The sequence below is a fragment of the Mytilus galloprovincialis genome, chromosome 14, assembly GCF_965363235.1.
Source record: "Mytilus galloprovincialis chromosome 14, xbMytGall1.hap1.1, whole genome shotgun sequence".
In the NCBI taxonomy this organism is placed as follows: Eukaryota; Metazoa; Mollusca; class Bivalvia; order Mytilida; family Mytilidae; genus Mytilus; species Mytilus galloprovincialis.
The window spans coordinates 20130770-20202858 of NC_134851.1; the positions used below are offsets into that span (position 1 = coordinate 20130770).

Genomic DNA, 72089 nt, shown 5'->3' on the forward strand with positions numbered 1-72089 from the left:
TTTTTTCATCGGTCTATGAATTGTTTGTGATAAATGAATATTTTTATTTGATCTACATATACACTGATATATATGTATATTATGTCAACTTATGTTTCGTATTGTGTTTTCTACCTCGCACCTAAATGCAATTGTGTGTTATAAATGACAGGAAATGTTACTGTTATGTTTGTTAAAGCATTCCAAATGGAATAAGTATAAAATTTAAAGTGAACCTTTCTAGTATTGTTAATAAACCCAAGTGGAATTCAATTATACATTATGGTCAAAATGAAAAATGGATATCACGAAAAAACGACTTCTTTCGGCAGCCTTTTTTCGGCAGCCTTTTTTTTCGGCAGCCTTTTTTAAATTTAGTTAGGATTTCGTTTGACTGAACTTTTTTTTTCTTGAAAAATATATATTTCTAATATTTTTTGTATTATATACAAATACAAATACGTTCAATATTTAAGATTTTGTTATAAAGGCATTTTTTTTAAAAGCTTTGCTGAAATCTATTTAAAGACCATATATATACATTTGTAATTATGTGAATGCACATTTAAATTTTTAATGCATGTGTGCAGTGTGCAAGCCAGCGCAATCATTATTTATTATCGTTCATAATCATTGGTTTTGACAATCATCTTTGTGCTATTCTAGTTATTTATGTTATAGATTATTTATTAATCAAACAAATATTTTATTAATAAAACACTTTTCAGTTTGTATTGTGTTTATGATTATTGCCCAAATAGGGGTATTATCTTTTCCGGTTTATAGTCCGTTCGTTCGTCCGTCTGTCCAGCTTCAGGTTTAATGTTTTGGTCAAGGTGGTTTTTGATGAATTTAAAGTCCAATCATTTTGAAACTAAGTCCACATATTCTCTATGATATATTAAGGTCTTTCTAATTTTAATGTAATCTTTTTACCCCAATTCCACGGTCCACTAAACATAAAGAATTATAGTACTATGGACACATTCTTTTTTCAAATAATTTAGACTGGCTTAATTTGTGTCAACCAGTTTTAATTCCAGCTTGTTCATGAGTCGTGTATGTAGACGAATTTCGCATCTAGTGGTACTAAAAACATGAGACTATTTTCGTAACAAAAAAAGACTTACGAAAAATCATGTGAGTTCAGTGTATTAACGAAAATATTTTTGGTAAAAGACAGACGAAAGATGCCAAATGGATAGTCGGATTCATAAGTCGAAAACGAGCAGTGCCATTGCAATAAACAAAAACGACCAAACGACAAATAAAACTCCATGTTACACAGAAAGAAAACCACTAAAGACCTCCTCCCCCTAAAAAAAAGAAAAAATAAAGAGAAAGAAAACAACCCCAAAAGACCATGAAAATGAAAGAAAACAACCTCAAAAGACCCATTACACCCCAACAAACCATGAATGATATCACATGTTTTTGCTCCACAACTTTCACCCGTTGCGTTGCTTATATAAGTACAAACCTGGTTTAAGACTTTAACATCGTCACGTGATGATGTGTTTGTCATAGATCCGGAACCTCACCAGCGGATGTTTTCAGATAATTGTATCATTTGTGTATTCTCCACCTTATTGATACCTGAATGTTTTATTTGTACTTATTATGTCCCACCTTGGGGCATTATGTTTTTAGGGATGTGCGTTCGATCTCCCGTCCCTATGTCCGTTCGTTCTTCCGTCTGTACCTCGCAAGGTTGATTTTTTGGGTCTTAATGTTAAAGTTTTTGGTCAAGATAATTTTTTGTGAAGTTGAATTCGAATCAACTTGAAACTTCCAATGTAGTACACATGTTTACTATGATAAGATCTTGGACACATTCTTGTTTTTTAATATAACAGTCGGTACAATTTAGAGCTGAGCATATTCGCTTTTCGTTTTTTTAATGTTTGGTATTACACCGTACTATATTGACCTCTTATAGTCCTCATTTTTACAAATTTATTAAACAGTGCGATTGACGGCTTGACATATTCTATATACATCTTTGCATTGTTGGAGACCGTATATTGACCCCTAATTATATGTGTCATTGCTCTGTTGTTGTATAGACATGTACCCTATATCTAAATCCTTTTACATGAAACTGATACGATACACCCACCGACTTGTGCGCCTTACATTTCTTAAATACTTCGTACAGTTATATGAAACTTCAAATCTTAAAAAAAAGTTAAACATGTTTTTTATACTAAAAATGGTTAAGTTTTACTGTAAAACAAAAGTACGCGAACCTCCTTGTGACCGACGTTCGTTTTGTTTAATATTAAAAATGCCATCATCTGGATGCGCAAATATGTCGCAATGTTAGGAGCTATGTGGCAAAAGGACACATAAAAAGAATAGCCATATCTCATGATGTTCAGCCATTGTTCGACACTCTCTTCTAAATATTTTGATATTTTATCACACCATGCCAGAACTTTGTCTGGTATATTTGTTGGTCCTATAAAAAAAGTGACAGAACTAATTCCGCTTCAAATATAAATCTAAACGCATCAAGAGGTCATTAAAAAGCATTTGTGGACGTCAATTGTTTTCGATTTTGGCTGTTAAACATGCATGCGTTAATAAATTGTGAAGACAATCTGTGCGAAGCATGGACTAAGCATTTACATTGCTGATTTCTTGTTAATCCTCGCCTCAAAATGCATAGAGTCAAACACTTATTTTATAGCGGTACTGATCCTTTGGGAAACAAAATGACTCCTCTAAATGCACATGATGGTCATTTTTCAATAATTAGAAAAATACAGTTAATAATGAGGGGGGACAAGGGGGGTCCCAACAACAGCAAAACAGCAAATTGATTTGGCTCATAACAGATAACAAGGAATTAAAATGGACAAAAACAGATAACAGTAAATGAAATATTAAAATAATTCGGTCTTTGACAAATCATTATTTCTTATTACGGATATAATCCTTTGTATTAATGCATTCCATTTTCTATGACTTTGTTTTTAGTATTGATTTATGTATCTAACTACTCAATATATTATAATATTTTTTATACGCTCGTTTACGGAACGTATTATGGTATACTGTTGTCCGTCTGTTGTCAACATGTCGGACATTAACTCAAAAACTCTTTAACCAATTTGCATTAAACTTTGGGAAATTGTTTATATCTGTTGACGTGAGCTCCCTTTTTGGTTTTTTTTTAAATAAATTTTAGATTTTAAGTTTCTGGGTAATGGGTTTTTATTCAATAAAATCGGTGTTTTTTTTCAGTTTTCTGATAACATCTCAAAAATGCTTTCACAAAGCAAGGAATTTTGATGAATTGTTTATATCTATTAACATGAGGTCACTTTCAATTTTTATAAATTTTAGATTTTACGTTTCCTAGTTAACGGGTTTTATTAATTAAAAAGGGGGGATTTTCCAGTTTTCAGACATTAACCCCAAAAATGTTTTCAGCAGTTCTCATGAAACTTTGCTGAAATGTTTATATCTATTGTTGTAAACTCCCTTTCGATTTTTATTAATTTTAGATTTTATGTTATTGAGTTAAGGGATTTTATTCATTAGAAAAAGGTGGTATTTTCTAGTTTTAAAAAATAACTCAAAAATGCTTTCAGCAGTTCTCATGAAACGTTGGTGTATTGTTTATATATATTGACTGAAGCTCCCTTTGTTGCTAATAAAAAAAATGACCTAAAAGAGTTTGAATATTCTGAATGACCATTTAATGAGGTGTGTGAATTTTTCTTAATAAGACTATGAGGCAAAGTGGTATATAGGGTAGAAAAATCAAAAGCACCAATTATAAGCATGCAATTTATCAAGTACTTCGAACGAATTTCGACACTCTAAAAGCAATTTATTCCACTATTTTCAAAGGCCTTCTTTAAACAATTTTTTATCAGCTGAGGTTTTTGATTGTACCAAGTGTACTAGTAAGTAGAATACAAAGTTTAGTAGTTTTGTTTGTAATGAGTTATGTGCAGCTTCGGACCCAAGTACATGGTTGGAACTTTCATTGTACAATGTATTTGGTTCTGCTTTGAAAAGAATCACAGAGCCGAGTCTATGTACCATGTTATATAAAAGGTTAAGTGGTTGTTATGACCTAGTCCTTAATTGAGATCCTTGTCAGATATTCCTGGCCATATGTTTTCCTATTTGTCATATTAAGAATTGTTTTAATTTAATATGTCCGTACGGGAAACGAGGAACATTATTCTCAAACAAATAATTAAGATAATTCTAAATACACATTCATAAAAAAAAATTGAATTTATTACAAAGGATAATCATAAGATATACTTGAATTGTCCTGGACCTCACTTCTGTGATGAGTATATGTTAATGGAATCCTTCTCTGAATACGGGACAAACATATTAGTAGTGGTAGACCCCAATGTCCAATAATCTTCAATTTATACCGAATATTGACTGTCAAAAAAAAAAAATGCTTACATTCCAATTTTCAATAACAGTTAACAACAAATACATTATCACAATAACAGATAACAAAAAAACTAAAGGCCCAATAACAGCTAACAAAGAATAAGACAATAACAGCTAACAGCAAATATAGAATGAAATTCAAAACAGTGTGGCTGTGGCCATTGATTGACACATTAAATTCATCCATTGACTGGGACAATTTTGGTGAACGTTTGTATGTAACGACCACTGCTCACTATGTACTTTTTAAAGACACTTAAACTATGGGGTTACCAAAGGTTCTCAACACCTTAATAAAGTAATTCGAAAAATTAATCAGAAATAACATGATGTTTTGATTTATATCAATTATATAAATCAAAACATACAGGTTATTCCTGATTAATTTTTCGAATTATTTTATAATTAAAGTCGTTAAGAAACCTTTGGTGACCCCACAGTTTAAATGTCTATCGTAGGTACGTCGTGAACAGTGGTCGTTACAGACAAATGTTCGGGAAATTGTCCCAGTCAATGGATGAATTTAATGTGTCAATCAATGGCCACAGCCACACTGTTTTGAATTTCATTCTATTTTCAAAATAACAGATAACAAAGAATTAAATTGCCCCATAACAGCATAACAGTTAAACCCCTTGCCCCCTCAAAAATGCAATCAGTACAATGAAGGGTAGACAATCCCCTATGATTTATATTCATTTAAAGTCAATGCAGTATGCAATTTTGTCAGCTAAAACATATATATTTGTATATGCTTGTACATATATGCTTAATTTTCATTTTAAGTCGATTCAGAATGAATTTCTGAAAGCTCACACATTTATATATATAACAAATCATAAAAGATGTAAGATGATAAAATGATAAATGTTGAATTCTATAATTAGGCAAGAGTGATATACAATCAAGTTCGTCAGTATGTATTATATGATAGATAAACATTAGGCTGTGCTATGGGGTAGTTTGCAATTGATAATGCATTCAGTACAATAAAAGGTAGGCAATCCCTACGATATTTTTGTATTCCTTTTAAGTCAATTCGGAAATTGTTATTGTTAAAGTTAAAACTTGAATGGATGGGTGCGTAATGCAAGTATTGTGGTATGTGGCTGCTTCTTAAAGTGCTAAACCACCAGAACATCTACAGAACCGTTTTTTTTTGGTGATAGTTGCAAAATTGAAGATGAAAACACTTTCTTTTTAATTGTTGTTTTAACTCTGATATCAGACATGAATTATATGCCAAAGCCTGTCTTTTAAATGTTGATTTTGAGTATTTATGCGATATTGAAAACTTTGTTATCTTATGTGTAATGAGAATATGGTTCCTCTTTTAGCTAGTTCCCTTTATCATATGTTTTATCGACGAAAACATGTCATCTAGAAATTATATGTTTTTTTTTTTTTTTTATTTACGAAATACTTTTTAAATGTAACAAAGTTGTCCTTTTAGGTATGTATTAGATGTGTGTTTTAATGATAGTGTCTCATAAGTCGTTTTCGGCTGGCATCATTTTACTTATATGTAGGGTTCTTATGACTTTATGTCAGTGTACGTATATATAGATATTGTAATGGATGGTGACACTTTAATAAACTAAATCTTATCTTATCTTGTCTTATCTTTATTGTACCAGTTCTTGCAATTTTGACACAAGAAATACATGTAGGCTGTCAACAATATTTGTAACACAAACTCTGTCATTATATGTTAATATAATACAACTAGATTATTTTGAATAGAATTTGATTATGTTTTTAATTGGTAATAATTGAATTTTCCTCAAATAAAAGGTGCCATTGATATAACTGTTCTGTAGATGTTCTGGTGGTTTAGCATATCGACCTGTATCAACTTTAAGTTGTAACGAACCAGCTCTGAATAGTGACAAAATACGTCGGTGGCATCTATTATTAACTACCTTCACATAAGGCTCCGTACCAATACAAGTTTTAAACAATCTATTAAATCTTCATTTATTACCATTGACATTATTTTTATCATTCCATACTTCATGGTGCCAAGATTCTTTTTCAAAAGTTTGTGAAGAATCCCATACATTATTCATATCAATTTCATCTTCTACATTTATAATTAAACTATATTTACGAGCTAACTGTAAAACTCTATCCCATGACGATTTTCTTCTAATCGCCCAGGTATAAACCTTTTTACATATATTACTGGTATTGACACATTTAAGACGTTTCCATAGTTTAAAAACTTCAACTTTTAGTAGTGTATCACCTGATAAAAAGCCCATATCACCTCTAACAGCTAAGTTTCTGCTTCTTTTGCTTAAGCCTAAGAAAAATTTACAAGCATTGTTTTGCAAATTATTTATACAATTGTGTATATTAATGCCCCATACACAGGAAGCATATGTAAATATGGGTTTGACTAAAGTGCCATATAATTTAGTAAATGCATCAAAATTCATACCACCAAGTTTTCAAAATTTTGCTTGAATAACACCAAGAGCTCTATTAGCTGATTTATACAATTCTTTGGCAATTATAGAATAATCTGAAAATTCATTCATAAGTACACAAAGATATTTATAACAAGCTGCATATTCAAGACAAAGTTCACCACATTTGAACTGAAAATTACTTCTTTGTATAGATTTATTTCTAAAATGAACAATTTTGGTTTTGTTTTTATTTAGATTTAATCTCCACTTTTCACACCACTTGTTTAAAATGTCCAACTGCTTTTGCAGTTTCTCTGCATCAGGTGCAATCAATGCAATGTTATCAGTATATAATAACATATAGGTTCCGAAGAACTGAATGTGCATTGCCTCCTACCCACTCTCATGTTTGAGAACAAATACCAATGTATAATATGTTGAAAGATCCTTAATATTTACAACCAAATAATACAGTTCAACCAATTCAAAGTTCACAACTTTATCTGTAATAGTGAGCTTATAAAAAAGAAGATGTGGTATGATTTCCTATGAGACAACTATCCACAAAAGACCAAAATGACACAGACATTACTCATTTGGACAAAAAAAAAAAAAACAAACTATGACAACCAATGAGAACAGCAATATATAATTTCAGCAGTGCACTATTTGTTCTGCTGTCAAACTAAAATTCAAGGTAAGGGAATGATTGTTGTTTCACAAACATATATCTACAAGCGACATTCTGAAGTTGTCGTTATTTGCTGTCTGTCGTTCCGAGGTTGTCGTTATTTGCTATCTGTCGTATTTGTGTTTTCGTCAATTGGTTTGTGCATAGATCGGGTAACAAGTTTTATCGTTTGATTTTTTTAAAAAGTTTGTCATGATTTGTATATCTTACTTTAAGGTATTACTTTTGCCTATTATTGAAGGCGAAAGGCGAGAAACAGTTCATTATGTTAACGTTTTTATTTTCATCTCTGGTGTAAAGATCTGCATCTGAAGTTATACCAAATCTTTTTTTTGAAATCAGCTATTTATTTTGATAATATTATATCGTTGTATGGACTTTTTACTGGCTCTATAAACGTTTAATCCCGCTCCATTTGTTTTCACGTGTCAGGAATCTGATTTTCAGTAGTTGTCGTTTGTTGATGTGATTCATAAGTGCTTTTCGTTTCTCGTTTCTCGTTTTTTTTTATATATATCAAACCGTTATTTTTCCCGTTTGAAAGGTTTATTTCTAGTCAATTCTGGGCCTCTTATAGCTTACTGTTCGGTGTGAGCCAAAGCTTCGTGTTGAAGAGCGCACCTTAATGGTTTTCTTTTACATCTTGTGACTTGGATTGAGGGTTGTCTCATTTGCACGCACACCACATCTTCTTATATCTATCTATATCTTACAATACTACCGCAATATTATATCTCTGTAAGGGAAAATAACTGTTAATACCATTTTTATCAAGCACAGGTCAAAAATCTTGAATTAAAAAGGTAGAATCACAATAATACTGAACTGCGAGGAAATTTAAAACAGAAAGTCCTTAATCAAATTGCAAAATCAAAAGCTCAAACAAATCAAACGAATAGATAACAAATGTCATATCCCTGACTTGGTACTGTAATTTTTTATGTAGAAAATGGTTGATTGACCTGATTTAATAGCTAGCTAACCCTGTCACTTGTAATACCCCCTAAATAATTTAGTCATGAATTCAATAGAATGATAACTACTTTAAACAGAAATAGCACCTACTTCAAGATTAAAGACACTTAACATTTTTTTATTATTTTTTTTATGGCTTGTTTCAGAGTAATAGTTTATTCTGTGACGAAATTCATTTTGCCACTAACTTTGGCATTGCTTTGTTAAACTGACAATAGGTTTTTTTTTTTGTATTTACAAACACTGTATGACACTAGAATAGAGCTGGCATATGTGAAGATTGTTGTAAAATATTTCTGCGTAACTAAATTGGTATATGTTCCTCTTAATTTGCTCGGTGTAGCTTATATTGAAGAACTGTCAGTCAGATATAATACTACTACAGCATGCCCTGGAATTAGCACATTTGAAAAACTATCAGACTGCAACAGTGTGATTTTAGTCTACTATATATCGTATAATTAACAGTAATGAAGATTTTTATTTTACCAACACTTTGAGTTCACATTAGAGGAGTTTTACTGGGAGTACTTCAATCCATTCAGATGTTCGCTCATAAACAGTTTATACATTTTCAAATGTCCTATCTTTGGCTCATAAGCCCTAACCATGTACCATTTGATGATGGATATTCAAGAACACCAATCTGCTAACAGCAACAATTATTGATAGTCCATTACACTTTTAACTGAAACAAAAACAAAAGAAAGATTGAATTGTTAATTTGAAGCATAATCAATGTTTTATAATTTAAGTGAATGTATATTGAACTTAATCTTGTTAATAGCGTCTATTTTTGATTTATGTATTGATATATATTGAATCCACATTTTAAACTCTTTCTTACTCTCTATACAGTGATAATTGTTTACGTCTGATCATGCATTCGTGTTGAAAGTAGCACATATTCAGCTTTCTGTAAGACCACCCATCTTTTGTCAGATATTGAATTTATTGTAATAAGCAAGCAGTGACAATGATTTAATACTTCAATGGACCTATATTTGAAGAAGTTTTAACAGTTGTCATTTATTTTACCTGATATAGCCTGTGTATTGATCATCAAGTAGATACGTTCTTCAGTGCACAGATAGAAAATTTTAACATCTAACAAGAAGTTCGGTCAATAAGGTGCGTGGGATCATCTTTCAAGTATGAGCAGAAGAAGTTGTTCCAATGTACTGTGATACTTTCGCTGATTTCGAGATTACGCATCATTCAGTTTCGCAAAGAAAAAATAAAAAAAATAATGTATATAATTTTGTGAGATATGTATATTATAAAATCAAAATGAAAACAACTTGTATGTAAATTGAATGATTGTAAGTTCAATTAATTGTAGATTTCTTTATGTCGAGCAAAATTTTGGTATTTAAGAGGTTCAATAAAACGGATTTACGTTCTCATTTCCAATTGTATAGCCTTATGAACAGTGAGAACTTTTAATTGTAATGTAACATTAACATAAACTCATCATAGATGATATTGCATGGAACTGCGTTTTGTAAGTTTCAAACATTACTAAGATCGTACAAAACATTTCAAATGTTAGATGAGAATATCTAGATTGATAACATAATACAGAAAAGTCCTCTCTCTCTCTCTTAAAAAACATTTAAAAAAGCAAAGTAAATACATGATGTATTGTATGATATATGAAACACTTGTAAATGATATAATATTCCTTTATCGTAAATCATACGTACAAGTTACCTATACGAGTGTATAAGTATATATATGCAATTAGTTATATGTTCAATGAATATATGGTCAATACATTGGATATACAAATGTACTATACAAATTATAATATACGTGAATACATTGTACTGACAATATTTTCTTAAACGGTTTACACTTTCTTTAAGCATCAAGTACAATTCTAAAATAAAACGTTAAACAGTTTGTTTACATGTCTTGATCAATTAGTTCAAATATGATGTAACATACCGGAAGTGGTTCACAATCTAACAGATGACCACAAATGAATAATACAAATTCGAAAAAATATAATACTTCAGATATATAGAACATATTGTGAATGCTTAACTTAAACTGAAGTGACGGTAAGGAATGACCCTTCATTAAAGCCGTCTATTTCAAAACGTCTTGATAACACCAATGATTACGTTTAAGTCAGGCTCAACTGTAAAAATTGTCCATTTTGCAGTACAAGAATACACAAGTAAGTCTTTCGTTCTCAATACAAGTTTTCAACATGTTTAAATGATAAAGTAAAAAAAAAAGAAAAAATATTGCTTTCAATAAGGTTGAGTTTCGCAAAACGATAATCTATAGATTTTATAGTTCGAAGATTTATGATAAAGATGTGTTATAAATGCCATTGACACAGAAATTAATAGGTCATCGTATGGCCTTCAATACGTGTGCTGTATTTAATAACATGCAAGGGGAAACCACAAATTGTACAGTTCAATGAATTCCAAATTAGTTGAATGTTGATATGCAGACTTTTGGAAAAATACAAATTCAATATCCATGAAAGTTTTCTTCAAATAACAAAAATTAGTACCAACGAAAATAAAAAAAAAATGTATAAACATTTTTTTACAATGGCTTCTAGCGTTTTTTTATAAAACACAATCATACCTTCATAATCTGTTGAACAATTATGAAAACAATCAATGCCGGCATCGTACCAGTGACTACAATGTGACGTATCGGTTGAGTATGTGCAATTGATTAATTTATGTTCTGAACCAGAGCAATGTATGGCATCTAACCAAATGGTTCCTTTTCCATCTTCCACATTTTGGTAAGGAATCATCTGTCCGGAACTATAGATCAATGAAAGATATAAGGTGTTAGATATTCAATACTGTTGCGTTAAAAAAAAAAAATTTTGCTCAATACTTTCAATATTTAGTTGAAGATATTCTTGTGAACCATTTTAAAAACGTTTCATTTAAATTAAAGAATAACTGCTAGTACGTTTTTGCCAGTAAATCAATACAAAAGAACTTCAGTGTTTTGATTTGTCCAAGTGATATCTTTGAAAACTTAAGGATTGCTTGAAAATTTGTGAACTTAAGGTAGATGGGGTATCTAAATTATAATCCATAGAATTTCTTAATAATTTGCCCAAATGTAGTTTACATCCTGCTTGTTTAAGAACATTAATACAAAGAATGTGTCATCGGACTTATTTTCACACTACAGGTTGCGCAAAATTGTCAAATGTTGTATAGATTACGCATGGGAAACCCAAAAAACCAAAAAAAGGAGTCCGGATATGATTCCGTCATCAGACTAACTTTAAGATTTAGATTAGATTTCCGGTTTGAAAGATGCACAAATACAACCAATCGTATGATAGATAACTGCATATGAAAGATAAATAAGCCAATCAGAGCGTTCTCCATAGCATGGGACTTAGATCGTATGAATCACAACTACTATGCCTCCTTATAGAGGACAAAAGTTATTTCTAGCGTTTATTTTTATGTAAACTACGATTATGATACTTTAATATATAGAGACTCTCTGTATTCTGTCTACTGTTTTCTATGAAATGTTTATATATATTAAAATAAGTAAAATATCTCACACAAGTACAACCAATCGTATGACGGATAACAAAAATGGAGAAAAGAAATAAGCCATTCAGAGCGTTCTTTATATCATGGTGTTAAGATAGTAATAATCACAAATATTATACCTCCTTATAGAGAACATTTTTTTTTCGCGTTTATTAACATGTTAACTACAATTATACTACTTTAATATATAGATACTATCTGTATTCTGTCAGGGACTTTCTATGTTAGTATAGAATGTCGGCCCTGATTCTGTCTACTGTTTTTTTTTTATATGTTTACTACTTAAGGTGTCATACCACTTGCATATATATATTACAATAAGTAAAACATGCTTAACTTCATCTAAAACTACCTCGACCAAAAACTTTAACCAGAAGAGGCACATACATGGGCAGACGGACGAACGAGCGAACGGACGGACGGACAGACTAGCCTGAAAACATAATGCCCATAAATGGGACATAAAAAATTATTGTTGAAAGGGAAATTAGTGATTTAGCAAAAATGAAAGTAAGGTAGAGATAAAAAGTAGGCGAGCATTTTTCGGGGCGTCAGGATCGTGTGTTTTTAAGCTCGGAATTTGGGGATTGATCCTTACTGGATCCGAGAATATATTTTTCGATTTCGTGAGTTCGGGATATGCATTTCTTTTAATTCTGCATCTCTCGATTTCATGGTTTTAAGCGCGGGATTTCGGGATCAGGACCCCTCCGACCACCCCTCAAATTAGCCTTAGTCAGTTAAACATGCTGCATATCCTACTATTGACATCTTAATAAAAGAGGGACGAAATATACCAAAGGGACAGTCAAACTGGTAAATCTAAAACAAACTGACAGGCTCTCAAAAGAAAAAAAAAAACACACTGACGGATTGTCCTAGAAGGATATTTTATTAGACTTATAATTGTCTATATACAAGCAGTAAAATTTATTTCATGTTTGAAACGGTGCAAATTGTTAATTTTAATTGACTTTTACCAAAAGCAGCATTGTAGCAAAGGAGAAGAATAATTGTGGTCTGAGGCCAGACACAAGAAAATATTTGAATTTAATGGATAGAAAACAAATATCGAACTTTTTTGAACAAGGAAGAAGGCTGTTGATACCTTTTATGAAATTTCCCATACATACTATCTCTTACAAAAAAAAAATCATCCTACAATAGTCCACAAGCTGTATATACCCGCGATTTCGCGGGAGTGTTCTAGTTTTTTTTCAAATTTTAAACTATAACTAGCCCGTAAAACACACTTTTGTAACAATAAATACGAAGAAATGAAGAAGGATCTGATTTATTCTTATTAATACATTTGTGATACAGCTTTGCACGCTAACTCACCAATATCCGAGTTGTCTACATGCTACTGCTGCATCCACATTATCAAAGTGATTATGACAAATTGTTCCCCATTCACCTTTATAATTAATTTCCAGCCGTCCCTTGTTTGCAGTCAAACTCGAAATTAAACGCAAACGACCTGCAAAGAAAATTAAGTTATAAAAATAGATGTTCAATTTGTGACTATTGTTCAAACTTTACTTTTTGGAAGGCCTTTAGTAAATTTCTTTGTGCAGAATTTGTTTTCCTAAGAACTTATAGTTTGACCATTTAAATTATCATGTTATCTGTTCGCTACAAAATTTTACCAAATATTAAAACTACATTTTTTCCTTTCAATGGCCATTGCTGTTCGATTGATTTAAACGTCTAAGATGTTTAATTAAAACCTACCTTCATCTTCTTCTAATGGACAGCTGAGATAACAATAGAGGCCGACATCAAACCAGTGACTACAGTGCAATATATCGATCGAGTATGTGCAATTGGTCAATTTATTTTCTGACCCAGAACAATTAACATTATCAAACCAAATGATTCCTTGTCCATCTTCCACATAGTGATGGCGAATCATCTGCCCGGAACTACAAATATGATAAATACATGAGGTAATATGTTCTATATATGGCGTTCCAATATTTTAAATATGTTCAATTCGTTAGATATATATAAAAAAAAAAGAGGATTTGGTATGATTGCCAATGAGACAACTCTCCACAAGAGACCAAATGACCATAAATAAACAACTTTAGGTCGCCGTATGGCCTACAACAATGCGTAAAGCCATATCGTATAGTCAGCTATAAAAAACCCCAAAAAAATGACAAATATAAATCAATTCAAACGAGAAAACTTGGTCTTATTTATGTACCCCCAAAAAACCATGTTACACATCAACAAACAACAACCACCGAATAACAGACTCCTGACTTGTGACAGGCTCATATATACTGGTATGAGAGTACTTACAGTTACCGACAGCTAGTTCAAAGTCACAAATCATGAATCTTAGGCTAAATTATTAATCAGTACATATACAACGTCAAATGGATTTAGTGTAAATAAGCCATAAACACATGACATACACTGTCAGATGAACTTGTGCAATGACAAGATACATATATCTACAAATTTGCAATGATCAGTTAAATACTTTGTGACCATTTAAAGATTGATGCGTTCAAATTAATCATAATGCGTAACTGCTTATATGAAATTTCGATTTATTGAAATCAATAGATCCTCATTATATTACCTGGTCACTTAATGACCATGAGATTCCGGGAAAAAACAAGTACTTCCTGTAAATTTTTTCACCATTTTGGCAAAAGGTTATGTGATTTAACCGCCTTAACTTAAAACTCGTAGTAATATAACCTTTCAATCATTTGATATTATAAAACGAATTTCATATTTTAATCAAACACATTGCCTGATGTATTTGGTAAACAATAGGCTGAAAGGTCTAGTTTAGAAATATTTACACATTTGTGATAATGCTTTGAATTTTATACTCACCAATATCCGAGCTGTCTACAGGCTACTGCTGCATCAACATCATCAAATTGATTAGAGCAAATTGTTCCCCATTCACCTTTATAATTAATTTCCAGTCGTCCTGTATTTGCAGTCAAACCCGAAATTAAACGCAAACGACCTGCAAAGAAAATTAAGTTATGAAAATATATGTTCAATTTGTGATAATTGTTCAAATTTTACTTTTTGGAAGGCCTTTGGTAAATTTCTTTGAGCATAATTTGTTTTCCTAAGAACTTATAGTTTGACTATTTAAATTATCATGTTATCTGTACGCTACAAAATTTTAGCAAATATTAAAACTACAATTGTTCCTTTCAATAGCCATGTTCACTGCTGTACGATTGATTTGAACGTCTAAGATGTTTAATTAAAACCTACCTTCATCTTCTTCTAATGGACAGCTGAGATAACAATAGAGGCCGACATCAAACCAGTGACTACAGTGCAATGTATCGATCGAGTGTGTGCAATAGATCAATTTATTTTCTGACCCAGAACAGTTAACATTATCAAACCAAATGATTCCTTGTCCATCTTCCACATAGTGATGGCTAATCATCTGCCCGGAACTATAAATATGATAAATACATAAGGTAATATGTTCTATATATGGCGTTCCGATATTTTAAATATGTTCAATTCGTTAGATATATATAAAAAAGAGGATGTGGTATGATTGCCAATGAGACAACTCTCCACAAGAGACCAAATGACCATAAATAAACAACTTTAGGTCGCCGTATGGCCTACAACAATGCGTAAAGCCATGTCGTATAGTCAACTATAAAAAAAAAACAAAAAAATGACAAATATAAATCAATTCAAACGAGAAAACTTGGTCTTATTTATGTACCAAAAAAAAAACAATGTTACACATCAACAAACAACAACCACCGAATAACAGACTCCTGATTTGTGACAGGCTCATAGATACTGGTATGAGAGTATTTACAGTTACCGACAGCTAGTTCAAAGTCACAAATCATGAATCTTAGGCTTAATTATTAATCAGTACATATACAACGTCAAATGGATTTAGTGTAAATAAGCCATAAACACATGACATACACTGTCAGATGAACTTGTGCGATGACAAGATACATTTGTCTACAAATTTGCAATGATCAGTTGAATACTTTGTGACCATTTAAAGATCGATGCGTTCAAATTAATCATAATGCGTAACTATTATATGTAATTTCAATTTATTGAAATCCATAAATCCTCATTATATTACCTTATCACTTTATGACCATGAGATTCCGGGAAAAAACCAAGAACTTCCTGTAAATTTTTTCACCATTTTGGCAAAAGGTTATGTGATTTTAAGCGCCTTAACTTATAACTCGTAGTAATATAACCTTTCAATCATTTGATATTATAAAACGAATTTCATATTTTAAATAAAATCATTGCCTCATGTATTTGGTAAACAATAGGCTGAAAGGTCTAGTTTAGACATATTTACACATTTGTGATAATGCTTTGAATTTTATACTCACCAATATCCGAGCTGTCTACAGGCTACTGCTGCATCAACATCATCAAATTGAGAAGAGCAAATTGTTCCCCATTCACCTTTATAATTAATTTCCAGTCGTCCTGTATTTGCAGTCAAACTCGAAATTAAACGCAAACGACCTGCAAAGAAAATTAAGTTATGAAAATATATGTTCAATTTGTGACAATTGTTCAAACTTTACTTTTTGGAAGGCCTTTGGTAAATTTCTTTGAGCATAATTTGTTTTCCTAAGAACTTATAGTTTGACTATTTAAATTATCATGTTATCTGTACGCTACAAAATTTTAGCAAATATTAAAACTACAACTGTTCCTTTCAATAGCCATGTTCACTGCTGTACGATTGATTTGAACGTCTAAGATGTTTAATTAAAACCTACCTTCATCTTCTTCTAATGGACAGCTGAGATAACAATAGAGGCCGACATCAAACCAGTGACTACAGTGCAATGTATCGATCGAGTGTGTGCAAAAGATCAATTTATTTTCTGACCCAGAACAGTTAACATTATCAAACCAAATGATTCCTTGTCCATCTTCCACATAGTGATGGCTAATCATCTGCCCGGAACTATAAATATGATAAATACATGAGGTAATATGTTCTATATATGGCGTTCCGATATTTAAATATGTTCAATTCGTTAGATATATATAAAAAAGAGGATGTGGTATGATTGCCAATGAGACAACTCTCCACAAGAGACCAAATGACTATAAATAAACAACTTTAGGTCGCCGTATGGCCTACAACAATGCGTAAAGCTATGTCGTATAGTCAACTATAAAAAAACCCAAAAAATGACAAATATAAATCAATTCAAACGAAAAAACTTGGTCTTATTTATGTACCAAAAAAATCCCATGTTACACATCAACAAACAGCAACCACCGAATAACAGACTCCTGACTTGTGACAGACTCATAGATACTAGTATGAGAGCACTTACAGTTACCGACAGCTAGTTCAAAGTCACAAATCATGAATCTTAGGCTAAAATATTAATCAGTACATAAACAACGTCAAATGGATTTATTGTAAATAAGCCATAAACACATGACATACGCTGTCAGATGAACTTGTGCGGTGACAGGATACATTTGTCTACAAATTTGCAATGATCAGTTGAATACTTTAAGACCATTTTAAGATCGATGCGTTCAAATTAATCATAATGCGTAACTACTTATATGTAATTTCGATTTATTGAAATCAATAGATCCTCATTATATTACCTTATCACTTTATGACCATGAGATTCCGGGAAGAAACCAAGAACTTCCTGTAAAATTTTTCACCATTTTGGCAAAAGGTTATGTGATTTTAACCGCCTTAACTTAAAACTCGAAATAATATAACCTTTCAATCATTTGATATTATAAAACGAATTTCATTATTTTATTCAAAAACATTGCCTCATGTATTTGGTAAACAATAGGCTGAAAGGTCTAGTTTAGACATATTTACACATTTGTGATAATGCTTTGAATTTTATACTCACCAATATCCGAGCTGTCTACAGGCTACTGCTGCATCAACATCATCAAATTGAGTAGAGCATATTGTTCCCCATTCACCTTTATAATTAATTTCAAGTCGTCCTGTATTTGCAGAAGAACTCGAAATTAAACGCAAAAGGCCTGCGAAAAAAATCAGTTATCAAAAGATGTTAAATCAAATAGACTTTACTTTTCGGGGTTCTTTAGTAGATTTCTTTGTGTATAGTATGTTTTCCTAATATCAGTTTGACAATAACAATAATTGTGTTATCTGTGCACTACACACATGCTTCATGTTTTCTTCATGATAAATTCAAATTTTCAAAACTGGTTATTTGTTATTTATTATGCTTTCTTATTTGATTTGTTTCCGATTTAGATTGTTTTATTTGTGTTACTTGGCTCAACAGTATTTAATTTTCCCAAATTCCAAGAAAAATTTATTAGTAATATTACTAAAAAAACAGACCAGGAAACAACATCTATCCATTGCAAATCAGATAACAGTGCATCTTTATCATATATCAAATACGATATACAACAAATTGTTATAAATTGACGTATAGCAATTTGTTTATGTACTTCACCGAAGTAGACTGGTTTAACTGTACCCTGTTAACAATTTTAAATTTCAATAGAAAAGTGCACTTCTATACGATAACTTCAATTGTTTGATTTTAACCAAACCCACCTTCATCTTCTTCTAATGGACAGCGGAGATAACAATAGAGGCCGACATCAAACCCGTGATTACAGTGCAATGTATCGATCGAGTGTGTGCAATCGATCAATTTATTTTCTGAACCAGAGCAGTCCATGTTAGTAAACCAAATGGTTCCTTGTCCATCGTCCACATATTGATGAGTAATCCTCTGTCCGGAACTATAAATAAATGATAGAAACATGGGTTTACATGTTCACAATATGGCGTTCTCAGATTTTAAGTATGTTCAATACTTTTAATGCTCCTTTGAATATTTCAATATAAAATGGAGATGCGATATGATTCCCAATGAAACAACACTCCTCATGAGGGTAAATGTCAGATGATTGAATATGCAGAAATATTTGTCACAATCGAAAACCCCTAACAAATTTGCTCACTAAAAGTATGAGGGCATACACTACAACCATGGTACTTGAAGACAATTGTATCACCGGTTTGTTCAAAATTATTTTGAAGAATAATTGTATATATATATATGTTATTTCTAGTAAATCAAGTTTAATAGAACTTTTTTTATATTGCTTGGCCATCATATAACCCTGAAAAAAATAGAGTACGTCTTGTAAAATGTGTGAATTTACATCATAAAGTAAAAACTGATTTATTCTCATCATTAGTATCGATATCTTTACATTTGGTATTGATTCAAATTCTTATGAGAATGGAACCCATATAATTAAAATCACTGAAAAGCAAACCGGATTCTGTTTTCCGGTACTATATGTTTTGCAATTGCAAAAAGGCTTTCAGTCACATATAAATATTCTTCAAAACAGACATTTAATATATTTTTAATAACTTAAAAATGATACCTTTACAATTACCAATCAAATTCATGTAATGATGGTGAAATATACATTAGAAAAATCTTTTTCAAATGCTCATTATAAATCATTATAGCAGGTAAACACATTATCACCTTTCGAAATCAACATGTGTCAATAGAAATATGAAAAATGAGGTTTGATTGCTAGTGTACGCGACAACTCTCCATCTAAGTCGCAATGTGTCAAAAGTACACAATCATAAGTCATAGAAAAGCCTTCAACACACCACCATGGATCAGATTAAACAGCAAGCTACACATGTATCAGATGCTCTAGAGTTTTATCCGTACATAAAGCTAATTAGTGTGTAGCTTTTCAAAAGATGATCATCTCTAAACAAAAGCTGTCGTTTGTTTTACAAAAAAAACATATCAAGCTGTAAAACGGAACTTTTTAACATTATATACTTAGAAAGATCAAATTTAATATTCGAATCTCAGGTAAGGGATCATTCTTAAATATTAATCGGCTAATAAACTTTCAAAAGTAGATTTCAAAAATGTGTCTGCTCTATGGTCGGGTTGTTGTCGCTTTGAAACATTCCCCATTTCCTTTCTCAATTATATTATGTATAATATATAGAAAGGAATCTTAATCTCAAATATGAATGTCGAACAAAACCTTCAAGCTTTGACTATTATATTATGAACTTCAAATGTTAACCACAAATAGTCCCTTGTAAATTTTGATATAAATTAGATGAAGGATCTGATTTATTCATATTATAACATTTGTACGGAAGCCGATAAGGGTCATTCAAAAAAAATATTTTATGTCGTTATTACGACATAGCATGTCGTAATTTCGACATAACATGTCGTTATTACGACATCGCTATGTCGTAATTTCGACATAACATGTCGTTATAACGACATTGCTATGTCGTAATTTCGACATATCATGTCGTTATAACGACATCACTATGTCGTTTTAACGACATAGCTATGTCGTAATAACGACATCGCTTTATTTAAAAGAATATGTATTATGATTGCCAAGAGACTAAATGGCAAAGAAATTAACAATTATACGTCATCATAATGTCCCCGATAATTATAAAAGCCCCCGCATGGTCAGCTATAAAAGAGGGAAGAAAGCTACCAGAGGGAGATTCCCCGAAATGCTGTGTGGCAGACAGTGATATTATTCAATTATTAGCTCCCTCGGTAAAACTCCAAATGTCATATTTAATGTATTCTCTTGATAAATAATTTACATGAAGCTTAATAAGTATATACAAATGTATTTGTTAATTGCATAGCTTTTGCTATTTGAATTCATTGGTTGAAGATATTTATTTATATTGTAAAGTTTAATATTTGCATCGTCACAAAATCTTTGGTTACCTCCTTTGGGTACCTTCAGTGAGAAACTTATATATGTTATAGATACCAATTTGGTATGATGGCCCATAGTGTTAGGGCTGTACAGTCAAACAAAGTCGTTATAACAAGTTACCGGTGCTAGAATAGCTATGCAGTCACACATGTTGGAAGAATGAAATGTGGAATTATTAGAGGACTGAAATTGTACAACCAAGTCAAGCCAAGCTTTCAATCTCCCTTTTAATAAGCGCAAACTACATGGCTTCTTGGTATAAGGGTGTATTGAAGTATTGATAGCTCTATTTCTACTTTCAAACGTTGGGCACGCGCGATGTTCCTACAACCCCTAGGATTTAAAACAGAATCTTCGAAATTTCATCCGCAAAACAAAATAAAAATGTTAGAAAACACGAACAAATATTAAAACAAATTCAATATATGTTTTGAATTATGTTTTTACAGCTCTTGAACATCTCCTAAGTAATATCTAGTATATTTGAGGATTAAAAAAAGAAAGCTATGTGAAAAAAACGGATGTCCCCATCCGACGTTACATTTATGAAAAACTGTTTTAACTCTTATGTATAATGATACTATTTCTTATTCTCTGATCTTCTTGATTCTTGACAGGAACAACGACATGTGTCGGTTTTTTGTGGCGTCAAATCCGTTATTTTACCAAATTTCATTTGGCTCGACTGCATATTGTAGAAAAAAATGAACAAAAATAGTAAGACAATTATAATGTCTAACAAAAGTACAATATTTTCCTCATGTGAGTTCAAATATTGCTGATTCAATAACATCTTCTCTACACAGTCGTTTTTCAAACGGTAGCCATTTTGTCAAAGTTGATACTTCATTTTTCAAAGCAGTTAAGGCGTATTTTTTTTATAATTGATCAAAACAAAAGTTACATATACGAAGAGTAAAAAAATGCCAAGATTCTTTCCTTATCAACTACATACTTGGGTCTTAAAGGAATAAAATGCTTCCATACATTACAAAAGGGAAGCCAATTTTTCCAAATGTTTGAAAACGTCTAAAATCCTAGACGCTAATTTCCGACGTTAAAATGTGCTAATGTTTCAATTAAATGTTTATGATAATTAAAACAAATCGTGTTATGAAATTTGGAGAAAGATGTTAATGATTGCTGCCGAAAAAAATTTAGTGCATGTTGCTAAAGACTCCGCCCGGGGAAATAGGTTCGAGACAGGTTAAATTTTGCAATTTTAATAAATTGTATAGCTTTTAACGATTCATTTAAAAGAATTTGGAAATGGGGGGGGGGGGGGGGGGAATCCCATTTTGTAAAATAAATTGAAATTTATGTTACGGAAGTACTCCGAAATAGATCATTTAAAGTCGTCACTTCAGTTAGGTGCAATCACCAATATCAAAACACTAAATACCAGTTCACGGAATGTTTTACTTCGCGATTTGTCCTGCTATTTCGTGATGAAAGTAATTCCTGTACTAGCGAAGCCGGAACTTTTCGTCAATATAAACTTGTGCATGACATGAAGGTAATTGAAAGACGAATCCCAAACAGCAACGAAAACCATTTCATCGAATTAAAAAAAAACGGGATTATATTTTTGTTTGCGTTTTCGCGGACGACCGAGGAGTAGATTACTATATTTTAAAATGTATATATCTGAAGATGACTTGGGAAATAATTCTCAAGCCAAGGTTCAAGTAATTGAAGGGGTGTATTTCGGCAACAACTTATGTGCCAGTGAAAATACAATTCTATTCAAATTTAAGCAAGGGTAAAAATGTTCGATTTACTTGCAGAGTGTCAGATATATTTGTATTGGGGATGAATTAAGATATAGAAATTTTACAATGACGGATGATATGCAACTTGAAAGTTAAACATCCTTAACATAAAAAAAAATATGAAAACCGTATATATGTACTTCCGTCCCATCTTTTCTTCCTACATAATTTACGACAGTACTGCATTTAAAGTTGAAATAACTTAAAGGGTAAACATTATTATATCGATTTCCACAACTCGAGGTAATTATTTGATAAAATGACATCACAAAACGAACAGAACCAGAATCAACCAACAATATAAAAAACCGAATAAAACTTGCAAAAATTAATCGAAGTCAAAGACCCTCTTGGACGTCGCATTTTAAGTGTAACGTGTTGTAGGAATATCGTGCCCATCGTTTGAAAGTAGCATATGAGCAATTGCTACTCTTATTCACCCTTATTACAAGAAGCCATGTAGTAAGCGCTTATTTTGAAGGAGATGGGATGTTTAGTTGGCAAGTTAGGCTCGCATATTCACATAGTCTTATCTTTCTAATCTGTCTGTACAGCCATTTGACATTCTTTAATTTATATCCCTCTATTTTTGTTTTATAAAATATATAAGTTTCTCACTGAAGGTATTCAAAGAAGGTATCCAAAGATTTTGCGACGATGCAAATATTAAACTTTACAATATAAATAAATATCTTCAACTATGAATTCAAATAGCAAAAGCTATGCAATTAACAAATATATACTCATTAAGCTTCATGTAAATTATTTAACAATAAAATGCATTAAATATGAAATTTGGAGTTTTACCAAGGGAGCTAATAATTGAATAATAACACTGTCTCCAACACAGCATTTCGGGGACTCTCCGTCTGGTATCTTTCCTCCCTCTTTTATAGCTGACTATGCGGGGCTTTTGTAATTATTGGGTGCATTATGATGACGTATAGTTGTTAATATCTGTGTCATTTAGTCGTAATTACGACATAAAATTATTTTTTTGAATGGCCCTTATCGGCTTCCGTACATTTGTGATACTGCTTTGAATTTTATACTCACCAATATCCAAGCTGTCTACATGCTACGTCTGCATCAACATGATCAAAGTAAGAAGAGCATATTGTTCCCCATTCACCTTTATAACTAATTTCAAGTCGTCCTTTATTTGCAATACAACTCGAAGAAATCAAACGCAAACGACCTGAAAAGAAAATTCAGAAATGAAAGGCAGTAGATGCTAAATTAGTGCGATAGAAATGTATGTATTCGTTTGACTTAAATTTACTTTTCAGAAGTCTTTTGGGTGATGTCTTTGTGTATATTTGTTTTCCTCAGAACTGTCAGTTTGACAATAATGTTTGTTATAACATTATTTATATATACTTTCCGTCATGTAATTCGTTTTTGAAGGCCTTTACATAACTTTTTAGCGATCTTTTCTAAAAATCGAGAAACCCCCAAAGCGAATTCGACAGTTATATTTAGATATTATCTATTATGTTTTTGTAGATAATATAAAAAAGAAGATGTGGTATGATTGCAAATGAGACAACTATCCACAAAAAACCAAAATGACACAAACATTAACAACTATAGGTAACCGTACGACCTTCAGCAGTGAGCAAAGCCCATACCGCATAGTAAGCTATAAAATATTTTTTTCCTGAAACATATGATATATATTTGTAGGTTATGCATTACGGATTGCGGACTTTTAAATATATATGCAACTTATTTTTGTATTACCCGTATCCGCATTGAAACTGTTTTGATGCATCTCTCAATACATACCAGTTTTCAGTTGTCCTATTTTGAAGTAATCAGAAAAGTTTGATGTTCGGATGAACAAATCGAAGGGGAACATCATTATAATTATGGTGTTATCTGTACAATATAAAATCGAGCTGCTTACAACATGATTATTTCAAATATTTTAAACTGAATGTTTCTTATGTTCTTTATACTTGATTTTTGTTTTTGGTTTGTATTAAGATTGAAGTCTTAGTTGATTTTTAAAGGAGTCGACGATATTTGATTTTCAAAAAATAAAAAAATTACCTTATTATTGTATTTGATACTTTATAACTAATGATGACATTGTGTGAATAAATACAACGAAACAACAAGCTAAGAAACAACGTTTTCCATATATAGAACAAATACCAGTGAACCGCACCAAAAACGTGGGGGGGGGGGGGGGGCGATCTCAGATGGAAGGGTAAGCAGACCCAGCTCCAAATTTGATATTACATCTATGGTTATCTTTATAAGAACTAGTACTGCACAAAAGTAAACCGTGAACACGGTAATAGAATTTCTATCTTCCTAGTGGTGTAAATGTAGGATTAAATAGTGTCCCCCATGAAATGATGTCCCTTGGACAAAATTTCACAGATAAGACCTATAAAATTTGGTCCAAGACATAATAGTATTATAAAATATTGTCCACTTCTATGTAAAAGTGTCCCTTGACAAGAGATTCTATTGTGACATTCTTTGGTCATCTTCTCATAGTGAAATCATGTTCATATTGCATAAAAGTCTTGTCTAATACCTTAAAAAAAAATTTACAAAAATAATAAGATTAAATTGACATTTGTTTTTAAATATAATAGGAATCTATGAATTGTTTTAACATCTTTGAATTGTCCTTTTTTACAAGATCAATAATGTCATGAAAAATATTCATAAATGCTTGATTGCTTTTTCTTCTTGCACATACATTTCGGTCTTGTTTCAATTTGTCCTTATGAATTTCAAATTTCAATGTTTTCTCTTGTGTTTTGTTTTGTCAACATGTATATATAATACATTTCATTGTTTTTAATTTGAAACTGCTTTGCCTTCCTTCTAAATGATCTCCTATCATTATTTTCAAACTTTTGTATTGACCGTAACACACATAATCATACAGCTGTTTATAATTATCACTTTCCATTTTTGTTGACATCTGTGTTGTCTTTATTTAAATTTCAATTTTGATTTAACTAATTGATTAAAACATTTCAATGATTTCTAAATTATTTCCCTTCTTTAGGAACAGAAAAAAAAGATACACTATGAAATATTGTCCTTTGTGACATATTTTTATGTAACATCCATGAAATTATGTGCAAGTACTGGGGACAATTTTTCACTGACCATATGTGCACTTTAATTTGTAAATCTATATACCCGCATAGTAAATCATCAATATTTTTTATGTCAGGATTCAATGTGTAATACAATGGACAGCAATATTCCATTATAATAAGAACAATTTTTTTGTTCGCATAAATTTAGGGTGCCAGCATGTCCTCTTTTTACTCAAAATACTGATACGTAACAAAATTTCAGTAGTTTTGATACCTCATACTGACTAGTACAACAATTGTTGTTTACCCCATTGACCAAAACTGATCAAATGTGCACTTTAATTTGTAAATCTATATACCCGCATAGTAAATCAGCCATATTTTTTATGTCAGGATTCAACATGTTCAATGTATAATACAATGAACAGCAATATTCCAATATAATAAGAACAATTTTTGTTCACATAAATTACGGTTGCCAGCATGTCCTCTTTTCACCCAAAATACTGATACGTAACAAAATTGCAGTAGTTTTGATACCTCATGCTGTCTTGTACAACAAAATTATTTGACCGCATTGACCAAAACTGACCATATGTGAACTTTAAATTGTAAATCTACATACCAGCATAGTTAATCAGCCATATTTTTAATGTTGGGATTCAATGTATAATTATAATTTACAGCAATATTCAAATATAATAACAACAAAGTTTTGTTCGCATAAATTTAAGATACCAGCATGTTCTCCTTTTTCCCAAAATATTGATATTTATTACAAAATTTCAGTAGTTTTGATACCTCCATGCTGTTTTTACAACAAAAGTATTTGACTGCATCGACCAAAACTGACCATATGTGAACTTTAAATTGTAAATCTGTATACCTGCATAGTTGATCAGCAATGTTTTTGATACCAGGATTTTTTTAGTAGGAGCATATATGTACATGTAATCAATAATATTGGTAAACTATATAAATGCAACAAAAATTCTGCATAACATGAGAGTGTCAGTATTTCATCTCTTTATTCAAAATTACAGTCACTACATATATATAGTAGTTCATGATGGTGTGTAAAACAAAACTATTATGCCGCATCATCAAAGTACCAACACTGACATGTCTGATTATAGTCCAAATAATAATGACGTCTGGCAAGGCTATTTTTATTTCTTTCTGGGACGCCCTCCTACGTTGACGCATACAACAATCACTTTTCAATTGTGGCGTCAGATATTTTGTTTGATGACATCCAAATTTTACGGGAACCTGTGTGATATCCAGCAATGGCAGACAAATAGCAATATTAAGGTGTATTCATTTGTAAATACTACCCTAGTTACAATGACTTAATAAAAAAGATTCTCTTCTGGGAATTGTATACTGTTTATCTATTATGTCGGTTCATTGTTTTTGCTTATAGTTCAACCTCAAATGACAACTATTTCATTAAAGTGTGTATTGAGTATAATTCTGGGACGTCCCATATCAATCTCCGGCGCAGAGATCACATATCCGTTCCGTTCAATACTACGTAACACAACACTCATATAAGTGTAGTATTGTGGAGCAAGTAAGGAACGGATATGATCTCTGCGCCGGAGATTGGTCCCATATCTCAGTTAATCGGCAAAGACAAATCGCTTGATCAATCTGACGAATTTGACGACATTGTTGATAGTTTTACCACACCGTATGTTTACGGACACTGTAGAATTTCTGTTAGAATATTCTGCGGAAAATAGAATAGTTAATCCAATGCAAACAAGTTGAATAACAATGAAATATCCATGCATGTACAACTGTATGCATAAAGTAAAATTAAGGAAGGAACAGGTAAAAAACGGGGAACGAAGCAACGTCGACAATGTTGTTGATATCCCGTGAATATTGCTCCGAAGCGTTGGACAACCTTTTTATCCGCCTTCTAATTAAAAAAAACCAGTCTATGTGATTGTATAAGCATGTTTTCTATTCAGTTATGAATACATGTATATCAAATGAGAAAAAAGAGAATTTGTATAATATCTAGTAAAGTCTAGCGAGTAAATAATAAATGATATCTGTGGAAAAACAATGGGAATATTGTTTTACGCATTTTAATTAAAGTTCAAGTCTGATATGGAAACTCTTATAACAATATACTGTCATAAGCAGACCTGTCCTCAGGTCTGGTCAATAGCAGACTTGTCCACAGGTCTGGTCAAAAGCAGACCTGTCCTCAGGTCTGGTCAGGAACAGATCTGTCCACAGGTCTGGTCTGAGGCAGACCTATCCTCAGGACTGGTCAAATGCAGACTTGTCCACAGGTCTCGTCTGGGGCAGATCTGTCCTCAGGACTGGTCAAAAGCAGACTTTTCCACAGGTCTGGTCTGGAGCAGACTTGTCGATAGCCCTGCAGCAGTTCTTAAAAAAGCAGACAGTAGGTCTGGTCCACCAACGACGAAGTTAACTTGCTTGACTGCTTAAAAATTCTCAAGTTAACTTAGAAAGCAGTAAACAAGTTAACTTTTGTCAAGGTTAGGACCGCACCAATCTGTACGTAAGTCATGAACATTTTTTTACGATTTCTATCAACAATCTATTTAAATCACATTTTACCTTCATCTTCTTCTGATGGACAGTTTAAATAACAATGGAGGCCGACATCGTTCAAATGACTGCAGTGTGATGTATCGATTGAGTGTTTGCAATTGATTAATTTATGTTCTGAACCAAAACAATTGACGTAATCCAGCCAAATGGTTCCTTCACCACCATCGACGTATTTGGAGTGAATCATCTGTCCAGAACTATGTATAAACGAAAGATAATTCCGAATGATGTATTGTTACATAGGGATGCTAGAACTCGTTTATAAACAGTGTGAAGTGCCCTATGAATTTTAATAAAGCGGTTATCATTTATTTTTCGTTTCGTATTAAACATTTGACAATGAATGTTTTATTTTTGTATTCATAAACGTGGAGTTAGATATTCACTACTTTTCGTACTAATATTTAAGGGGTAAACTCATTAAAAAAAATAAACGTCATAACAAACCGCCCATTAAAGGGAGACCTTTCTGTATAAAACCTAAGTTATGTGCTCTCCTGATTGGTTGATAATGTTTGTAAGAAATATTTTTCGATACATGGATCAAAACCAGAAATAAAAATTCAATGATTAACGTACTTTTGTTGTTTTCTACAGGGTTGAAAAGTAATAGGGTTCAGTAAAGGAATCAAGTGCAAATCTACAGTGTGTGTAATCAAGGTCATGTAGATGCCCCATAAATGCTGCATGACCCTATGTTTTATTGTTGCAAAAGAAAGGGCTACTTTTTTTACTTTCATGAATCATATATGAAAGCTTCTAATTTCGAAAGGTATTGCAGGCAGTACTTTAAAAAAAGGTTATTTGGATGGAGATACGTCTCGTCTCATTGACACTCAAACCACATCTTCCTATATCTACTAAGTATATACATTTAAATCACGACATAGATTAGCATCATAGTGAATAGTAGATGTCTAACTGATTCGTGTAATTTACAACATAAGAACCCTAGATGGCCGACTTGTTTAAGTAGTTACTACTGTTATCATAAGCCAGAAAGCACTGAAGTTTTGAGTTCGAACCCCGCTCGTGCAATTGCACTTAACTCAAATCTTAATTGACTATGACTGACAGTTTCCCTATCGAATGTCGGTGGTTTCAGCAGCACATTGGCTTACTCCACCAATAAAAACTGGCCGACTCGAAATAGCTCAAAAGCGTTGATAAAAAGTGGTGTCAAAACACAGAATATAAAAATCATTCAAATCGTTCTGATATTTTCAATTCTATTTAGTACTTTCAATGTTCAAGACGATTTTGACAACGGTTAATTCAAAACAATGTATGGAGAGTAACTACTAGTATGTTATGCACAGTATATCGATTCAAAAGAACTTCAGTGTATGGCTTAGATATGTGATTCATCTGAAAGTGTCAAGAACTTTCGTAAAAAACTCTTAAGTTTAACATCACGAACGACATAAATATGATAAGCAGAACATTTAGCAACTTTATACTTAATAGGCAAAACATTTAGCAACTGTGTATTAAATAAGCAAACTTGATTCAGTAAAAAGGTCCATTTTGTTTGGAATTTTCGAGAGGTCTGTGCAGATATGTAAATCTGTCATTAAAACAAACAAATACTTTTGTAAAATATTCGCTGTTAACATTTACAGATTTAAACCGCAATGATCTTTATAATCAGGAGATGGGTATCCCGAAGGGGAGTATTTTGTCTGTTATATTATTAAACAGAGCTGATATAACAAATTGTAATAAGATATGATATTTAACATGTTTTATGAGATAATCTTTTTTTAAATGAGACTATAGAATGTAACATTGCTTTCATAGACGTTATCATGAATATCAAACTTTAAATCATAGAATATCCTTATGAATTTAATCAAGAAATGACTGCAATATTTTGTTCTGTCTTTGAAGAAATAACATAAAAAAAATTGGTACATACTTAATATGCCCATAGCGGGTTATTTTACAGTGTACTCCACATTCTTATGTTATTTTGAATAGACAGAATAAATATTACAGTCATTTTTTATAATTCAATTCTAAATTCAATTTTAAACCGTAGAAAACCATGAAAACATTTTGATGATGTCACGGTCACATGACAAAATTATGTCAATGGGCTGATAACAAAGTGACGTCAGCCAATCAGAAGATGCGTTACATCCAAAATTCAATTATTATAAATTAATATGATTCAATTGATTCAAAATCATTTATATATTAGTAGTGGTACTGCTTTTTTAAATTTTATACACACCAATATCCTAGTTGTCTACAGGCTACTGCTGCATCAACATGATCAAAGTAGTTTTGACATATTGTTCCCCATTCACCTTTATAATTAATTTCCAGTCGTCCTTTATTGTCAGCGGAACACGTCATTAACCGTAAAAGACCTTAAAAAAATCAATCATAAAAATTCAGATGATTTATCAGTGAAAGAAGTTTTCAAACTTTTTATATCCATGTGACACACATACCTTTCAAAACCATTTTGTAAAGCTTTTGTTGTTCAATTTTGTTTATTTTCTATTGTAATATGAAGTAACTAAACTGACAGCAGACTTGTTATATGTACGCTAAATATTGGAATGTTTACAAAAGGATTTAATTGATAATTATGTTTTAAAAGGTCAAGCTTTCATGACAAAGTACAATGCTAAACATTAAGAGCAACACATTTAAATTAAAAAAAAAAAAAAAAACCAGCAGATTCCTAATTTGTTTGATCATGTCATTCCAAGCTAAAAGTAATCAGTCTTATATATAAGAAAGACGTGGATATGATGTAGACCACTCAGATGCTATATGTATTCAAGTTTAGTTTAGAGGAACTGTTCTACAATAGACCAAGTAACTTCTAAACAATAATGTGTTTTTCATTTTCTAATACAATAGCCATGCACATTTTATTCTATTAAGTTTAATACCAAAATTACTGATTGGAAAGTACCTTGTCAAATGGCAAATTCAAAATTTAACACACCAAACAAACAAAGGTAACAACTATCAAATTTCTATCTTGGTACACACATTTTTTTTTATGTAAGATTGGTAGATTAAACCTGGTTTATAGGTTACTGAACCTCTCACTTTTATGACAGACGAAAGTTTGTTTAAAACTCTATCGTACCTTCATCGTCTTCTGCTGGACAGCTGAGAAAACAATGGACGCCAACATCTTCAGAGTGATGACAATGCGATGTTTCGACAGAGTGTGTACAGTTCAGTAATTTACTTTCTGAACCAAGACAGTCTATGTCATTTAACCAAATAGTACCCTGGCCGTCATAAACCAGTTTTGATGGAATCATTATTCCGGAGCTATAAATAAATGAAAGATACACGGGGTTACATATTTTCTACTTTTCGTTCTGTAATTTATATTATGTTTATTACTCTAAAGTGGAATACTCAATCATTCACGGCCCGTAGAAAAAACTACGGTACTACTCTTTAATTGTTGATGTCTGTGTCATTGTGTTATCTTGTGGTCAGTTGTGTCATTGGCAATCATACCACATCTTCTTTTTTATATTTCCGTTCAGTCATTTATTTTTGTCAAGTACTTGTAATGTCTAGTTCATTACATGAAGAAAACGTGTTTGTACAAAGACAATATTGGAAAGAAACAATCTAATTTTCAAGTAACTTGGTGTATCAGAATCCCACGAATGAGTCAAAAATATAAGTTATGCAAAAGCTCGATGGTCACCACATGTGTCTATTAACAAAGGATTTTTTTTTACTAAAATGGTATATTAAGCAAATTATTATTTTTTTAGATATAATTGTTCCACAACTCAAACAAGAATGCTTTCAATTTAACTTTAAGAAAGCAAGACAGATCGTTTGCCTTCAGTTTTCATAGTGTTTCGGGAAAATGTCAGCTGTTTGTTAATAAATTTCATAATATCCATGGAATTTTATTTCGATACAGATTTTTGTGTTAAAAAATAGCTGTCGATCAAATATCTCTTGATATTACATTCATAATTGGAACTTTTTGAACCTAAGATAATCTCTAATACAAAGGCCACAAATGTGAATAATGAACTTATTGGAATTGATTTTTACGTTTTGTAACTGCCTCAAAATCAATACAAACCAATATCCGAGCTGTCGACATGCCACCTCTGCATCAACATTTTCAAACTGATTATCGCAGACTGTTCCCCATTCACCTTCATAATAAATTTCCAATCGTCCTTTATTCAATGGACTTGTCGAAAGTATACGCAAATCACCTAAAGATAGTTAGACCAAAAATCAGATATGAGTACAAGACATATAAGTATGAATAACACAGAGTTAAATGTGTTCAGGGAACATATTTTCTCAAATATACAAAACACATGTTTATAAAACAAAGGTAATGACAGGTATGCATTTCATCAGTTACTTATGTGGTATGCACTGAAACTCAATTGATGTGCCGACGTCGGAGGCTTTAACTGCATGTAACCAACACCAAAATCATTGTCAGAGAGGTCAACCAAGTATATATGTTGGGCATGCTTTGAGTTCTGTGTTTATGTGTTAAATATGCCTTTATCATATTCATTAAATTGTGTTTTTTGTCAATTATACGGTTGAATTTAAGGGCCATAATTTTTTTTTCGGTTGCATTTCAGTATATGAATTTGAAATATAATGGTTTACTCTGATAAATTGTGACATGGATGGGGAGTTGTAAACCGGTATTTAATAAGCAGTTGACGTTGCGGCCGTTAACGTGTCCCGCAAATAACGTCGGTAATCAAATATTCTTTAGACGTTGCGTTTTTACTACACATTGATCTGGTCATTGATAGTCATTACCAAATCCAATGCCAGTATCGTTGTTTGAAGGACAATAAGGAGCGTTTCTGACGTCCAATTGTCTGGTTACAGCACCATTCCTTTTTCTTTTTGCAATTTTGTTATGTGCCTATTCAGATTTTTGTTGTTGAGTCTTTCCAATATGGAGATGCAGCTTTTTCAACTGATTTTAGTGAACATATAAATTGAAAAATTGTATCACTTAAAAATAAACTTAAAAATCATTTTTGGGTTTCAAATTTTGCTTTAAGAAATTCGCGCGAGTCAGATATTGATTTTGTTAAATAGGAAGAAGTATGAATCGTATTTATTTGAAAAGCAATATCATGTCTTGCTTCATTGTAAAAACCATCATCAAATATGATAGTTGCGTTTTTCAAGTCCGTCAGTATACTTGCATTTAGTCATGAATATGATGGATAAGAAATTCATTGTATATTTCTTCATCATTAATAAAATTAGTTATTGTTACTTAAAAGTGTAATAATGATGGGATAGGTCAAAACGAATGTCTAATTAAATTTACCAACCCAAAAGCTGGCACTCGACCCCACATAATAAGTTCATTGCAGTTAGAAGAATGGTCCATACCAGTTGATTCATTATGCCTATAAAATAAAATATGGTATCAATAGACATTTTTAGAAAAAAAGAAAGATAAAAAAAAACTGAACTCCGAGGAAAATTCAAAACAGAAACTAATCAAATGGCAAAATCAAAAGCTCAAACACAGTAAACGAATAAACTACATCTAAAACGGTTAACGAGAGCTGCATTGTGTTTAACATTGACTAAGAAGCAACGGTTCTTTAATCATGTTAATTAAAAAACAAAACAAAACAAACACTAGTAATACTTAGTAAAAATTATGTTTCTTTATTTGAATCCCAAAGCGAATAGGCGAACCATACAACCAGACCCTATTGATTTATATGTTAATCGACCACATATGTTATTACAGTTAGAAGAATGGTCCTGATCAGTTGGTTCATTCTGTCTTTAAAAAAATAGTATAAGAAGCCATTGGTGGAAACGAGAAAATGGAGAATATGTCAAAGAGACAACCAGACCAAACAGCATATGACAGCCGAAGGCAACCAATTGGTCTTGTTTTTCAGCGAGAAACTTCCGCACACGGAGGCGTACTACAGCTAATCATGCTATCTGACGATTTAAGCATTTTGCAACTGATGTTCGTTCTTATATTGTACTGTTATACCTCTGTCTGAGGTTAAGGAAGGTTTGAGATTCCACTAACATGTTTAACCCTGACACATTATTTATGTATATGTGCCTGTCAGAAGCCTTTAACTCAGTGGTTGTTGTTTGTTTTTGTGTTACATATTTGTTTTTCGTTCATTTTTTTTATAAATAAGGCTGTTAGTTTTCTCGTTTGAATTGTTTACATTGTCATATCGGGGCCTTTTATAGCTGACTCTGTAGTATGGACGTTGCTCGTTGTTGAAGGTCGTACGGTGAGCTATACTTGTTAATGTTTGTGTCATGTTGGTCTCATGTAGACAGTTGTCTCATTGATAATCATACAACATCTTTATTTTATATATATACTTCTATTTAACTAAAACAACTATTTGTTTTAATTTTTGAAAAAAATATTTATGTACAATAAACGGCAAAAATTTGTTTTATACAGATCATCAATCGATATGTTAAACTTTTGTGTAGCTCAAGCTACAAAGATATTTTTTGTCATGCATCCGATTTCACCTAGATAGATGCACACGCCCGATGAAGCTAATTTGTTTAGCGAAATATTGCATGAATAATATATAAAATATAACACCTAATTTTATAACACTCATTTGTGTGTTAAAGTTACATTCTTAGACACTTATATATATATATATATATATATATATATATATATATATAGTGTCTAAAAATAGCAACAATCAACATTCAATCTATCTAGGTGTGGATCAGTTTGTAAATAAACTGATGCAGTTACTAAATTGAATTATATAAGTGTCCAAGGTAACAAAATTAAAACAACAATAAGACAGACAACAGGCTAATGACTAAAATATATAATTTGATTTGATGTTTTGGTGCATCCCAACCGTCAAAGGCGATGATAAGGCACCTACAAAATTGCTAAGTCCCACTGCATTTGGGATGTGCCTAAAAGCTCTATCCTGATATCATGTAATTTATATAGCTGGCTGTATACATGGTATATACAATTTATTTTGTTTTGGTTTTTTCCTGTGAGTTTCTCTTTTAAAATGTTTTCAATTTGTCCTATCAGGCTCTTTAAACTTGATATGTAGTATAGGTTTTGTTCATTATTGATGGTTGTACATCGACCAGTAATTTTTCATTTTCAGTTATACCATATCGCATTGTTTTCATAGGAAAAAAAGGTAAACTGACAGCCGTTTTGTATTGGTATTATCTTGGTGATTGATAGGAGGGAACAAAGGGTTGCACAAATAAAACTTACCTTTACCATTTTACAAAATTTTCAACGTTTTACAGTTTGTGAACAAATACTTGATATTTAATTTTTTTTGTCAGTGAATCTTTAGCAATTAAGTCTACTTTCTTGATATGCCCCATTTAACATTTTGAAACTTGACCTTACAGTGTTATACCACAAAACAACTTGAACTATGCGATATTTATTTCTAACCGTGACAATTTGAAAGTTATATGAGAGCACTAAGTATACTAAGTCATGACAAGATTATTTAGAAATAAACGTGTTTAATGTTATTGTTTGTAATACAATATGAAAGCTGACCAAAGAAAGTATTAAAAATCAACTTTTAATAAAACATGCTTAAGTGATATTAAATTTATGATAATATGCATACGAAACAAACCTTATGTTTAGTTAATCATTCGGAATGACGATCACTAAGATGCGTTTTTAACTCTCAAAATGCGTGTATACAGGTGATTTAATCTATCTGGTAAAAGACGTGATCAAGAGGGGCGAATTCTTTTCGGTGAAGGACATAACTCGGAAGTGGGATATTGAGTTGAATGACATTCTTTTGAAATTATTCTGCAATTCTTATTTCGGCTCATACATGTCACATTAAAGTTGATTTTAATTAACAAAAAATTGATACCAAAACGTTGGGTTTGGCATCTGTAATAACTTCAAAATGGTCCAATCTGCACTTATAAAAAATGTGCTTATTGATTAGCTGGCCTGGATTCAAAAGGGCGTGACGGATTTGCGTTCCCGAGAATATCACAGTCTTGTAGTCAGAGCTTCGGTGTTGACATGAATTATAATTAAGTGGTCTCTTTTTTTTAAAATAAATTTTTGTTTACAAAAGTATGAGTTTTTCGAAATACTTAGGATTTTCATATTCCAGGTAAAGATTTCCATAGTCGTATTTGGCACAACTTTTCGTAATTGTTGGTCCTCAAGGCTCTTCAACTTTGTAATGTTTTGCTTACAGCTATGTTGATCTGAGCGTCTCAGATGTGTCTTGTGCAGACGAAAAGCACGTCTGGCGTATTGATTTACAATCCTGGTACTTTGAAAACTATGGCAAACAATGAAGGTGATTGTATTGGAAATGACGAGAACATTTTGCTACAAAAGCTACAAGTAGGCCTTACAATGCGCAACTAACTTATATCAATTTAGCTTCAGTAATGCTAAATTATTACTTTTGTGCATTACAAACATTTAATAATGAGTGGATGTGTTACAATAAAGTATACAGTAATGAAAAAGATTATCGATAATGTGATATTGTTTTTAGAATTTATACCTCATGTGTTACATTAAAGTATACAGTAACAAAACACATTATGGAAAATGTAATCACTATTTTTAGATATATACCTAATGTGGTTAATCATTTATTTACCTAGAGATTTTTCTCTATTCTATTGAACTTTGATATGCGATAAATAGATTATAACATGTCTTTTGCATATTGTCCCTCGTATGATCTCTCGGCTTAAGCCGCAGGCAGATATTGAAGTCTTGGGATAATATTAGGACCAATATGCAAAAAAACATATTAACACCGCAACGTTATGTAACTTTGTACGTGCCTGTCCAAAGTCAGGATCGTGTAAATCAGTGGTTGTCGTTTGATTATGTGTTACATATTTGGTTTTCTTTAAAAAAAAATTTGATAAATAAGGCCGTTAGTTTTCTCGATTGAATTGTTTTACACTGACATTTTGGGTCTTTTATAGCTGACAATTCGGTATGGGCTTTGCTCATGGTTGAAGGCCGTACGGTTACCTATCATTGTTAATTTCAGAGTCATTTTGGTTTCTTGAGGAGAGTTGTGTTATTGGTAATCTTACCACATCTTCTTTTTTATATGTTAAAATCTATATTTTTGTGCTATGAAAACTTCAGGATAATAGCAAATATTAAGGCAGCTGATAGGTACTTTGGAAATTCCAAGTAAGATTTTCAACTCGAAATGTGAATTCTATGCTCAATAGGGAAACGTCTATTTTAACATTGGTTAATTTAAAAAAAACACGTCATATCTTGATTATTTTCTACAACGACATATTTATCCCCACTCATGTCTTGTCTATTAACACACTGTATATGTTACGTTTACTTTTTTTAATTAACTATTATACCTTAAAGGTGCACTAGCTCTCAAATTCATGGTCACCGATTTGACTCAAAATCTCATATTTTAATTTATAACAATGTAAAACATGTATCTAAACTATTTAAAGTGTGAAATAAACAGTTTTCAGATAATATGTTATTTCGTTCGTGTGTATTTTAGTCTAGACTCCATCTAATTAAATATCGAATTGACCTCAAATGACCATATAAGCATTGTAAAGATAAATATACTAATGATCAAATATAATTAGACTAAACCAACACATGTAGTTGGATTTTTAAAGGTCTGCTTAATTATATTTTATAGATTAAAATATATGTTTTCGTCATTTTTACATGTAGGAAACAGATTTTTAGTGGATCGAATAAGTCATCAAATGATATACGTTTGTTTCACTTTCAATTTTGACATTCCTTTCCATCAAGTAAACAGTACACATACAAAGCATGCATTGTCCATCTCTAGTTAAGGGGTTACACTGAAGTTCACATGAATACGGATTTAATGAGGTCGACTTATTCACTTGCAAGTGAATAATTCATTATCAATATTATTTAGCTTTATTTGACAAAATTGAACCATTTTGGCTGCTAAAGGAGAATTATCATTTCACTATTTTACTTCCATTATCGATTGAACAAAAACAAATCACACTTTAGATTTTTATACATCTCATAGCTACATGTAGTGACCCTTTAAATTCTCTTTTCGTAACTATATCTTATTTTCGAACGACTTCTTACTTGAAATTTTGTTTCCTTTCAATAAATGTCTTAATCATTAATTCTTTTTAATAGATGAAAATCAAGAATGTGTCCATAAGAATATGATGCCGAACTTACCCTTCGATTTTCTATTTTAAGTTGACTGTGAAATTGATATCTTAACATGTGTACTAAGTGTCAAGGTGATTAAACTTCAAATTCATCAAAAACTACCTCAACCAAAATATGTAACATCAAGCGGGACAGACGAGCGGACAAACAGAAGAACAAACGGGCGGACGGACAACAAACAAACGGATGCACAGACCAGAACAAATAATGCCCCTCTACTATCGTATTAATCAAGACATCATAAAGAAACACCGACTGTGAACTAGTATGTCATTAAGCTGTTTGGTCTAAACTTGTGTATTGTGTGTAATAATTTGGAGAAAGAAAAAAAAAACCACTCCATACATAATGAATTATTATTTAATATAAACAAATATCAAAACCTCGTGTTCTTCAATCAAAAGACAAAATATTGTTATTGCTAATATTTTGGAGGTTGTAGGCCTATATTGTACCTTTATTTTTCGTTGGAGCTGTATTCACTTACTACAAATTTACTCACTAGTAATATGTTATATACAATCATGCAATCCAATAACGTTGCTTGATTGAATATACTTAGAATTGCTTCTGTTACTGAGTGTTCGTCAGTACGACCTCTATAATAATACAAGTTGGAATTTCAGAACTGAGTCTTTTTCTAGTAATCCTTTAAACAGTGATCAAAATTAGAATTATTTCCAGTGTTCCCTTTTTACAGAATGGTCCTATATGTAATAGTACCTACCGCTGTCTAGCTTACATATCAAGAATAACTTATATCATGATAGTTATCAAAAGTACCAGGATTATAATTTTATCCGCCAGACGCGCGTTTCGTGTACATAAGACTCATCAGTGACGTTCAGATCTAAAAAGTTAAAAAGCCAAATAAATACAAAGTTGAAGAGCATTGAGGATCCAAAATTCCAAAAAGTTATGCCAAATACGGCTAAGGTAATTTACTCCTGGGGTAAGAAAATCCTTAGTTTTTCGAAAGTTCAAAGTTTTGTAAACAGAAAATTTATAAAAGTGACCATATAATTGATATTCATGTCAACACCGAAGTGCTGACTACTGGGCTGGTGATACCCTTGGGGACGAAACGTCCACCAGCAGTGGCTTCGACTCAGTGGTGTAAATAGTTATCAAAAGTACCAGGATTATAATTTTATAGGCCAGACGCGCGATTCGTCTACATAAGACTCATCAGTGACGCTCAGATCTAAATAGTTAAAAAGCCAAATATATACAAAGTTGAAGAGCATTGAGGATCCAAAATTCCAAAACGTTGTGCCAAATACGGCTAAGGTAATCTACTCCTGGGGTAAGAAAATCCTTAGTTTTTCGAAAGTTCAAAGTTTTGTAAACAGAAAATTTATAAAAGTGACCATATAATTGATATTCATGTCAACACCGAAGTGCTGACTACTGGGCTGGTGATACATGACACATACTCAATCAAACTCTCACAATAAAATTGAGAATGGAAATGGGGAATGTGTCAAAGAGACAACAACCCGACCAAATAAAAAACAACAGGAGAAGGTCACCAATAGGTCTTCAATGTAGCGAGAAATTCCCGCACCCGGAGGCGTCCTTCAGCTGGCCCCTAAACAAATATATACTAGTTCAGGGATAATGAACGCCATACTAATTTCCAAATTGTACACAAGAAACTAATATAAAAATAATACAAGACTAACAAAGGCCAGAGGCTCCTGACTGGGGACAGGCGCAAAAATGCGGCGGGGTTAAACATGTTTGTGAGATCTCAACCCTCCCCCTATACCTCTAACAAATGTAGAAAAATAAACGCATAACAATACGCACATTAAAATTCAGTTCAAGATAAGTCCGAGTCTGATGTCAGAAGATGTAACCAAAGAAAATAAACAAAATGACAATAATACATAAATAACAACAGACTACTAGCAGTTAACTGACATGCCAGCTCCAGACTTCAATTTAACTGACTGAAAGATTATGATTTCATCATATGAACATCAGGCACAATCCTTCCCGTTAGGGGTTTAGTATCATACCATCATAACATATATGAGAAGCACATAACCCGTGTCATGCCAACAACTGTTTTTAAAATAAATGTCCTTAAGACCTTATCAGTGACTCAATATTAACGCCAAAATATGCAATCTTTAATGACTTGACAACAGTATCGTAATTATATCCCTTCTTAATCAGTCTATTTAAAGGTTTTGCAAGTTTCTGAGGTGAAGACTGACACCTTTGTGCTTTATAAAGAATATTTCCATAAAAAATTGGATGTGAAATACCTGAACGTATAAAAAGTCTGCATGTTGAGCTATATTTACGAATGATGTCTTTATACCGATGATAAAATTTAGTAAAAGTTTTGACTAGTTTGTGATATCGAAAACCCTGGTGTAATAATTTTTCAGTAATACATAAATTTCTCTCGTTAAAATCTAAAACAGTGTTACAAACACGAGCGAATCGTACAAGTTGAGATAAATAAACACCGTAAGATGTTGACAAGGGAACGTCACCATCTAAAAACGGATAATTAACGATAGGAAATGAAAAATCATCCCTTTTATCATAAATTTTAGTATTCAGCTTTCCGTTAGTGATATAGATATCAAGATCGAGGAAAGGGCAGTCGTCATTATTAGTATTTGCTTTATTTAAAGTAAGTTCAGCAGGATAAATTTCATTAATATACATACTGAAGTCGTCATTATTGAGAGCCAAAATATCATCCAAATATCTAAAAGTATTATTAAATTTGTTTATCAGATGTTGTTTTGATGGGTCTTTGCTTATTTTTGTCATAAATTGTAACTCATAACAATACAAAAAGAGGTCCGCAATAAGTGGTGCACAGTTAGTCCCCATTGGAATTCCGATAATCTGACGATAAACGGAATCCCCAAAGCGAACAAAAATGTTATCTAGTAAAAATTCAAGGGCATATATAGTATCAAAGCATGTCCAATTAACATAGTTTTTTTGTTTATTGCTACTAAAAAATGACCTAAAAGAGTTTGAACATATATATTCACATTCTGATTTTTTGAATGCCCATTTAATTAGGTGTGTGATTTTTTTCTTAATGAGAATGTGATGCAATGTGGTATACAGGGTAGAAAAATCAAAACTTTGAACAGATTCAAAATCAACAATATGAGCATGCACTTTATCAAGTACTTCCAACGAGTTCTTGACACTCCAAAAGTAATTTATTCCACTATTTTCGAAGGCCTTATTTGAACAATTTATTATAATGTTTTTAATTGTACCAAGTGTGCTGGTAAGAAGAATAGACAATTTAGTAGTTGAACAATGGCTTGAAGACGAAATAAATCTATATTTGTAAGGGGTTTTGTGTAGCTTTGGAAGCCAATACATAGTTGGGACTTTCATTGTATTTGGCTCTGCTTGTAAAGCGGTGGCTAAAAGTTTATGTTTGTTACAGATTTCGTTTTCTGACAATGGAGTCAGTTGGAATGTTGGTGAATTGGTGATTTCCTTTTTCAGAACCTCAATGTAAAATTTACGTCAAACAATAATAATATTATTAGCAGCTTTATCGGCCGGGACAAAAACAAATTCCTTGGCTAGTTCTTTTAGTTTATGTTTGATACGAGAAATAGGTTTATTGTGGTTATTGTTAATAGTAAAATGTTCTTTAAAATGTTGAATACGTATATCAACTATCTTCATTACTGAATTAAAAAAAGAGTCCAAAGATTTTTTGTCAGCTTTTTCCCGTTTTATCCATTTCATACAGTAAGTATGGAGTGAGTCGTTGATGATATTACGACACTCATTCCAATTAATAATTGACGGGGGACGATATTTAGGTCCTTTACTGAGGAATGATTTTAACTCTCGGTCTTGAACGATGTTAAGATCTCCTGTTATAACATGGGAAATGGGTCCATAAATATATGCGGAATTACTGCAATTACATGAAGTATGTGTATTGTCACTGATATTAACATCTTTACACAATTGACTATAATTAAACACAAATTTCCGGGTAGATTTCTTGTAAATATAACAAATAAGAGGTAGCTCAGTATTGTCAAAATAACCAGGAATTTGTTCTTTAACAGAATGGTCGTTAAATATACCGGCAATATTTACAAAATCAAAGCCTTTATTGACATACTTAATTTTAATAAAATGTTTTTATGATCTTCAGGGCGATCAATTTTGGGAAATAATTTAGAATAACAATATGCCATAATAATTTGAACAATTTCATACTTAGGACTGCTATATGAAATTGTGTTGCAATCCTCCAAAATGTTATTTAACTTATTAACCGGTAATGAACAGACTATAATGTCTGCCGTTGTTTTTTGAAATAGAAATTAGGTCCGAAATATTGGTATGATTGGCCCGAAATTTTCTTTGATTGCGATTTGTTCTACGACCGTGAGAACGGTTTTTACGAACAGTTTTAGAAACTATATCCAAAATGTTAACGGAATTGGTTCTAGATATATTACCAATTCCCATGATATTATCATTTAAACCGAGAGGGTAAACTGTCTGTAATTTTTTAATCCAATTTAATTCAATTATTTTCCGTGATCGTACAAACTTTGAATGCGATTCACCAGGCTGCTTATTTACTACTTCTAAAGGTTGAACTGCTAAATATTTAAACGGATGGTTGTGCTTCTGAAGGTGTTGGTAAATGATACTTTTGAATTTATTTGGTCTTTTAAAACGATACAGATGTTCTTGAGTGCGTTTAGCTAAATATCGTCCAGTTTCTCCTACGTACTGAATACCACACCCACAATACCCACAACAAACGCAAATGAAGTACGCTTTAACCCTGTTCGTCGTTTCAAAGCATCCAACATATCTAGCTTTGGCATGTACATGATGTATGGCTGTATAAAGCCTTACATATCTGGTTTAATTCTAAATAAAAAACAAACTTGAAACTTATATGACCTCGCACGAGAATACTTGCATTTTGAATGGAACTCTATCATTTGATGGCCAAGAAATGTTATTGTAACATGTGTGAGTTCGCTTAAAAAAACAAGGCCGGTCAAATTATTTGTTTTCATAAAAAATCGCTGTTATATTGATGCTGAATTTTAAAGCAATTTAAAAAATGCAGAGAAAACTACTTACAGATCGGTCTTCTATCCACTGGTTGAGCTAAAGCGCATCAAAATATCTCAAACGCATTGATTGTAACCGTCATAACATTTGGGTAATAAGCAAATAATGCATTCAACATTTACATTTTTACCTAAATGTAAAATTGTTCGTGACACCAAAGCATCGAGTAACACACCAGTTTCGTGTAACTATAAAAAACGAATAAAAAGAACCAAACATTGTAATCTGAACGCGATCATTTAAAATATGTGAGGTGGAAAACCAAAAAATAAAGTTTATGTTACAAATTGTAGATTTCTCAAGTGGATAAAATTAATCGTTTTAGATTACTTTGAAAAAATATTTAATAGTATCAATAGTATTTAAGTGAATATAACAGCATTAAAAAAAAACACAAAAAAACAAACCAGTGCGTTAGAATATCAAATTACATATTGTCATAGTGTCGGCCTGTCATATTTTCAACACTGTTTTTTGTATTGCCTGCTTAATGCTTATTTTTTTTTTATCATTTTAAAGCCAGGAACATTCGTAACGCACCAATGATCCGGTTATTAAATTATATATTCACGCATTTCATATATTCGAAATTATAAAAATTATCTTATAAGTCTCTGATATAGGAACTTAGTAAATGACAAAAGGTGGTATGTTGCGATTAAGAAAAGGACGAGACAATAAAATAATTTTAATTGGCAGTAAAAAGTGACATTGGTATACATTGATATACCTTGGAGTTTTGGACACTTTGCCAATATTTGGTATGCGAGTAAAAAACACAACAAGAAAGATGTATTTGAGGAGACGTCTTTTACATTGTTAAAACTATATGAGTCAGCAACCTAACGAATGAATTAACTAACACAGATATATATTGGCTATTTTCGATATCGAAACCTCATAGTGACTGTTGGAAACACAGCTGCGTCATGTTATTATGATTGACACCTGAAAAAAGAGCCTACCAATTTGACCTGAATCGTATGACTGAAATAAAAATTTGGGACTAAGGTCTGTATGTGCATTTAAATCAGTTTTGACAGCCTGTAGGAAAAGGGCTATATTAATGCTAAATGTATTTATCAATGTTATAAAGAACACGTGTATTTGTTGTGACATTTGTCACATGACTAGATATACCGGTTTAAGGTTTACTCTAGAGTGATGAGTATTTCACGAGCTAATATAAGCGGGAACAATTGTAACGGTAAATATGTGTGTTCATTGTAATTATGTGTCATTCGACGCTTGCATTTCGGACAGTTCAGTCTGGTCATTTGACACCACCCACCTACCCACTTTTATTTTGTCAATATTGTAAATTGATGTATTCATGCTTATGATTGATGTGGATTTTTTTTAGATTATGAAAAATAAAATTGAGAATGGAAATGGGGAATGTGTCAAAGAGACAACAACCCGACCATATAAAAAAACAACAGAAGAAGGTCACCAACAGGTCTTCAATGTAGCGAGAAATTCCCGCACCCGGAGGCGTCCTTCAGCTGGCCCCTAAACAAATATATACTAGTTCAGTGATAATGAACGCCATACTAATTTCAAAATTGTACACAAGAAACTAAATTTAAAATAATACAATATACACACAGTGTAGATACTATTCTGTACGCTATCCGGAAGTCTCGATTTTCGAAGCGAGGATTTCCAACTGGCTAACAGAACGGTTTTGCTTACGGTGCTTTTTCTCATCATTTTTTTACTTTTATATCTATAAAGTGCTTTGAACATCTTCAATGTATGTATAGCATCATAAATATGAGTAACTGTAACAAAAACATGCATTAGAATAAAAAATATACGTGTGCATCACACCAAATTCATAGAAAAAAGTGAAATCAATGGACAATTTTGCTCTCGTAGTACACTGCAAATATTTGCATCAGTTTACAGTTAAATATATACTGTTTAAGTATTCTTACCTTATTTAAGTAGAACGTTCGTATTTCCCATAAAAAAATATGTTTTCCTTGAGGATCCCAAAATAAATTACTGTACGATCAGTCTGAAACTGACTGTATTCTAGAAGCGATTTCAGGTTTTTTGTTTGTATGACCAGTCGTGATTTTGAAGGAAAAAATCAAAGGCAATTTAAAGGTATATACCTGACTATGTGATATTATGAACTGTCAATGGAACTATAACGTGTCATTTCTTTCATCAGACAATACAAATATATTTCTGATGATTTTTGTAGACGGCAAAATAATCATATTTTTGATCCGTCAGTCTTATTTAGAATCAAATGCCTAAAAAGCAGTACATGATTCGCTTGTGGAATTTGTAATAGTGTATCGTTGTCGTTATCTGTTTAGCTATTACATTTTTTAAGGCTATTTAAAACGAGACGACTTTAATTTTGAAATTATCAATTTCCCCCACCTTAGTAGTAATATACCAACTTCACCTGCATATGGAATATACATTTCCCAACTTATTAGGTATTCAAGAGCTTGCAGCTCCTATTCAGACTTTGTAAAACGTCACCAGTGTCTGAGCAGAAAGTTGATGAACCAGGGGGTATGTCAAGGAACGTCTCGTCCTTTTTCTAAAAAAGTTCATCTGAAGATACCCAGAACTCGTTGATAGATATTCTGTATCAACTTCACAAATAATACAAGATGGTCTTGAAGTATAGATTTTGCGTACTGACGTTGGTTATCATCTTAATAACGTGTTATAGTCTTTATTAATATTACTTGTACTTTGAAGTCAATTTTTGAGATATTCTTTTGAATTGACTCTGTGGTTATGTAAAAAAAATCATACTTTGAACGACAAAATTATTTCATTTACTTACATTACTTTTACTTATGGATCTTGACATACTTGTATGAAGGACGAAATTATTTTATCCAATAATAATACTTTTTCTGTTAAGTCTGTTTTTAAGTTATACATTTGATACGAAACTGTACGTATGTATCCTGTCATATACCTTCATACTTTGAACGACAAAATTATTTTTATGTCTACCTGTGCGAATTTCAAACGCGCAAATTTACACCAGCAATGGTAAACTTTCTATCCTTTACGGGTAGACTTTATATACATAAATTAAGTGGTACAAGAAAAGCAAAATAAGTATGTTAAATTTGATGTATGCCTATTTGTGATTCTTCGTTACATTTGTTGTTTTTAGCATATTATCATTTATGATACGGAATCCGAGAAAAAATAATTAATATTTATACCAGTGATGGATCAAAAAAAAAAAAATGGGATCCGGCGGTTTGAAACCCTTTTTCAACTATCAATGCATTTGTATGGGAACATTTGAAATCCTCTTTTCTCCTGGTTTGGACCCCTCTCCATTTAAAAATGTCTGGAAACCCCTATGTGTATTAAGTGGTTTATGAAGAGATCATGCGCTAACAAAACCGGCGAAACATGTTGTACCGGTCAAACAGACGAACGGAAAGACGGACTTCTTTATCACTATAAACCCCCGCTTTACAAAGTGGAGTACAATTGAGTGTGAAAGAGACAGATCTGTATCCAAAACAAAGTGAAGGAACTGTGATCAATTATAGGCTACAGTAAGGCCTCGAATGTTTGTAAATATATGCATTTGTATATACTAGTAATAATTAATTCTGTGTGATTGTACAATTTTAAGTATATAACGGAGGACATTTGTGAAACTTATATGAACAACAAACCTTCTTATTTTAGCAACATTCAAACAGCCTTATACTTAATGTAGTAAGTCGAGTACACCCTATCAAGCTAAACGTGTTTGATAAGTTTTCAGGATGTGAATTTATTGAAATACATTTGTGTTATCTAGAAAAATGCCATCTTCTAATGTATCGTAAATAACTTGAAATCACCACTAGAATACAGTGAAATAAAGACTGATCATACAGTTTCAAAATATACAAGCGAGACTGATCGTACAGTGAGAAATCCAAACAAGTGTAATTTTCTTATTTCTGGCTTCAAAGATCTGGTTGAAACTTTTACCACCGCTTAAAATATACTTTATTTAGTTAATTAAGTCTAGTTTTTATGTTAATTTGTACACTAAGGGAATAAAAAGATTGTTTTTAGGTTCACCGACTGATTTTCCTTATTGTTGCACTTGAAAATCTCTTGATTAAGGCACAGATACGAATAATGAATGTGCTGAATTCAATTATAGACCATTTGTGAATATCGATTTCAGCTGAATTAATCATTAAGCAATGTACAGATGAACATCTTACCGTTGAATTCAGTATATCCAACAAATTTAAAATGTGATCCAAAATGTTCTCGCTTCGAAAATCGCGACTTCCGGATAGCGTACAGAATAGTATCTACACTGTGATACATGCTTGAAAAAGATTGTTAACAAAGATATATCTTTTGTAGATTGTGTATAATTGGAAAATGCTATGCGGAAGCAGCGGCTACGGGCATGCAGACAAATATTCATATATTGTAAATAAAATAAATAAACAATCTTAACTGTACTGTCCAGGCAAGCTGATATCCCAAATAGTGTTTGGTTTTTTATTTATAAATATTTTTTGTTCGTTTGAGTTGACGAACAAGAACATAAAGAAATATCTTTTTACAACAACACTAATCTTTTGATAATATGCTCATAACCCTTGTATATGAAATTAATTATTTTGAGCTTTTTATTATTATTCACCTTGAACGATTTGTTGGCCTACTTAAGAAGTTAGCACTTTGTAACATGAAATAAATTCTTTAGTTTTCCACATCACATATTTCTAATGATAGAGTTCAGATTACAATGTATAGTCTTATATCCGTTTTCGATTGTTACCCGCAGATAATTCTGACCTGATGCTTCCGGGTTGCGAATAATTTAGTTAAGGGAAAGTTTCTGGTGTTTTCTACTGAGATATTTGCATATTAACCAAATTGTTACACTCATTGCATTTTAAATATGTTATTCGTGTAAGCCCAGTCTGCAGTTGCAGTTAAATTTTGACCATAATTGGTAAAAGATTGTTCAGTGAGTATTCTTTATTGCATTATGAAATTGAAAAAATAATTAATATCTTTATCAAATTCTAAACCTGGTAAGCTAATATTCGTGTGATTCTCAGTCCTGTATGTTCTATTCTGTTTGCATTGCAGTCTTGTCATTTAAATGTTAAATTTGACAATGCAATAAAACCGGGAGTTTTGAATGCCACAAAACCGTTTCTACCCTCTATTTTTTTCTTCTTAAAATGTCCCGTTTCAAATCAGAAAATGGCGAGTTTTATATTATACTTTTGTTTTTTTGTGTTTCATTTTAATTTTGTGTTTCTGTTGTGTCGTAGTTCTCTCATATTTGATGGATTTCCCTCAGTTTTAGTGTGTAACCCGAATTTGTTTTTCTCTCAATCGCTTTATAACTTTCGAACAGTGGCATACTACTGTTGTCTTTATTTATGATGGAACGTCTATATAAATAGTTATCAAAAGTACCAGGATTATAATCTTAAACGCCAGACGCGCGTTTCGTTTACATAAGACTCATCAGTGACGCTCAGATCAAAATAGTTAAAAAGCCAAAATAAATACAAAGTTGAAGAGTATTGAGGATCCAAAATTCCCAAAAGTTGTGCCAAATACGGCTAAAGTAATCTACTCCTGGGGTAAGAAAATCCTTAGTTTTTCGAAAAATTCAAAGTTTTGTTAACAGAAAAATTATAAAAATGACCATCTAATTGATATTCATGTCAACACCGAAGTGCTGAAACGTCCACCAGCAGTGGCATCGACCCAGTGGTGTAAATAGTTATCAAAAGTACCAGGATTATAATTTTAAACGCCAGACGCGCGTTTCGTCTACATAAGACAACAATTTCTTTTTATAATCCATAGAATTTTTAATAATTTGCCAAAATGTAGTTTATATCATGCCTTTTAGAAAGATGATAAAAAAGAATGGATAGTTTTCACCCAGCTTATTTTCACGCTACACAGTGTTAAACGTTGACTTTGTATATATTATGCATTACAAACCCAATTATCTGCAATAAATCATAAACTACACCATAGAGTTTTGAGATAAATTATAAAAAGATTGCTTTAATAGTATACTTTATGTTAAGAAAAAAAAACACCAATAAAGTCACCGGACCCATTTTCCTGTTTCATTATAAAATACTACATAAATTCCTAGCACATTCTATTGTAAAAGTATTTAATTTTGAATTATCTGCCCTTGCTTTTGAGTTGCCTCTCATAATGTGGCAAAGTTAGAAAAAAAAATGATCAAACAAAAGTTTTCTTTTTTTTGTAAATTACAACCATAAGTATGATAAAACATGTCATTTTCTATATTGAAATGGAAATTCTTAGGAATGAATTACCTGCAGCTCTAACAATTTTCACCTTCTATTAAATATCTAGACCTTGTATTCTGGTATATCCAAATGCAAGATGGAGGAAGACACCCTATCTTCCTTAAGCGACAAAACAAGTGTTTCAATAATTGTATAATGACCAGCAACTGATAGAGCTCTATTAAAAAAAAAACAGTATTGAAAAAATGTAAACGTCTTGTGAGATCATTTAAGTTAAACCTTTTATTTTTTATAATAAAAAAAACACTATTATCTAGGGCAATCTATTGCCATAAATATATGCCATGATTAGATGTTTTGAAGGAATAAGTAGTAGCTCTGAAATGAAAAAAAGGCATTTAATCGCACTTTAAATGCGTTTGTTTTTAGTACTGTTAAAGTTTAAATAATGATTGTGTCATTATATTAATTTAAACATCATATATTAGTCAGCGGAAGATACAGTTACATACAGATGGACAGTAGTTGTCGTTTGTTTATGTTATATATTCGTGTGTCTCGTTTCGCGTTTTTTTAAAATAGATTAGACCGTTGGTTTTCCCTTTTGAATGGTTTAACACTAGTAATTGTTGACCACTTAATAGCTTTTTGTTTGGTGTGAGCCAAGGCTCCGTGTTGAAGGCCGTACCTTGACCTATAATGGTTTACTTTTATAAATTGTTATTGGGATGGAGAGTTGTTTCATTGGCACCCAGACTACATCTTCCTATATCTATGACTATTCTTAATAAAGAGTTAAATAAATATAATAATACTAACGATCACAGTATCAACAATTTCTAAAAGAACAGGTACGAAAGATACCACAGGGACAGTCAAACTCATAAATACAAAACAAACTGACAACGCAATGGCTAAAAATGAAAAAGACAAACAGAAAAACAATAGTACACATGACACAACATAGAAAACTCAAGAAGAAACAACACGAACCCAACCAAAAACTAGGGTGATCGCAGGTGCTCTGGAAGGATAAGCAGATCCCGCTCCACATGTGGCACTCGTCGTGTTGCTTATTTGATTACAAATCCTGTAAATAGTCTAATTCGGTAGGACACATTCATAAAAAGATCGCTCAATACTGAAAACCTTACATTTGTTATTATCGAGACCAAACTGTCCTTGAACCAACGTAAAAAACTGATTTGGTTATATCAGAAAAGGAAAAATAATGTAAAGTAAGAAGACGTTTATAAAATTAGGATACACATGAATAAAACATTATGGGGAAACTAGTCATTTAGACAGAAACTAAAATTACGTTAAAGTAACCTAAACATATTTATTGCATTCGAACTGAATGTGTCGAATCAAACATTAACAAGATCTGATGAAAAATCAAATACTAATGTTGTTAAAATATTTTCACTTTTAAGCCCGTAAATCACCCCTTGATTGCAACTACCAAATAACAATGAGATGCGTTTTTTCTTTGCTTTTATCTTTCTTAAGAGTTTAAAATACGAGCAGCAGTTGTGTCAACACTTGTATAATTCTTATTGGAATTACCGAATAATTTCAAAAGAACAAAAGAAATATACCACTTCAGAGTTGTGTCCTTCAACGGACAAAATCGGCAATTATGCGCGCCTTCATGATCTCATTTACCAAATAGAAATGATCGCCTGAATCTCTGTACTATTATAATTCAACAAATATCTTCGTGATAGATACGAAGGATAATCTAAAAGTAAAAGTATATTATACTGAGTTTATTATCACTATCATGACTAGTATATTTTGTTGAATGTTTCATGCTTAGCTAACATATTGTATTACTAACAATAACATAAAAACACTTTAAAATTTCCTGTTTATTGATAACCCTTTTTATGACATGTTCTAATATTACTTCCAAAGTGTAATATTACGCTATAAATAATGCATATTTTTTTGGTCGTTAAACACCGGAAGATCAAGTTTCAAAATTTTAAATGTTAAAAGTTATGAAGAAAATATTTATGATGTCAAGATTAACCGAAAAAAAAAATGAATGAAAAATCTATTTTTTGTACAAAACAACTGTTAAAACTTTTAAATGTTGTTAACAGGTAAATGTCAATTTAATTTTGCTAGTATGTGTCTTTACTTTGTATCACATGCCTATCTGCCTGTCAATCGTAAAAAAAAAACAATACGAAAAGCCTGTTGTTTTATATTCATTTGCTATGAAAACAAGAATATATGATTTAATTGCCAATGAAACAATTTCCACTGAATAAGGTAGACACCAGCAATAACTGGTCACTGTACAAACATCATCAACTAAACAGAACCCTAGCCACATATTAAGTCAAAAAAGAGGTCCTGTCATGTCAAATCTAAAACATTTCAAAAGAGAAAATAACATGATAAACTCAAAACAAAATATTTCAGATGACCCTTTATGTTGTTGTCAACTTTAAACGTGATTAAAATAAAAGTTATATACCTATTTTCCGCAAATGTCTATTAATACCACATTTCTTTTATAGACAGAATGAATCAACTGATATGGACCATTATTGTAACTACAATGACATCACGATGTGTGGTCGAGTGCCAGTTATCGGGTTTGCTAATTTAATCTTAATTCATTATTAGTATCATTTTCATTATCACTTTTACGTAACAAAAACTATTGTATTCAATTAAGATACGGAACGAAATCCTTGATTCATCATCTTCATGACATAGTAAGATAATTCAATTCCATTACACAATAGCTAACATTCTATATACATATGTTCTAGTTATTGTTATAAAATACATTAAATGGCATAATTGCAAACCTAATTTTGATTTATATCCAAAGTTAACCCGTGACGTCACTTTTTGTGTCGTTGATAAATATGACGGACAGTTCGCAATTCTATTATGCTGTGTTTGTAAATTTCCCTACTTATTTTAGGTATTTGTTATTATTCTATGGTTAACATGTCGAAATATACTAGTTAAATTATATAATAATGTCTTTCCACATTTATGTGGAAAGACTTATTGTTTTTTTTTCTGATTATTTTCTTTCTTTCGCCTTATTTTGTTCTTTCAATACATATTTGTTTCGTAATATGTAGCTTAGATTTCTCATATTGTATCGTTTAGTAAGAGTTATCTCCCCGAACACTGGTTCCTTCTGACTACCTATTCTCCGTTACCGCAAAAGAAAGTTACAAATTTATCTAAAAAAATTGCTCGTTATATACTTCGCATGGTTTGTTTCGCATGGTCCTATTTTGACCGAAGCGACATGAAGAGTCCATATGAGAGTTTTTTCCTCTTATGCATGTGATATAACATGTATACATGATATGCATTTCAATCTTGTAAACCATGAGTGACAGAGACATATAATCTTTTGATTTGAGGTTCTTGATCCAATAATAAGAAGATAAGATCAAGATCAGAGGTCATGGTCATATTTTAAATTTTGATATTAGCTTATTTTCAAGTCTTTTCAAAAACTGTATAAGATATCAACAACCTATGTTTACTAAATTGTGAGTTGTGATACCCCATAACACATGAAATTTTGTTGAAAGTGTACGCTTACATTAAATTGGAGTTTTCTCCCCTCTTATATTAAAAATAAGCCAAATAGTGATATAACTCATCAGTCATTCTAAAGACCTAATTTTTTTAATTTTTGATTTGAAGCCTTTGGTTGATGACTTTGAAATTGAATTCAATGTCATATGTTAAATTGACGTTCTAGATTTTGATCTTAGCTTTTTCCTCATATCTATATGATAAAGCCATGGGACTTTTTGCATTACGTTGCAAGACACTTAAATATTGAACCGCCAACCGGAAATTACCTTGTGTAAACCGGGAATGGCTATTTTTTGGCACTAATTTAATGTAAAAGTATACTAAACAAAAAAAAATTGAAATCAGTATCAGGTAAACTTTTAAAAAAAAACCTCGATAGCAACATATATCAACCGGAAGTAACAATGTATCTCCCTTATTTAAAAAAAATATATAGAAACCATATATTTTTGAAATCAGTGTACAATAAGCTATCATTTGACGCTTGATATAATCATTATAATATTTTGAACTGAATTTTCAAAGTTCTATATCAAAATTGATCTTAACGGGTGGAAAGACCTTCAATTTTTCTCTGAACAATTATTTTTTAAGTTAGTTATGTATTTCTCTTTCCTGTTTGTTTATGCATTTATTTTTAGGAATGTCGACACGGTAAAGAGGTACTTATTACATAAAGATATATGTTCTGACGTACAGACGTAGTGAAATGACTAAAATTAGCTTCTAGTATACACTTTGTAAAATTCGTTTTTTCATAGCCTAACTATCTCTGTTCAGAGAAATTTGAAATGACAGTCAAACGTAAACATTCGAATCGTGTTTTTTTTGTTTTTTTTTTAATAATTTTATTCAATATTTAACTTCACGGGAGGCGCTCTCAAAAAGAATAAGTTTGTTTAAGCTTAGGAAAGCAGCAACATTCTAACCGATTAGTCAATTATCATTTTTTAGTATTCGATTCTAGGTACTACCGAGGGATAATCGAGTACTTGTTGACATCCCTAAATATAATTTATTTGTATTGTATTCCCGTCGTGTAATGTTGTCATTTTAGCGGTATATTTGAAATTGTCGTCAAGCGCGATGTTCGACTAGCTAAATGACAGGTTTCAGATGAACAAATTTGTAAAAAAACAAAATCAAGAGTAACACGTCAACCACAAGAGGAAAGCAACAGAAGAACAGAAACTAGAAAGTAAAAACGCCAACAAACACAGAAATTAACCTTATTCCGGATCAGGACATTTTAAGAAACAAATGACGGGTTGAACCGTTTTTTTCTTAAAATTCCCTGTACCAAGTCAGGAATATGGCAGTTGTAATCTTATAGTTCGTTTCTATGTATCTTGCATCGGCATTTGTTTTTTGTAATTTCATTGATTTCCTCTTACAGTTTATGAGTTTCTCTTGGTATAAGTTTGTATCCTGGATTGTTTTTTTCTCAATCGATTCACGACTTAGAACAGTGGTATACTACTGTTGCTTTTATTCAATGGAATTGTTCTGACGAACATTCAAAACGCAATATACATTGATTGTTTTAAGCATTCGGGATTGATCCTCATATAAGTACTTTTCGTGCTAACCGTTCTCCTTTCTGCTTGAAAAATATAGTATATGACTACCTGATGTTATTCAACGCACCTGATTAATCATGTTAATGAACTCAGATGATTTTTTTTCATACGAAATCTCAAACCAATTGATATTTGTTCTTTTTTTCTGCGTGAAACAATAAAATCAATCTATACCACTCTTAAACAAGTTAAAAAAAGTTCCATCGCCATTTTGTATAGACTGAGTAACGAACATCTGGTAATACCTCTTATGAAAATAACATGCAGAAAACGTTTATGAAAATTATATGCAGAAAACGGTAACGTGCTGTAACCAGACAATTTAACAACAGAAACACATGCAGATGGGATATGTTGGCAACCATCAAGAGCAAGATCAACTATATATGTACTGACAGCCCTATGTCTATTGAGTTTGATTACACAACGACATTTGCAAGAAATATTAAAGGCTGCAACATAAAAATGATAAAATGTTTATTGAATCACAAAATGCCTAGGCCCACGACAGACAAATACATTCGCAAAATGTTTACAATGAACTGAAGAGACAACTTCAGAACAAAATTGCATTTTAAGCCCTAAAACTCAACCAAATAATTGTCAAAAACACACTAGTGTTGACGGAACAAAGGTTAAATCAGAATCAGAACTCTAAACATACCTAAACAGAATTGGTTGACCTTTCTGACAATTATTTTGGCGTTTGTTACAGGCAGTCAGTGCTTTTGACGGTGGTGCGTTGGGGTTTCAGAGCATACCACATGATTCGACCATTAAAATGATATTAGACAATGAAGTGATAAAGGAAATTTGTATAACAAAAAATTGCATATTTGAAAATGGGAATCAAGACGAATTTCGGTCCGAATATATTAAAGGGTTAATCCGACAATAAAGCTTTTGCAAATTCAACAATTGGCAATTTTCTTATATGATGGTTTTGATGTATTTATTCTCTGTACATTTGAGAAAATATATTTAGGGATTTAAGTCTCCATGACGTATTTAGTCGTTGTTAATTCATGTTTATATCTTTTTTTGCCAAACTCTCTATAGGTGATTTGCGTATACTGTCGACCAGTCAAACGAATAAAGGAAGATTGGAAATTTATCATGAAGGTGAATGGGGAACAGTTTGTGACAATCAGTTTGAAAATGTTGATGCAGAAGTGGCATGCAGACAGCTCGGATATTGGTGTGTATTGCTATAAAGCAGAAAACAAATGCATAAATCAATTTAAACAGTTCAATTATATCCAACTAAAATTGTCACTCGCGTCTTTTTTCCATCATTTGTTTAATTTGTTATTCCGTTCTTGTTTCATTGTTTTAATTCTGCAACACATTACTTTGTGTCATTAGTTTACAATTCCTTATTATGACATCAATCTGTCACTTAATTTTTACTTTATTATGTTTTCTGTTCATTCAATTATTCTTCCTATCATTTGAGAACCCAAATATTTATCTGGACAATTTTCTTTAACGGGGTTAGACTTTAAGTTCTGTTCAGTATTCTCAATGTTCAGTTTAACACTAGGAAACTATTTTATTCAAACTATACACAATTTGAATTTCGGAACGGTTACGGTAATTTTGCGTATTAAAAGTCTAGGGATATTATATTTGTTTTAGACACACACTTAACATTCAACAAAAAGATCACGAAAACTGTAACAAACGTTCTGTCTTTCTCTGTTTAAAGTTTTGTCGTAAGCAAATTCATATGAATGTTGGTAAAATTATATGTCAAGAACCAATAAGACATACTTCGATATAACTTGAGCCCTAATTTGCTGAATATGTCATTTGATATGAAAATACCTCACCAACGTTGTTTTTGTATCTACTGTAAATGTAATAGTTTCCTAGTGTTAAACTGAATATTGAGTACTGAACAGACCTAAAAGTAGTCGCTATCCAACCCCGTGTATCTATCATTTATTTATAGTTCTGGAATGATGATTCCCTCTAATCGTGTTGATGATGGCCAAGGTTCTATTTGGTTAAATGACGTAGACTGTTCTGGTACAGAAACTAAATTACTGAATTGTTCACACTCTATCGAAACATCACAGTGTCATCACTATGAAGATGTCGGTCTCCATTGTTTTCTCAGCTGTCCAGCGGAAGAAAATGAAGGTATGAATTCGTATGAATTAAATGTTCAAAACAATCCTATAAAATATATATATAGCGTTTTTTAGAAAATGGAAAACACCGTATAAACCATCAGTTTAATAATAATTCATTTACTCGATCTACTGTAGTACAGTTCTAGAAAATAAAGTATGTATTAATATCTTTCTAACTAGTTTCCAAAGATTGATTGCTTCCATTTTGCACTGACACAATTAATTACTGAGCAATCGAATGTTTTTTTTTTAGTTTTTTTTAACTCAATCATCCTACCTTAATGTTTAATACATTTTTCTGAAAGCTTTACAATTCTTGTAATTCTTGTAAGAAAAACTGATTTTTAGCGCACAGATAAGAAGCATAACATCTTTCAACGTTATTATCGTAGAGTACTTATGTCTATAGGAAAACAAACCTGAGCCGCATTTGGCACATTTTTTTTGGAATTTCGGATACTCAACACTATCAGATGTTTACTTGTTTGGCTTGTACTTGTTTTGTTTGTTAATTATTTTTAACTGAGCGTTACTGCGGAGTCTTACGGAGACAAGACACGCGTCTGGCCTATTGAATTATAAGCCTGATACCTTAGATCACCACTAAGGAAACCAGTCTAAATAATAATGCTGTAAACTTATGTGCGTAATAAACATATACAAAGTTTAAAACAAACATTACTGTATACTGATAAAGCAGCTTCTTATGATTGAGTTTTCTTTGCAGGTCGTTTGCGTTTTATAACAGGTTCCATTGAAAATATAGGACGTCTGGAAATTAATTATAAAGGTGAATGGGGAACAATATGCAATACTCACTTTGGTCATGTTGATGCAGACGTAGCCTGTAGACAGCTCGGATATTGGTATGTATAACATTTAAAGCATCATCACAAATGTATCATGAATTAGTATCGAAATCAGTTGCTTCATCCTATTTTATACCAAATTCATTAGAGAGTATCGATAGTTTACAATTCGATGTTTGTAATATATTCTATAATTGGTAGTTTGTTTTCGACAGCATCTTTTGAAAGAAGGACTTTTCATTTGTTAGGTGTTGACATGAATATCAATAATGTGGTCATTTTTTATAAATTTCATGAAAACAAAATTCTGTTTTTTTTTGAAAAACTAAAATTTTTTTCACTTTAGTCATTACCTTTGCCGTATTTGGCACAACTTTTTGAAATTTGAATCCTCAATGCTCTTCAACTTTTTACTTGTTTGGCTTTATAAATATTTTAATTTGAGCGTCACTGATGAGTTTTATGTAAACGAAACGCGCGTCTGGCATACTAGATTATAATCCCCGTACCTTTGATAACTATTGTTATGATATACGGACAGTTTTAAATAATAATAAAAAAAGACATCAGTTAAAATGGAGATCATTAATTATAGAAGATTAATACTGAAAAACTGAAAAAAAAATTAGGTCATCTTTTAGTTAAATTTGGGTCCAATAATTTTGTCTTAAAGATCAGTACATAGCACATACCGTTTAGAGGGTAATTTGCGCTGATGCATTAATCCCGCTTGCATAAAATGTTTTAAAGTGATAAAAATTAAGTGGATAGGAATAGGGAACAAATAACGGGGTATGTTTCAAATAAAAAAAAATTAAAACTGTCCCAAATTTAGAAAATGATGCGGCACATAGAGGCACATCTTTCTTAAGGATACCTTCACCAAAGCTTTAAAAATATTAAAGAGCGTACTCAACATTAAAAGTAATTATCAGAATTTAAATCTCGGAACGACAAGTAGTGAGTATCAAATACCATGTATTTTTCATTTATTTATAGTTCCGGACAGATGATTCCCTCTGCTTATATAGATGATGGCAATGGAACCATTTGGTTAGATAGAATAGATTGCTCTGGTTCAGAACATAAATTAATCAATTGCACATACTCAATTGATGCATCAGGCTGTCCTCACAGATACGATGCTGGCGTCAAATGTTATCTCAGCTGTCCAGCAGAAGAAGATGAAGGTAGGATTGGGTTTAAATCAAACGTTCGAAACAATCGTTTAAATGTGTACATGGTGGCTATTGTATACACATAAGGAAAACACAGTACCGTTTTTTCGGTTTACTACAGTGTAGTAACTATTACGATAACTGTACTATTATGTATGTACGTCAAATTTCAACTAATTAATTATATAATATCTATCGAAATCGATATTAAATAAAGATGCACTGTCTTTAACTATGTAATAGGAAGATGTTGTCTCGTGATATTTATTCATTCAATGTCACCACTTTTGAAGAGTGATTGTAATATTATTGGAAAAATGTATACTGTTGATCCAAATAAAATTTCCCACAAATACACAATCTATACATCAAATTACATCAATTTAGTAATAATAAAAATAACTACAGAAAACAACAGTTTGAAATGTTTGATTGAATTAACTCGTTAATACAAAATCCCGATTTTGAGCATACTGAAACCAAGATGATATAATTGTAAACGTTATTTCCACAGGGTACTTAAGGGAAACAAACTTTACTGAAATCAATCTACCTAAATAGTTTCGAAAAGAAAAGTTTGTCACATGAATCATCATCGCTAGCCAAAGGTATTCGGAATTGGCGTGACTTTAATCAACCGTCAGATGACGCAATGTTGTTATCACAAATGTTGGCAAAATCTGTCAAGGGTAAAGAGAGGAGGGAAGTGGATCATGAATCCTAGCTAGCAAAGATGAAAATAAATATACAAAGTTTGCAAAATACTTTATACTAATAAAACAGCTTCTTCTTATGATTGAATTTTCTTTGCAGGTCGTTTGCGTTTTATAACAGGTTCCATTGAAAATATAGGACGACTGGAAATTAATTACAGAGGTGAATGGGGAACAATATGTTCTACTCACTTTGGTCATGTTGATGCAGAAGTAGCATGTAGACAGCTCGGATATTGGTATGTATAACATTTAAAGCATAATCACAAATGTGTCATGAATCAATATCGAAGTCAGTTGCTTCATCCTATTGTATACCAAATTCATGAGAGAGTATCGATAGTTTACAATTCGATTTTCGTATTATATCCTATAGTTGGTAGTTTTTTTTCGACAGCAACTTTTAAAGAAGAAGTACTTCTCATTTGGTAGGTGTTGACATGAATATCAATAATGTGGTCATTTTTATAAATTTCCAGAAAACAAAATTTTGAATTGTTTGAAAAACTAATGTTTTTTATATACAGTCATAGATTACATTTGCCGTATTTGGCACAACCTATTGAATTTTTTGAATCCTCAATGCTCTTCAACTTTGTACTTGTTTGGTTTTATACATATGTTAATTTGAGCGTCACTGATGAGTCTTATGTAAACGAAACGCGCGTCTGGCATACTAGATTATAATCCTAGTACCTTTGATAACTAATGTTATGATATACGGACAGTTTGAAATAATAATATAAAAAGACATCAGTTAAAATGGAGATCATTAATACAAGAAAATAAATACTGAATTTTTTTAAGGCCATCTTTTAGTTAAATTTGGGTCCAATAATTTTCTTAAAGATCAGTACATAGTACATGTACATACCGTTTAAAGGGTAATTTTCGCTGATGCATCAATCCTGCTTGCATAAAATGTTCTAAAGTGAATAAAATGAAGTAGATAGGAATTGGGACCAATTAACGGGGTATGTGTCAAATAAAAAAATTATGATACAAACTGTCCTAAATTGAGAATATGATGTGGCATATAGAATCACAGTTTTCTGAAGATTAATTCACCAAAGCTTTAAAAATATTCAAGAGCGTACTCAACATTAAAAGTAATTATCAGAATTTAAATCTCAGAACGTCAAGTAGTGAGTATCAAATCCCATGTATTTTTCATTTATTCATAGTTCCGGACAGATGATTCCCTCTAATTATATAGATGATGGCAATGGAACCATTTGGTTAGATAGAATAGATTGCTCTGGTTCAGAACATAAATTAATCAATTGCACATACTCAATCGATATATCACACTATAGTCACTGGTACGATGCAGGCGTCAAATGTTATCTTAACTGTCCACCAGAAGAAGATGAAGGTAGGATGTGATTTAAATCCAAAGTTCGAAGCAATCGTATTTATATGCACATGGTGGCTATTGTATATAAATAATGGTACTAAACGAAAACAAACTTTACTCAAATCAATCTACCTAAATCGATTCGAAAATAAATATTCGTCACAAAAATCATCTTTGCTAGCCAATGGTTACAATCCACACTCCTCCTCTTCCCTAGTCAGATTGAAATAGAATTGTGGAGACTCTAGGTAATGATTTGTATTGGTCGCAGTTGTAAATGGCTTTATCCAATCAAAAAGCGCATATATCATGATCACGTGTAAATGTAGAAATGTAGGTAAACAATTGCAACATTGTGATTGTGCAACAAGTCTTTAGCTCGAAAAACATACGACAATATTAAGTGACAATTTAAATGTTCTTAATCAACATGATTAACTATTAGAAGTTTCTGTGTATGTTTATTGCATGAATTTTGAAATGTCAACATAAATTAAGGTTTCCTACTTCAAAAAGTTTGTAGTCACTAGACACTACCGTGTTTTCACCTCCATTTAAGAGAGTTAACGTGTTTCCATTGGCCAAAAATAGTGTATTCGTGATGGGCGTGACTTTAATCAACCGATAGATTGTGCAACATTGTTATCAAAAATGTTAACACAATCTGCCTAGGGCGAAGAGCAGGGAAGTAGATCATAAACCTAAGCTAACAAAATTGTACATGAATATATAAAGTTTGAAAAATACTTTAAACTACTAAAACAGCTTCTTCTTATGATTGCATTTTCTTTGCAGGTCGTTTGCGTTTTATAACGGGTTCCATTGAAAATATAAGACGACTGGAAATTAATTATAGAGGTGAATGGGGAACAATATGTTCTAATAGTTTTGGTCATGTTGATGCAGAAGTAGCATGTAGACAACTCGGATATTGGTGTGTATAAAATTCAAAGCAGAATCACAAATGTATCAATGAATTAGTATTGTAAATCAGTTGGTTCATCCTATGATATACCAAATTCATGATAGAGTATCGATTGTTTAAAATTTGTTGTTCGATATATATCCAACGATTAGTAGATTTTATTCGACAGAAACTTTTGAAATAAGGATTTCTCATTTAATATGATACGAATACGAATAAAATGTTCAAGTAATATTAAAAGACATCAGTCAGCATAGAGTTTATGAATACTTGTATATAAATACCGCAGAAAAAAATGAATAAATAGAAGCCATTAGATTTATAAGTTTGGTGCCAATAAACTTGTTTTAAAGATCATAACATATCACAAACCGTTTTAAAATGATTCAATTATCCGGCTTGCATAAAATATTTTGAAGTGATATATTTGAGGTGGATAGTAATGGGGACTAAAAAAAGGTTTTACATTTTGATATGTGTCTAACTAGAATTTTATGATACAAACTGTCCGAAATTGAGAGAATGGAACGGCACATAGAAGAGAAGTTGTCTGAAGAATACATTCACCATAACTTTAGAAATATAAAATAGCATACTTAATATTGAAAGTGCTTAACATAATTTGAATCTCGGAACGATAAGTAGTGAATATCAAATATTCCATGTATCTTTCATTTATTTATAGTTCCGGACAGATGATTCCCTATCAATATATTGATGATGGCAATGGAACCATTTGGTTAGATAGAATAGATTGCTCTGGTTCAGAACATAAATTAATCAATTGCACATACTCGACGCGATGCTGGCGTTAAATGTTATCTCAGCTGTCCAGCAGAAGAAGATGAAGGTAAGATTAGGTTTAAATCAAATGTTCGAAACAATCGTGTAAATGTGTACATGGTGGCTATTGTTTACACATAAGGAAAACACAGTACCGTTTTTTCGGTTTACTACAGTGTAGTAACTATTACGATAACTGTACTATTATGTATGTACGTCAAATTTCAACTAATTAATTATATAATATCTATCGAAATCGATATTAAATAAAGATGCACTGTCTTTAACTATGTAATAGGAAGATGTTGTCTCGTGATATTTATTCATTCAATGTCACCACTTTTGAAGAGTGATTGTAATATTATTGGAAAAATGTATACTGTTGATCCAAATAAAATTTCCCACAAATACACAATCTATACATCAAATTACATCAATTTAGTAATAATAAAAATAACTACAGAAAACAACAGTTTGAAATGTTTGATTGAATTAACTCGTTAATACAAAATCCCGATTTTGAGCATACTGATACCAAGATGATATAATTGTCAACGTTATTTCCACAGGGTACTTAAGGGAAACAAACTTTACTCAAATCAATCTACCTAAATAGTTTCGAAAAGAAAAGTTTGTCACATGAATCATCATCGCTAGCCAAAGGTATTCGGGATTGGCGTGACTTTAATCAACCGATAGATGACGCAATGTTGTTATCACAAATGTTGGCAAAATCTGTCAAGGGTAAAGAGAGGAGGGAAGTGGATCATGAATCCTAGCTAGCAAAGATGAAAATAAATATACAAAGTTTGCAAAATACTTTATACTAATAAAACAGCTTCTTCTTATGATTGAATTTTCTTTGCAGGTCGTTTGCGTTTTATAACAGGTTCCATTGAAAATATAGGACGACTGGAAATTAATTACAGAGGTGAATGGGGAACAATATGTTCTACTCACTTTGGTCATGTTGATGCAGAGGTAGCATGTAGACAGCTCGGATATTGGTATGTATAACATTTAAAGCATAATCACAAATGTGTCATGAATCAATATCGAAGTCAGTTGCTTCATCCTATTGTATACCAAATTCACGAGAGAGTATCGATAGTTTACAATTCGATTTTCGTAATATATCCTATAGTTGGTAGTTTTTTTTCGACAGCAACTTTTAAAGAAGAAGTACTTCTCATTTGGTAGGTGTTGACATGAATATCAATAATGTGGTCATTTTTATAAATTTCCAGAAAACAAAATTTTGAATTGTTTGAAAAACTAATGTTTTTTATATACAGTCATAGATTACATTTGCCGTATTTGGCACAACCTATTGAATTTTTTGAATCCTCAATGCTCTTCAACTTTGTACTTGTTTGGTTTTATACATATGTTAATTTGAGCGTCACTGATGAGTCTTATGTAAACTAAACGCGCGTCTGGCATACTAGATTATAATCCTAGTACCTTTGATAACTAATGTTATGATATACGGACAGTTTGAAATAATAATATAAAAAGACATCAGTTAAAATGGAGATCATTAATACAAGAAAATAAATACTGAATTTTTTTAAGGCCATCTTTTAGTTAAATTTGGGTCCAATAATTTTCTTAAAGATCAGTACATAGTACATGTACATACCGTTTAAAGGGTAATTTTCGCTGATGCATTAATCCTGCTTGCATAAAATGTTCTAAAGTGAATAAAATGAAGTAGATAGGAATTGGGACCAATTAACGGGGTATGTGTCAAATAAAAAAAATATGATACAAACTGTCCTAAATTGAGAATATGATGTGGCATATAGAATCACAGTTTTCTGAAGATTAATTCACCAAAGCTTTAAAAATATTCAAGAGCGTACTCAACATTAAAAGTAATTATCAGAATTTAAATCTCAGAACGTCAAGTAGTGAGTATCAAATCCCATGTATTTTTCATTTATTCATAGTTCCGGACAGATGATTCCCTCTAATTATATAGATGATGGCAATGGAACCATTTGGTTAGATAGAATAGATTGCTCTGGTTCAGAACATAAATTAATCAATTGCACATACTCAATCGATACATCACACTATAGTCACTGGTACGATGCAGGCGTCAAATGTTATCTCAACTGTCCACCAGAAGAAGATGAAGGTAGGATGTGATTTAAATCCAAAGTTCGAAGCAATCGTATTTATATGCACATGGTGGCTATTGTATATAAATAATGGTACTAAACGAAAACAAACTTTACTCAAATCAATCTTCCTAAATCGATTAGAAAATAAATATTCGTCACAAAAATCATCTTTGCTAGCCAATGGTTACAATCCATACTCCTCCTCTTCCCTAGTCAGATTGAAATAGAATTGTGGAGACTCGAGGTAATGATTTGTATTGGTCGCAGTTGTAAATGGCTTTATCCAATCAAAAAGCGCATATATCATGATCACGTGTAAATGTAGAAATGTAGGTAAACAATTGCAACATTGTGATTGTGCAACAAGTCTTTAGCTCGAAAAACATACGACAATATTAAGTGACAATTTAAATGTTCTTAATCAACATGATTAACTATTAGAAGTTTCTGTGTATGTTTATTGCATGAATTTTGAAATGTTAACATAAATTAAGGTTTCCTACTTCAAAAAGTTTGTAGTCACTAGACACTACCGTGTTTTCACCTCCATTTAAGAGAGTTAACGTGTTTCCATTGGCCAAAAATAGTGTATTCGTGATGGGCGTGACTTTAATCAACCGATAGATTGTGCAACATTGTTATCAAAAATGTTAACACAATCTGCCTAGGGCGAAGAGCAGGGAAGTAGATCATAAACCTAAGCTAACAAAATTGTACATGAATATATAAAGTTTGAAAAATATTTTAAACTACTAAAACAGCTTCTTCTTATGATTGCATTTTCTTTGCAGGTCGTTTGCGTTTTATAACGGGTTCCATTGAAAATATAGGACGACTGGAAATTAATTATAGAGGTGAATGGGGAACAATATGTTCTAATAGTTTTGGTCATGTTGATGCAGAAGTAGCATGTAGACAACTCGGATATTGGTGTGTATAAAATTCAAAGCAGAATCACAAATGTATCAATGAATTAGTATTGTAAATCAGTTGGTTCATCCTATGATATACCAAATTCATGAGAGAGTATCGATTGTTTAAAATTTGATGTTCGATATATATCCAACGATTAGTAGATTTTATTCGACAGAAACTTTTGAAATAAGGATTTCTCATTTAATATGATACGAATACGAATAAAATTTTCAAGTAATATTAAAAGACATCAGTCAGCATAGAGTTTATGAATACTTGTATATAAATACCGCAGAAAAAAAATGAATAAATAGAAGCCATTAGATTTATAAGTTTGGTGCCAATAAACTTGTTTTAAAGATCATAACATATCACAAACCGTTTTAAAATGATGCAATTATCCGGCTTGCATAAAATATTTTGAAGTGATATATTTGAGGTGGGTAGGAATGGGGACTAAAAAAAGGTTTTACATTTTGATATGTGTCTAACTAGAATTTTATGATACAAACTGTCCGAAATTGAGAAAATGGAACGGCACATAGAAGAGAAGTTGTCTGAAGAATACATTCACCATAACTTTAGAAATATAAAATAGCATACTTAATATTGAAAGTGCTTAACATAATTTGAAACTCGGAACGATAAGTAGTGAATATCAAATATCCCATGTATCTTTCATTTATTTATAGTTCCGGACAGATGATTCCCTATCAATATATTGATGATGGCAATGGAACCATTTGGTTAGATAGAATAGATTGCTCTGGTTCAGAACATAAATTAATCAATTGCACATACTCAATCGATACATCAGGCTGTCCTCACAGACGCGATGCTGGCGTTAAATGTTATCTCAGCTGTCCAGCAGAAGAAGATGAAGGTAAGATTAGGTTTAAATCAAATGTTCGAAACAATCGTTTAAATGTGTACATGGTGGCTATTGTTTACACATAAGGAAAACACAGTACCGTTTTTTCGGTTTACTACAGTGTAGTAACTATTACGATAACTGTACTATTATGTATGTACGTCAAATTTCAACTAATTAATTATATAATATCTATCGAAATCGATATTGAATAAAGATGCACTGTCTTTAACTATGTAATAGGAAGATGTTGTCTCGTGATATTTATTCATTCAATGTCACCACTTTTGAAGAGTGATTGTAATATTATTGGAAAAATGTATACTGTTGATCCAAATAAAATTTCCCACAAATACACAATCTATACATCAAATTACATCAATTTAGTAATAATAAAAATAACTACAGAAAACAACAGTTTGAAATGTTTGATTGAATTAACTCGTTAATACAAAATCCCGATTTTGAGCATACTGATACCAAGATGATATAATTGTAAACGTTATTTCCACAGGGTACTTAAGGGAAACAAACTTTACTCAAATCAATCTACCTTAATAGTTTCGAAAAGAAAAGTTTGTCACATGAATCATCATCGCTAGCCAAAGGTATTCGGAATTGGCGTGACTTTAATCAACCGATAGATGACGCAATGTTGTTATCACAAATGTTGGCAAAATCTGTCAAGGGTGAAGAGAGGAGGGAAGTGGATCATGAATCCTAGCTAGCAAAGATGAAAATAAATATACAAAGTTTGCAAAATACTTTATACTAATAAAACAGCTTCTTCTTATGATTGAATTTTCTTTGCAGGTCGTTTGCGTTTTATAACAGGTTCCATTGAAAATATAGGACGACTGGAAATTAATTACAGAGGTGAATGGGGAACAATATGTTCTACTCACTTTGGTCATGTTGATGCAGAAGTAGCATGTACAGCTCGGATATTGGTATGTATAACATTTAAAGCATAATCACAAATGTGTCATGAATCAATATCGAAGTCAGTTGCTTCATCCTATTTTATACCAAATTCATGAGAGAGTATCGATAGTTTACAATTCGATTTTCGTAATATATCCTATAGTTGGTAGTTTTTTTTCGACAGCAACTTTTAAAGAAGTACTTCTCATTTGGTAGGTGTATACATGAATATCAATAATGTGGTCATTTTTATAAATTTCCAGAAAACAAAATTTTGAATTGTTTGAAAAAACTAATGTTTTTTATATACAGTCATAGATTACATTTGCCGTATTTGGCACAACCTATTGAATTTTTTGAATCCTCAATGCTCTTCAACTTTGTACTTGTTTGGTTTTATACATATGTTAATTTGAGCGTCACTGATGAGTCTTATGTAAACGAAACGCGCGTCTGGCATACTAGATTATAATCCTAGTACCTTTGATAACTAATGTTATGATATACGGACAGTTTGAAATAATAATATAAAAAGACATCAGTTAAAATGGAGATCATTAATACAAGAAAATAAATACTGAATTTTTTTTAAGGCCATCTTTTAGTTAAATTTGGGTCCAATAATTTTCTTAAAGATCAGTACATAGTACATGTACATACCGTTTAAAGGGTAATTTTCGCTGATGCATTAATCCTGCTTGCATAAAATGTTCTAAAGTGAATAAAATGAAGTAGATAGGAATTGGGACCAATTAACGGGGTATGTGTCAAATAAAAAAATTATGATACAAACTGTCCTAAATTGAGAATATGATGTGGCATATAGAATCACAGTTTTCTGAAGATTAATTCACCAAAGCTTTAAAAATATTCAAGAGCGTACTCAACATTAAAAGTAATTATCAGAATTTAAATCTCAGAACGTCAAGTAGTGAGTATCAAATCCCATGTATTTTTCATTTATTCATAGTTCCGGACAGATGATTCCCTCTAATTATATAGATGATGGCAATGGAACCATTTGGTTAGATAGAATAGATTGCTCTGGTTCAGAACATAAATTAATCAATTGCACATACTCAATCGATACATCACACTGTAGTCACTGGTACGATGCAGGCGTCAAATGTTATCTCAACTGTCCACCAGAAGAAGATGAAGGTAGGATGTGATTTAAATCCAAAGTTCGAAGCAATCGTATTTATATGCACATGGTGGCTATTGTATATAAATAATGGTACTAAACGAAAACAAACTTTACTCAAATCAATCTACCTAAATCGATTCGAAAATAAATATTCGTCACAAAAATCATCTTTGCTAGCCAATGGTTACAATCCACACTCCTCCTCTTCCCTAGTCAGATTGAAATAGAATTGTGGAGACTCGAGGTAATGATTTGTATTGGTCGCAGTTGTAAATGGCTTTATCCAATCAAAAAGCGCATATATCATGATCACGTGTAAATGTAGAAATGTAGGTAAACAATTGCAACATTGTGATTGTGCAACAAGTCTTTAGCTCGAAAAACATACGACAATATTAAGTGACAATTTAAATGTTTTTAATCAACATGATTAACTATTAGTAGTTTCTGTGTATGTTTATTGCATGAATTTTGAAATGTCAACATAAATTAAGGTTTCCTACTTCAAAAAGTTTGTAGTCACTAGACACTACCGTGTTTTCACCTCCATTTAAGAGAGTTAACGTGTTTCCATTGGCCAAAAATAGTGTATTCGTGATGGGCGTGACTTTAATCAACCGATAGATTGTGCAACATTGTTATCAAAAATGTTAACACAATCTGCCTAGGGTGAAGAGCAGGGAAGTAGATCATAAACCTAAGCTAACAAAATTGTACATGAATATATAAAGTTTGAAAAATACTTTAAACTACTAAAACAGCTTCTTCTTATGATTGCATTTTCTTTGCAGGTCGTTTGCGTTTTATAACGGGTTCCATTGAAAATATAGGACGACTGGAAATTAATTATAGAGGTGAATGGGGAACAATATGTTCTAATAGTTTTGGTCATGTTGATGCAGAAGTAGCATGTAGACAACTCGGATATTGGTGTGTATAAAATTCAAAGCAGAATCACAAATGTATCAATGAATTAGTATTGTAAATCAGTTGGTTCATCCTATGATATACCAAATTCATGAGAGAGTATCGATTGTTTAAAATTTGATGTTCGATATATATCCAACGATTAGTAGATTTTATTCGACAGAAACTTTTGAAATAAGGATTTCTCATTTAATATGATACGAATACGAATAAAATTTTCAAGTAATATTAAAAGACATCAGTCAACATAGAGTTTATGAATACTTGTATATAAATACCGCAGAAAAAAATGAATAAATAGAAGCCATTAGATTTATAAGTTTGGTGCCAATAAACTTGTTTTAAAGATCATAACATATCACAAACCGTTTTAAAATGATGCAATTATCCGGCTTGCATAAAATATTTTGAAGTGATATATTTGAGGTGGGTAGGAATGGGGACTAAAAAAAGGTTTTACATTTTGATATGTGTCTAACTAGAATTTTATGATAAAAACTGTCCGAAATTGAGAGAATGGAACGGCACATAGAAGAGAAGTTGTCTGAAGAATACATTCACCATAACTTTAGAAATATAAAATAGCATACTTAATATTGAAAGTGCTTAACATAATTTGAAACTCGGAACGATAAGTAGTGAATATCAAATATCCCATGTATCTTTCATTTATTTATAGTTCCGGACAGATGATTCCCTATCAATATATTGATGATGGCAATGGAACCATTTGGTTAGATAGAATAGATTGCTCTGGTTCAGAACATAAATTAATCAATTGCACATACTCAATCGATACATCAGGCTGTCCTCACAGACGCGATGCTGGCGTTAAATGTTATCTCAGCTGTCCAGCAGAAGAAGATGAAGGTAGGATTGGGTTTAAATCAAACGTTCGAAACAATCGTTTAAATGTGTACATGGTGGCTATTGTATACACATAAGGAAAACACAGTACCGTTTTTTCGGTTTACTACAGTGTAGTAACTATTACGATAACTGTACTATTATGTATGTACGTCAAATTTCAACTAATTAATTATATAATATCTATCGAAATCGATATTAAATAAAGATGCACTGTCTTTAACTATGTAATAGGAAGATGTTGTCTCGTGATATTTATTCATTCAATGTCACCACTTTTGAAGAGTGATTGTAATATTATTGGAAAAATGTATACTGTTGATCCAAATAAAATTTCCCACAAATACACAATCTATACATCAAATTACATCAATTTAGTAATATAAAAAATAACTACAGAAAACAACAGTTTGAAATGTTTGATTGAATTAACTCGTTAATACAAAATCCCGATTTTGAGCATACTGAAACCAAGATGATATAATTGTAAACGTTATTTCCACAGGATACTTAAGGGAAACAAACTTTACTGAAATCAATCTACCTAAATAGTTTCGAAAAGAAAAGTTTGTCACATGAATCATCATCGCTAGCCAAAGGTATTCGGAATTGGCGTGACTTTAATCAACCGTCAGATGACGCAATGTTGTTATCACAAATGTTGGCAAAATCTGTCAAGGGTAAAGAGAGGAGGGAAGTGGATCATGAATCCTAGCTAGCAAAGATGAAAATAAATATACAAAGTTTGCAAATTACTTTATACTAATAAAACAGCTTCTTCTTATGATTGAATTTTCTTTGCAGGTCGTTTGCGTTTTATAACAGGTTCCATTGAAAATATAGGACGACTGGAAATTAATTACAGAGGTGAATGGGGAACAATATGTTCTACTCACTTTGGTCATGTTGATGCAGAAGTAGCATGTAGACAGCTCGGATATTGGTATGTATAACATTTAAAGCATAATCACAAATGTGTCATGAATCAATATCGAAGTCAGTTGCTTCATCCTATTGTATACCAAATTCATGAGAGAGTATCGATAGTTTACAATTCGATTTTCGTAATATATCCTATAGTTGGTAGTTTTTTTTCGACAGCAACTTTTAAAGAAGAAGTATTTCTCATTTGGTAGGTGTTGACATGAATATCAATAATGTGGTCATTTTTATAAATTTCCAGAAAACAAAATTTTGAATTGTTTGAAAAACTAATGTTTTTTATATACAGTCATAGATTACATTTGCCGTATTTGGCACAACCTATTGAATTTTTTGAATCCTCAATGCTCTTCAACTTTGTACTTGTTTGGTTTTATACATATGTTTATTT

General features: G+C 31.6%; 1 protein-coding gene and 1 long non-coding RNA gene across 3 annotated transcripts in view; one reads left to right on the forward strand and one right to left on the reverse strand.

Moving 5' to 3' along the window:
* The window catches only part of LOC143059541 (uncharacterized), a 44961-nt gene extending 44250 nt beyond the window's left edge, over positions 1-711 (forward strand). For both annotated transcript variants that reach the window (XR_012973509.1, XR_012973508.1), the window contains exon 5: positions 1-711. This exon is cut by the window's left edge and continues 1654 nt beyond it. This is a non-coding gene — a long non-coding RNA (uncharacterized LOC143059541).
* A 7973-nt stretch (positions 712-8684) lies between these two features.
* On the reverse strand, positions 8685-33686 carry LOC143058624 (scavenger receptor cysteine-rich domain-containing protein DMBT1-like). Its single transcript, XM_076232099.1, has 16 exons — positions 33615-33686; positions 32372-32510; positions 31397-31587; positions 30521-30659; positions 28291-28481; positions 23672-23813; positions 18643-18833; positions 17954-18092; positions 16832-17022; positions 16433-16571; positions 15309-15499; positions 14910-15048; positions 13785-13975; positions 13392-13530; positions 9529-11288; positions 8685-9178 (listed from the first exon to the last, which is right to left on the reverse strand). Exons 1-15 carry the CDS (start codon positions 33649-33651, stop codon positions 11003-11005), a joined length of 2445 nt encoding a protein of 814 aa, XP_076088214.1. The 5' UTR covers positions 33652-33686; the 3' UTR covers positions 8685-9178; positions 9529-11002.
* Between the last annotated feature and the right edge of the window lie 38403 nt (positions 33687-72089).

What these genes read in the sequence shown, in the direction of transcription:
- LOC143058624 (XM_076232099.1), bottom strand. Translation starts at nt 33,651, where the DNA reads ATGAACTTATTATGTGGGGTCGAGTGCCAGCTTTTGG. An exon ending in TGTAGACAGCTCGGATATTG is followed by an intron (nt 15,500 to 16,432) that starts GTGAGTATAAAA and finishes TCATATTTATAG; the next exon opens with TTCCGGGCAGATGATTAGCC. An exon ending in TCCATTAGAAGAAGATGAAG is followed by an intron (nt 15,049 to 15,308) that starts GTAGGTTTTAAT and finishes TTTTCTTTGCAG; the next exon opens with GTCGTTTGCGTTTAATTTCG.